The sequence below is a fragment of the Ostrea edulis genome, chromosome 7 (assembly GCF_947568905.1).
Source record: "Ostrea edulis chromosome 7, xbOstEdul1.1, whole genome shotgun sequence".
NCBI lineage: Eukaryota > Metazoa > Mollusca > Bivalvia > Ostreida > Ostreidae > Ostrea > Ostrea edulis.
In genome coordinates, this window is record NC_079170.1 from 36,473,198 (window position 1) to 36,530,431 (window position 57,234).

Below are 57,234 nucleotides of genomic sequence, written 5' to 3' on the forward strand. Positions count from 1 at the left end.
AGAAAACCTATTGATTTCCAGGTAAAAAAGTCAAAGGTTAGGGGTAAATTTACTAGGGACATAGGAAGACACTGTCCACTCAATATCTTGAGAACACTTTGCTTGATAAACATCAAAATAAGTACACTGGTACATCTGTGGGGGAAAATGACTCCTATTGATTTTGAGGTCACATGGTTAAAGGTCAAGGGCCAACTGAACATTTGAATATACTGTCCGCTCAATGTATTGAGAATCCTTTGCCTGACAAACATTAAACTTGATACAATGGTATACCTTCAGGGGAAGATGACACCTCTTTATTTTGAGGTCACATGGTTAAAGGTCAAGGGTCAAACTTGACATAGGAATATACTGTCTGCTGAATATCTTGAGAACCCTTTGCTTGACAGACACCAAACTGGGTAAATTGGTACATCTAAAGGAGTAGATGACTCCTATTGATTGTGAAGTTACCTGGTCAAAGGTCAAGGGTTAAACTGGACATAGTAATATATTATCTCCTATACCTTGAGAACCATTTGCTTGATTGACCCTAAACTTGGTACACTGGTACAACTTAAGGAATAGATTACCCCTATTGAATTTTAGGTCACGTGATCAATCCACTGGACATAGGAAGATGTTGTCTGCTCAATATTTTGAAATGGTCTGGCACTATATATCATTTAAAGGATGCATGTGCATAACCCTTTTTAATTTTGCACCATGGGAGGCATACATGTTTTACAAACATTTCTTGTTAGTTCATAACGTCGGTCATGGTTATGTTATATCTAATATGGCTAAAGTGGAAGCTACCGCAAAGCTCATGGTTCGTACAAACGAAAAAGAGTTGATAAGAGTTTTGGGTATGACTGTTTTTTACTGTAATTTTGTCCAACATCTTTCGCAATAGTTTGTCCACTTACAAACCTTGCAAAAGAGGATTAAAAAACAGACAAAGGACTGTGGTGATTCATTTGTAAATTTAAATACATGTATGTCCTTATGAGTTGTCCGTTTCTGTCAGCTCCAGATTTTTCTACACAATTTAGGCTTACTGTTGATGCTAGTGATGTAGGAGTCTGTGTTTCCTGGATTCAAGAACATAGTGACAATGTAGATAGAATTGTGTCTTATTTTTCAAAAGAAACTTACGAAGTGCCAACAAAATGATCCTACCAGTGAAAAAGTGTCTTGCTTTGTTGTTAGCTTTAAACGATTTTGATGTTTATTTGAATGTTACTCTGCATCCCCTTCTTGTCTTTACGGATCACAAGCTCAAGATTTTGTTTTAAATGTCAAACAAGAATCCAAGACTCACAAGATGAAGTTTGTTGTTACACAAGTATAGCATATCAAAGGCAAAGATAATGTTATTGCAGATGCCCTGCTAAGAGTATCATGAATATATTTGCTTTGATTTGATATGCTTATTCATATGTATTGAGGTTTTGGGTTGTGGAGAATTAAGTTTTCATAACGTCATTCAAACCTTCAAGGGATGGGTGTGTAATACAAGGTACTTAATTGATACTTGTGACCTAGACTAGATTTTAGACGCTCAGTGTTTTTTTTATATTGAGAACAATGTTTGTCGAAATGAATAGAAATATGACCCAAAACTTGTTTTTTCATAACAGTGTAGTTTCTAGTCATGAAGGTCCAGAATCTTCATTTTAGGGTAAATAAAGAGTTAATTCTGTGGTATTAAATACTCGTTAAGCATCATAAGCATTATACAGACACATCATAGATTGAGAATGATGTTCTTGAAGTGAAAATGTTCATTGTTTTCCTCAAACTGCATGCACTATTTGTATAAAGCTATACATAAATCGGTCGTTGGTTTTATCATTATGCCAGGAATCTGTGATGATTTTTAAAAAAAATTTTTATTGCAGAAAAAATTCGAAAAAATGGTGGCTTACAAGAAATCGAAATTATTTTAAATGACTTGTCCACGAATGACACAAATGCTTTAGTTAAAAATGTGAAAGGTGAGTCGTTGTGATGAATTCAAAATTTATATGTATGGATTAAAATTTACTTTCTATATTCCTTTGGGATTTCTGGAGTCGAATTTCTTATAAAAATAAAATCGTGTACATACAATGTTGTACATTTTCACGTTCAGCATTTGAATACGACATTAAGGATCCATCAGTCAGGATATTCATCAATGTGGGCAATGTATACAGACGATGTATGTCAGAGTCTTCCATCGATTTTGGTAGCTGTGTGTTTGTAATACAGTGGCTTTCACAGTAAGTTCATTTTTCAGTTCCATTCGATACGCGACAATTCTACGGTTGTGTAAACCCGAATTATCTAAAGGTAGTAAAAAAGCACTTCACCTACCTGATATTATGTCGCCAAAATCCATATCGTTATGTGAATGTTTATGATGTTAGACGAAGTTAAGAATATTCAAATATATCGGAGAATGGCCTCTATTTTCATTGTCAAATGATCGTATCAATCATATGACCCGATATTTATACATTTCAATTGCCTGCAATAAATTGCTCCGGGAAAAGTGAAAAATGGCATATCATTGATATATACTAATGTATATCTCCCTCACATCTATAGAAAATAAGATCATCTGAGAGTTGAATATCATTTATTTTCCATGTACCGTAAGAATATTGCAGAATATGTAGATGAAAAGAAATGGCATAGAGAGAATACACAAATAGAAATAGCCCCTCCATTTTTAAAACAAAGATAAATACAAAACACATCGTATGGTACACGAAAGTGTGAAACAATGTTATATAACATAACCAGAAAAACATGTACGAAAGAGCACATCACGTAAATATACCTATGTCAAATTACATAGGTTTAGCTACCTACAGTTCTATGGCAAAATGTCACTGGATATCCAAAAAGACAAAAAATGCAATATTGTACATCATCAAACTTGTGTGACTAGCATATTATACTCCAAGACTAGAAATATATGGGGACGTTACCCCCCCTCCTCCTCCTTAACAAGGTAGACAACATATACAACAAATTCTATGGTGATTAAAACGATTTAGTTCGTCAATACAACCTATCATTGGGTCAATTGCCGTCTGACGTGTTTCATACCGTTTGTGAGGCCGTTCTTGGCACACTAATTTTGACTACAGATAACCCCATTTACCTGACCTTTGGTGTGTCCAGGGGTCCGTGTTTGCCCAACTCTCTATTTTATATTGCTTATACGAGTTATGAGATTGATCACTGTTCGTTATCTTCAACTTTCATACTGAAAATTCCACGGTGGGTGTAACCGGTTAACAGGGGATGCTTACTCCTCCTAGGAACCTGATCCCACCTCTGGTGTATCCAGGGGTCCGTGTTTGCCCAACTATCTATACTACTCAAAATTTGATAAGGAGCATAGCTATTTTTCTGTTTAAGAAATTAATACCTGCATAACTGGCAATATTGTGCCCAAGTGAAATCAAAAACGTCTTGAACAAACTTGTACGTGCATTTCATGCCATGGAAAATGCGTTTCTCATCACAGTTTATGCTTTTGCTACCATTGCACGATTTTCATTCAGGCATCGGTGTCTGATTCTTTCTAAAATTTCAAACTCACTTGAGTGTTTACACTACGTTTATCAACACAATGCCTCCTCAACGTGTAAGACATCGCCTGACGACAGAACAACTGGGCAGATGTATTGGAATGCTTGACGCTGGCTATTCACAACGTGACGTTGCAAATGCACTAAACGTCAGCCAGAGCGTTGTAAACAGGGCCTGGAACCGACAACAAACTTTTGGTACAGCAGCTCACCGACATGGGGGTGGTCGTCAGTGGTCGACAACCCAAAGCCAATACCATTTTGTGGCTCTTCAGTTACGACGCCATCCCTTCTGGACAGCAACCAGCCTACGTAACGACGTCCTGAACGCCTCGGGGGGGGGGGGGGGTGAATGTGTCCACTCAGACGATACGGAATCGGTTTCACAATGCAGGTCTCAACTCCAGGAAAGCATGTGTTTGAGTCCCTCTGACTGTTCGACACCGGTGGGAGCGATTGGACTGGACTGATCATGTCACTTGGACACAGAACGATTGGGTTCAAGTTCTGTTCACCGATGACTCCAGGTATTGTTTGGACTTTACAGACAGGAGGCACCGAGTGTAGCGACGACAACGTGAACGTTTCCATGATGCCAACATCAGTGAACATGACCGTTATGGTGGTGGTTCCATCATGGTCTGGGGTGGAATCAGCAGGGATGGAAGAACAGATCTTCATGTCCTGGAGAGAGGAACAATGACGGGGGTGCGGTACCGGGATGAGATCCTCGATGTTTACGTCAGACCCTACGCTGGTGCTGTTGGCCCTGAATTCATCCTGATGGATGATAACGCCCGTCCTCATCGCGCCAGGGTGGTGGAGCAGTACCTTTAGCAGGAGAGAATTGTCCGTATGGACTGGCCAGCGCGCTCGCCGGACTTGAACCCGATTGAGCATGTATGGAACATGCTACAGGTTGCACTTTCACGCCATAGAGCACAACCCACGACTTTGGCAGAGCTCGGAAACGCCTTCGTGGAAGAGTGGAACAACCTTCCCACTGGAAACATCCGGGTGCTTATTGACAACATGGCTCGACGTTGTCAAGCCGTCATTGATGCAAGGGGAGGCCATACCCGGTATTGACACTTCATCGACTAAGTGTAATGAAGGACTATCCCCCAAAACTGTGTAATTCGTTCTCTGGTTTGCTATTAACTTTTTGTAATGAAATGCTTTTTGGTGTTGTTATCAGATTTCAAGCATTCCGCATTGATAAAAGTTCATGCCGTTCATGAATTTTCATTCATAACCTGAGTAAACACCTTTCTGAGTCAAACTTATGTCTTTTGTTATGTTAGTGGTAAATTACACACATATAACCTAGTGATCCTTATCAAATTTTGAGTAGTATATTTTGTATTGCTTATAGGAGTTACGAGATCGATCACTGTTCGTTATCTTCACTTTGCATGGTAACAAATTGCACTTGTCTACAAAGAAATGTTTCATGGCTTGTGAACACCTCCTCAACTATTAAAATAATTAGAAAAGTAAAGAGTACTCAAATTTACTTTTAAATGCCATGTAATATATTACAAATTTCCAACATTGTTATTATTTGACCAAAAATATCGAACATTATTTATTCAAGATGCTTATGCATATTAGGAACAATTTGAAGGTCACTAATATATAAGGGGATAATGAATAGGCATTTATCAGATTTACACAGTAGTATAACGACAAATATAGTTTCCCCGTGACTGTACATCGTGACTTACTTTCTTCTTGTTACGTCATGTAGTTGGAAAAAAGAAAATGTTCTATTCTTTACATGATTATGGTTGTTCGTTATGTTCAACTTTTCGCTTCTATGATGGGGTTACTTGAGAATCCATAACATTATTCCAATAAATTACCGATTCTAAATGGCATATATTACTTATATAATACAAAGAAATCGACTAAGACATATTTCAAATTGCTCGAATAAAAATATCCCCAAAACAGTCACCAGAAACCTAAACTCAATTTATGATGCATTGTCGGATACAGACAGTTTATTACGCTTTGTTCATCTTTCCATATCCGTATATTTATATCAACGTGACAACTTTTTGGTCGCTCAGAGAAGACCAAAAGCGATTTTGTCTAATCATTAAGTCCCTCTCTATGTGCTTTTGTTGCACAATTCTCCATCGTCAACTTCCCATATTACTGTAGCAACACTGCATCATCACCTGCATATGGTGTCTCTCAACTGATTCCATGTGCAAGAGCTCGTTCAGCGTTTGATTAGTTTTTAAATCGAGGTAGGTTACTGACAAACTAGTTGATGGTGCTGGAGTTTCAACAGTCTTGTTTAAAGTAAGTATTTCGCTAATTATATGGTCATTATAACGATCTAGTTTGCTAATACAAGGTATCATTGGGTCAAATGCTGTCTTAGTTGTTTCATACCGATTGTTAGACCATTCTTGACACACTGATGTTGACTACGGAGGACTCCGTTTACCTAGTCAAGATATAGGGCTCACGTCGGTTGTGACCAATCGACAGGGGATGCTTACTCCTCTTAGGCACCTTATCCTAGTATATCGAGGGATCCGTGTTTACCCAAGTCTATATTTTGTTATAATATTGGTCACTGTTCGTTATCTTCACCTTTAACATCAACGTTAATATATGTTACATTTAAAACCGAAAGTTCCGTTCCTATAACAATTAATTTGATTGGACAGTGAATCTTAATCATTATATGGGAGAACGCCCAGTGAATTTGATATAAATGGACACCCATGGTAATTGGGAGAGGAAAGAAGCGTAATAAACAGCGCGTATCCAACAAAATTCATGATGTTATCGGGAGCACGATTCTTTCTTTTTTTTTTTTTTTTTTTTTTTTTTTTTAGATAATTCGCAGTATTAAATCCAAGATTTATGTTGGCGTGTTTCATTTGATTATAAGATTATTTTCAGTATATTCCTATGTGGTATATTTTACAACATCTTCCCCAAATATAGTTTAGGCATTTTTAACCATTACATTTTAGCTGCACATGGAAGTTTTAATTAGTTTTCGTTTTCATTTTCAAGACCAGTGCCTTTACAGAATGACTTGCTGAGCGTCAGTGGGTACTTTGAGGAGAAGGAGTATGTACAACGTAAAGCGGCTGAAGACTGGAGGGATTTTCTGACCTGTAGAGCAGCGGAAATGAAGAAAGGTGACATCATCACAGTATATCTTATCAATAAAAATAAAATCATAAGATAATTTTGCACAATCATCTTGGATTAAAAATCTCAATCTTTTATCTGAAAGGCATTCAAACTCATCAGAAACTCAAAGTAGAAGACCCACCTTATGCAAAATGCAGATAACAAACAGTTATCAATGTCATAAATCATATAAAATATTTTATTGAAAGCAAACATTAACAGAAACTGACAACAGCTCAACTGTATGATCAACTGGATGATTTCAGCTTCCCCAATGTCAACTTCCCATATTTATGTAGCAATATTCCATTATCACCTACATATGGTGTTTTTAACTATCTAGTTTGTCAATACAACCTCGCATTGGGTCAAATGCTATCTGACGTGTTTCATACCGATTGTTAGGCCGTTCTTGGCACACTGATGTTGACTACAGATAACTCCGTTTGCCTGATCAGGATATAGCGCTCACGGCGGGTGTGACCGGTCAACAGGGGATGCTTACTCCTCCTAGGCACCTGATCCCATGTCTGGTGTATCCAGAGGTCCGTGTTTGCAAAACTCTTTATTTTGTATTGCTTATAGGAGTTATGAGATTGATCACTGTTAGTTATCTTCACCTTTGATAAAGAACATAAAATTAAGAGAATATTGTTCTCTATACTGTTAATCAACGTATCAACTTAGTAAAAATCTCATTCAAATACTACCTTGAATTATATTCGTAAAAATACAGCCTTTCTAGTCATGACTTCTGATTCCAGTGACATGCTTTTTAAAATTTACAGGTGCCGTTTGTCTTGCTGTTATACCCCATGATCAAGGAATGCTTGATATCTTATCGGAGGAGTTTCGTCAACTATATCTCACCAATACTATAACAAAGGTCATTCAAACGAACTTGATTGTGAAAGGCTTATATTCTTTTATGATATAGAATTATGAAAACTTTTAAAGATAGGTATGATTTTGTTTTTAGAAAGTTTCAAAAGTATCGTAACTTAAAGTGCATGTATATACTTTCATCGAACGGAAAAACTATCATGAATAGAATGTTACTCGTTAAGATCTAATAAACGTCTTGGTATCATAAAACCAATGTTTCGCCAAAGGATTTATAAGAGACTTTATATCTTGACGTTTTATCTTGCAATGTATAAAAGAACTGACCGTCTTAGAAACACCACCATAGAAAGGTGCAAAGAACGATGCCATAATTATTAGAACATTCCTATTCTCAAGATAATGTTGGAAAATAAAGAAACCCAACTAATTTCTCTGACTGAGATTTGATTTTCCAACAAAATCTCCCCATAATGGGATTTATTCTAAAATTAAAATCCGAGGCACTAATATGTATTACAATGATTTAGGATGAACTAGCCCAGACAACACTACCGGAGTATGCCCATAGGACAGAAGTCGACATCAAGGAACCCTTTGAGATTTATGGAGAGACGTTAGGGCTACAAATTCTAGAAATTTCTCTAAAATCAGTGAAATTGTATGAAAACAGTAAGTAGGATTTATCAGTCATATTCAATTGCATATTGTTTCGAGGACCACAACAATAAGATACTCAAGACATAGTATTTATGACTTCCAATCGTTACTCGAGGAGGTGCTGAAGAACAGTTAAGCATTTGCAGTTATTATGAATGGTTGATATCTAATTTTAATAAATTGCAATCTGTTTGTATCTTATGCATGGTATTACTGCCCACTTTTTACTTACAAGAATAGCCATGTTGGTAGAGTTCCAAGAGATTTGGTGCCCTACCGAATCGAATGGTGAAAGAAAACTTCGACAACAACTTAGTGTACATTTCACACGAGTAATAAAACTTTTGTGGTTGCAGTTTAACTTACCGTAGCCATTCTGTATCCTTTAATCAAAATCATCATTATACATTTTATTCTGTACTGGCTATGGTTGATAATTAGTACCCTCAAGGAAAGTTACCTGTATTTAACAAAAAGGCAATGGTTCACGGTGAGTAGTTTTCAAGCATAATTAAGATTTTTTCTACACATTCAAAATATCATCATTCATTTTTTCAAGACTATGCGCGAGTTTTGTGGAAAACGGAGTTAGTCAAAACTTACTAATAGTAGGCTTTTAGATAATAGCGAGAATTTGTTGCCGGGCATAATAGAAAAGACAATGCGTTTTCTATATATCATTTCTGAACAATATTTTGAATAGCAGAAAATGTCTGCATGACCTGGACGACAAATAGAAACATGCTGATATAGTGATATAAAACTGCCCCTATATCTTCAATTTATTTCAAATCACTAGTTAAGATTTCTGGATGTGTCGTATTGTGAACGAAGCCCGAAAACAAGAATGCGAGTACTCATTTTATGTTATTTCAATGAAATTGAGGGGCTTAACAGAGATTTCAAGAGAGAGTATTCTAAATTTAATTCCAGAACGGAATTATATCGTTCTATCAGCATCATTATCTGATATCCTGGTTTTCTTCGTCGCTCACCCAAACATGTATTAATCTTTGTGTTTTTTTTTAAAATATTCAACCTTAAGTAAATAATCACAAATACCGTGTTCAGAACCCTCTTCTCAATTACTACCAATCATTGAAAATTGTTGGTTTAATATCATAAATACCCAATAAAGCTTGGACTTGAGGTGTACCAAGTGATTTGATATAGGCAAAACTCTGTTGGCGTAAAACATGTACTAAACTTACATAATCACTGGTCTTATTTGTTATACTCTATTCTACTATTGTATTTTCAACAAACGCACAATATAATTGAATAGAATAACAATAAGTATGACCTGGTGATACGGGTTGATATAATGATAATATTTTCCGTTGCATGCAAATTTTAGTAAATGAAGTTCACATCATTTTCGCTAGCCAAAGATTTACAAATGGTTTTTCTTTTCTTCTATATATTTTCTCTGATCATGGAAATACACCCATCAGACAGAACAGAGTACATAAAATAGAAATACAGCCATCAGTTAGAACATGGTGCAGCTTACTTCTCTGAGGCACATGATCCCATCTCTAGTGTGTCCAGGGGTTCATGTTTGACTACTCTCAATTTTGTATTTATAGGATTTATGAAATTCGTCTTCACTTTGCATTGGATAGAAATACAACCGCCAGAACAGAATATAGTACATGAAGAGAAATATAACCGTCCTATTGGCCATACTTCTAAAAACTGTAAACTATTCTCCTACTAGAATTCGTACAAAACCTTTCTGCAGAACATAGAATACAGGGTGGATGTATAGTCTTTATACAATACATAGAGATCTAAGAGCAGGATGAATTCACAGGAGTAGGGCAGTTTATAGAGAAATGAAGTGGATCAATAAGCCTCGGTTAGCGAAGATTCAGACTGATATAACAAAACTGGTCTAATATAACGAATACTTTTACTAAAGTAATGGAAAACAATTCATAACTATGTTATGTGTTATTTTCCGTCCCTGAGGAACATCACCGGCTTTAGGCGATGGATAACAAATTATCATTTATTTCTGATGCTAATTGACATAGCAGTGATGATTCCTGTGCCAACACCTGTCTCGAAACGGAAGTTCAGTTTGTAAGGTCTCTTTCAAAAACTCCAAAACTCTCTATTTTAATGCCTTGAGCATGACGAAGGAACGATCGAGGGCTATCAGTTTTAATGACTAAAGCCTTTAGCGGCATAATATAGAACCTGGGTTTTCCACATGCAAAGCGAGCGCCCCACCGACCGAGTTTACAAAGCAATGTATGCTAATTTATCTAGGATTAGTCCATACAGCTTCAGCCGTAAGACATAACAAATGCAAGGGATAATGAATTCAAAATGAAAATGGCACGATAATGTAAAAATCACTTATTTGTGTGCGACATATTTTTTTGAGATTGAGAGAAATGAATATATTCCTGACAGGAGTGGATCTCGAAAATGTTTATAGGGGAGAAGTTGCGACCCAGGTTTGTACCTTTTCCGTTCAGAGAGAGGGATGGAAGAACCCAAAAATGACAAATGTGCCATTTCTGCTATAAAAATTCAACCAAACTGGTGCGGAGGGATTGCAAACCCCGCGTGCCTCTAATACGCCACTGTATGGGAACGTGTACCTGCCACAAAACAACTAAAAATAATCCATTGAATATATATATGAATTTTTAGTGTGAGATAGATATGAATTTGATTTGATTTCAAATGAATCTAAGTAGCTGATTTCCATTTCAGAAGATATCGTTGCCTGTTTAAGAAATGGTATCTACCATGGAATTATGACTGGATTATGCAAGACTAGGAGTGTTGAAAAAGCCAATCAAATTTGCGAACTTTATTTCCAGAATTTGAGACAAAGATTCGAAAACTGGAAATGGGTTGATATGGTTGTTTATTATGTGTTATTTAGAAGACAGTCATCCTAACTGGATGCGATACACAAAAAGCAATAACATACAATAACGCTAAACTGAAATTCGGATACCAACCTTTTATAGTATCGTCCTTATTACTGTATGGACCTGTCATAGGTGTACAACTGTTTGGGTAATGATGTATGTAAAGGGTAGGTGGGTTTTGATTGGAAATAATTTTCTTTGAATTATTAATGTTGTGGAAACTTTGGGGAAAATATCATAAAAATGTTGCACTCTGTTTTTACATACAATGCAGTATATACACTATACCACTGGAATCTGTATTATTTCATTAAACGTACTTACAACTTTGTTAGCGATTCGATAGCTGTATATGCGTTATAATCACTTTAAACATTCTGGTGCCATGTAAATTGCACTGTCAGTCATTTTAAAACGCCAATGCATGTAAAATTCCTTGCTTCATATTTAATCAAACTTTTTATTTACGGTGTAAAAAGTGTTTGCGTGCTTATTATCAATCATGTTTATTACCATTAAGATTAATATTTCTTATTTTGATACTTAATGCTCCCAATTACTTTACAATAAATTTTATTTTAGTAATTCCCAGTATCGTCTCCCGAATATTGCCGCCGAATTCATTTCTTCGAAATATTCAAGCTAAAGACACAAATTATTTCCTAACTTATTGTATGGACATCTATTGTAATCCATATTTAATGTTTATTGAGTATTCTTCTGCTTGTCTATAATCGATATTGTACAATAATTTTGTGATTGGCGGTACGTCACTGTATAGCATTTTCATTTGTCTAGTTCTATCACGTGACCCTTTACCGACCCCAATTTGAGCCAGGATTCGGCGCAATTTCGGCAGATACTGTAAACGTATTATATTTGGCGTGTACGATATTTGGCGGAACTCGTTTTTTCAACAAGTTAACGTAGATTTGATTTAGCGCATTCCTGAATTACTTTAAACATCTAGATTTACGGATGGCATTTAGCGATGTACTTGATTTAGCGGAGGCTGCGTTTCGCCAAAGGCGCTAAATAGAATACACAGCCAAATGTAATACATTTACAGTAATTTGTCGAGTTACCAGGCGCCAAAGTTTGAAAAGCAGAATTGCACATTGCCCGTAATTCAACCTTATCCACACTGTCAGAATTTTAGGTGAAAAACATTTCGAAGTTATCTTCCAACACACTGGGCACCTGATTAATCTTTACTTGTCAATACAATCCCAAGTTCTCCACCTAGCCATTACGTATCCCACCCCATTTTATTATATAATTCCTGTATGGTAGATACCAACAGCTGAATGAAAGGTGACTGAATATAATTATGCCTGTGAATAAAGGTTGAATTGACATGCTATAATTAAAAAAAAAATGTTAAGACCGATATTGATCTTGTGTTTTCTCTATACCAGTCACATAAAATGTATACACAGTAAATAAGTATTGTAACCTCACCATGTTTTAGCTCGACCATTCCCGGGGAACTTACAATATGTATGTATCAATTCATATTGATTCCTCAGATACAACACTTCGTCGTTTATTAAAACATCGATAGCATACAATTAAAGACTTAAGTTTAGGTTGGCATCATTCTCTGTTGACCGGTAACATCCGCCGTCAGCCCTGTACCTTGAACGGATAAACAGAGTAATCCGTAGTCAAAATCAGAATGTAAAGTACAGCCCAACAATATGTAAAGAACAACACAACAATTAATCTGTAGGAACGTCTGATAGCATTTGAGGAAATGACACATTATAATTCAAAACATTGTAAAGGCTTGTTACCACTATTCTATCGAGAACAGTTCAGTCATATGGAGACGTCACCATTGTCGGTGAAGGGCTGCAAAATTTAGGTCTGTGCTCGGCGCTTATGGCCCTTGAGCATGGAGGGATCTTTATCGTGCCACACCTGCTGTGACACGGGACCTCGGTGTTTGCGGTCTCATCCGAAAGACCGCCCCATTTAGTCGCCTTCTACGACAAACAAGGGGTACTGATGACCTATTATAACCCGGATTCCAACGGGATTGAACCTTCCGGTTACTTATGAAAGGTGAAGATAACGAACAGTGATCAATCTCATATCTCAATCTCAATATTCAAGGGGTTGGCCCCTAATATTTGGAATGTTATCAAATAAACAACAAATAAGTTTTGATGTTATTGATTTGGGAAAAAGTTTTGCTATTTCAAGTTTACTAAAAGTTTTTTAGAATTTTGTAGAATCCACATTTGATTAACATCGCTTCTGGCAGTCGCACAGTAAGTTTCAAATTTCTCCATCACAGCTGTTAATATTTTCGTGAGGAGCAAAGATACGGTCTTGGTAGAACACTTACTGGATCCAGCAATGTATCTTTGTTTGCAAAGGTTTTTATATCATTTAGAAATCCAGTATAGGTACAGTAACTCGTATTCATTCGATCCATTGACTGGGATATTAATTGTGTCTAAATCTGAAGCATGTTTTTGATTGACTGATTGAATATTGTTTAAAGTTTATTGCTCGCGAATATTTCACTCATATGGAGACGTCACCACTGTCGGTGAAGGGCTGCAAAATTTAGGCCTATGCTCGGAACTTATGGCCATTGAGCAGGGAGGGATCATTATCGTGCCACACCTGCTGTGACACGGGACCTTGGTTTTTGTTGTCTCATCCGAAGGACCGCCCCATTTTGAAGAAGTTCATCTTTTGAAAGGGCAGTTGGAGTATAAGTACAATTACCAAAATGGAATTAATGCTAAGTTCGTTTAAAATACAGTTGTAATAAAGAGTCTTACAAACAAAGACAATGCTGTTACTAGCATTGTCAGCTGGAACCAAAACATATTCCTAATGTAACCTATCTAATTCTTTTATCACTTCTGGTTTACTAAACACAGAAGGATAGATGGTACGTATTTTTGTTTTAATATGTCTAATGTGCGATTTTGATATTCCTCTTATGCTTTTCACCCATTCTGACAATGTATCAAGTTCTTCTTTTTCAGATTTAGCCCATCGTCTGGCATAATCTTTGACATAATTCATAATAGAGATGAAGTTCTGTCACCAATTAAAAGACCGAGGTTCTCTCTATTTAGGACGTTTGAGAATAAGTGATTTGAAGTCCTCATTTTCAACTATATCAACATCACCAGTAATGACACGTCCAGCTGGACTATAGTTGAAAGAAGATGAAGAACAAGAACACGTTGGTGAATTACGTATAAGATGGTCTATATCTAGGCACTGTAAAGTTTGTTTATAATCTAAAAGTTTGGATGCAATAGTAGAAGTATAGCTGTAGGAAATACAGGGTGTAGACTTGAACTTGAAATAAGTTGGAATACATGACTGAACAATTTTATGACGATTGATTGATTGATGTTTTCCGCCACACTCAACAATGTTTCAGTTATTTGGTGGCGCCCAGTTTTTATTGGTGGAAGAGATAACCCAGATATAATGTAGCTGGGAAGAGACCACCGACATTCCGAAAGTAAACTGGGAAACTTCCTCACTTACCGGCGCGAACGGGATTCGAACCATGACTTCGTTTCCGTCTTTGAGTTTTGGGAAAGAGTCCCATCACATTCACGCTATTTCTTTGTGGGGTAGTCAAATTTCCCACATCATATACATTATCATTGCATCCATATGGAAATGCAGTGCCTAGAGTCCTGATCCAGTGATCTTCTCATTGTCTACGAAAAGGGGTGCTTAATGTTGGATTGTTTGTGTGATAGACCAGTAATTATTTTCCCAAATCCTTACCCTCATGGACAAGATGGAGTGATCCGGTGTATTAAAATGCTTGTAAAGAAGTTGATTACCACCATTATATATTTGAAATCTATGCCCCGATATTCTTTTTTTAGGTGAACTTTTGGTTTCTCCCACATTAATTAAGCCACACAGGTTACACTCAATGGCGTAGACAACGTAGAAACCAAGTGAACAAAATTTGCAAGAAAAGATAATAACAAAAGAAAAAGTACTTACTAATCAATCATCAAATTGTTGTCGTCGTGAGTTACAGATCGTTACAGCAAACGCGTTTGCTTCAATAACATTTAGAAACTACGTTTTGTCCCTTGCGGCCCCTTATTTGAGGGGCTTGACCATAACATTTGGTATTGTTAAATGAAGCTTGTTATCACCTACAACTTTTTGATATTCGTATCTTAGCAAATTATCATTGGATAAATTCACAAAAATGTATCAAAAACTGCACGAAAATTCTTGGTGTATTTTTTTTTCATTGAAAGAAATCGGAATACACAATGACACATCTATCATGTCTCCTCTTCAATCAATGAAAATTTAATGTTGGTATCTTTACTAGTTTCAGAGAGCACTCAAGGAAACAGAAACCCTCTGATAGTCGGAAAACCGTCGATATCTTACGTTTTAAGTGACGCAATCAAAATCTCTAAAACAAAATATGATCGAGTGCAAGTGAGGATCTACCATTCCTGAAAATCCCAAATCGGTCAACGCATGTCATAGAAACCAAGTTCACAAAATTTGCAAGAGAAGATGATAACGAAAGAAAAAGTACTTTCGTTGAAAACGGAAAACCTAAATTAAGAGATAGATATACAGATTATATGTATCGCAATTTCACTTGTATAGCAAGTTGACTATTGTTTGTTATATTCAACGTTCTTCGTGATACGTTCATTTACATATGTGATTCCTGGATCTCTAGAGACGATACAAAAGCCTAAAAAAATAACAAAATTTAGTCAATAGTAATAATCATTGATTAAAACGTTATCTTACAAAATGCTTTCTCATTCTGTCACAGTTTCTGAAAAAGTACATCAGCAATAAAAACATCAAGCCATTTCCAGTCTGAAAAGCGATGCTCTAAGTTTTGGAAATATGTATCACAGATTTCCTGAACTTCCTGGGTCCTTCTTGTCTTACTCAGTCCAGTTTCGAAACTGTAATACATCCATGATTTAAGTGAGCTTACGATGCCCTCTGAAATAAAAGGTGAAGATAATGAACAGTGATCAATCTCATAAATCAAAATATAAATAATATAAGGAATACAAAATACGGAGTTGAGCAAATAAATAATGAATACTGAACAAACATCTGTCTTAATCACAAACATGCACAATGGGATCAAGTGCCTTTAATTATATTTCGTATGTTATGTTGATCTTGTTTACTTGTGTATTTCTAAGGAGCATCTAGTTAATCAACTGACACGACGTTAAAGTAGACACTGTTCACAGTTTGGTGTGGGAACGTATTACAAATATATTCTGATGAAAAAGAAACGCATAGTAATTTTTTCGCCAAATCTTTTCAAATAATTTGTCATATTTTCTTTCTTTTAGAATATATCACCTGAATACTCCTTGTTTCATCTAACGCTATTATCAACTGAATATATTTTCTATAGAATATGAGAACCAAAACAAAAACGTATTTTCATAAAATTTTAGATATAGGTATTTGTAAGTCTTAATTCTTGCAAGTTCCAAATGTACACGATTCAGGCACCAGTAGTGTTTCAAATGCACCGGTTCTTGTTATTTCCTTGTGTTGTCTTTTTTTTAAAGAAATACAATAGAGGGGTCATTGGGCTCTCAAATTGTCCGCTGCCCCATCTACTTTTTATGTCAAATTCTTTCTGTAGTGTAAAGGTAAAACATTAAATTGTTTAAAAAATCTGTAAGGTTTAGAAGTCACAATTTCCCGGATATGATAGGCTATGAAGTCAAAATTTGGACTACTATACGTGCATTTTCCTCACTTTTAACCCAAGTAGATGAAAAATTATCAAAAAACAGTCAAATACAATCTATTTTCTTCAATTCATATAAAAGAAACATATTTCCACTGTTTAAATAAAGACAATGCTTCAAAACCTGTGTATATTGACACTTCGTGTTTTAAGTGATGCGTTCTATTTTCAGAAACGGCTATACTCTGGGAAAGTCCGTTAAACACATATTTTTCATGAATTTCCTCTACCAAATACATACAAATTTGGATAGAAATAAGTCGGGTTTTCAATACTAAGATGTGGTATGGGGAATTGCCTCAATTCTTATTTTACAATTGCAGAAACTAAAACGTAGCTTGCAGGTCATTGACAAGACAAAGTGGAGGGACCAAACGAGTAAAATTGTTAAACTCTGCTTATCAAATACTGTCAAACCATGAAGAGCCTGCCGAGGGATTTTTGACAAACTAAATCCATGACAAAGCAATTATAAGTACATGTAATCAATTAGAAATACACAGTAGAGTTTATTATTGTATATTACATGCAAGGTGAAGATAACGAACAGTGATCAATCTCATAACTCCTATAAGCAATACAAAATAGATAGTTGGGCAAACACGGACCCCTGGACACACCAGAGGTGGGATCAGGTGCCTAGGAGGAGCAAGCATCCCCTGTTGACCGGTCACACCCGCCGTGAGCCCTATATCTTGATCAGGTAAACGGATTTATCCGCATTCAAAATCAATGTGCCAAGAACGGCCTAACAATCGGTATGAAACACGTCAGACAACATTTGACCGAATGCGAGGTTTTATTGACGAACTAGATCGTTATAACGACCATAGAATTTGCGAAATGCTTACTTCAATCGAGACTGTTGTAACCCTTGTACCATCAACTTGTTTGTCAGTAGCTTACAGTGATTTAAAAACTGACTATACGCAGAACAAGCCCTTGCATATTGAATCAGTTGAGATATATAAACACCATATGCAGGTGATAATGGAATATTGCTACATAAATATGGGAAGTTGACGATGGAGAAGCTGAACTCATCCCGTTTGTCATACACTTGAGTTGTCAGTTTGCCGTTAATGTCTACTTTCAATAAAATCTAAACTTTATCTTGAATGTGTCATATGTTTTCATTGAATTTGAATGCAATAACGGGTAATGATAACTTTAGTTACAGACAGATATCCTTCTGAATTTGTAAAGAAAACAGATATGATTAGCATATGGCAGTTTATGAAAACATATCTGTCATCTCATATTGCAATATATAATTTTAAAACATGTGTATTTTGATTTTCACTGAAAATGTGTTGAGACACAATTTTAAAATTCACATTGTCTGACAATCTAATTACTTAATGTGCAAATATCAATTAAGATTATTTTTTTCCCTAGGCATCAGCCTTATGACTAGTGTAGGTTGGAATGGGTTTCGAGTCAATACGTTCAACAGCAATTAGCAATAAAGGTACAATATTTTCTTAAGATAATTTTTTTCATTTTATCACCAGACAACATTTGTAAAGACAATTCTGAGTATATCAAATACATCTTTTTTCAATATTTGAATAATATTTATATAAATCTTTTGACAAGTACTTTATATACAGTGATGATGACCCTCACAACTTCACAAAAAATGTTTGACCAAGTTCCGGAGATTAAAGAACTACTGCAAAAATTTGAATCTGAATAGAATCATTTATGCACTTTTGAGCCCAGAGCAGTGGATGTCGTGCAACATACTTTAAACTAAACTGTGAATTTATAGGAAAACAAGTACATGCACTCATGTATTGTATGTACACACCTTTCAAAAGACAAACATATTGCAAAAAATGTGCTCATGAGAAAATACCAATTTTATAACTTTAATCAATGTGTTTGAATTTTTTCTTGTAAATCAAAATTTAATTGAAGCATTATACATCATTTATACTTTAATGTATATGCAATTTTTCAGAAAAGTGATTAGGATAAAACTGTATATATATATATATATATATATATATATATATATATATATATATATATATATATATTTCTATTCAATATTCTAGGGATTATTTGACTTATTGTAAAATTGAAAAAAAAGAAAGAAATTTTATGAGCAGATTTTTTTGGTCAGAAAATTTGTGTCTGACAGTGTTTGAGAAACACCACATTTAGGGTAAATTTGGCCAATTACAGAGTCAAATCATCCCACTGTTTTCCTTAGATGCATTTTGAACTTCTAATTAATGTTCATTTTATTAACTGTGTGTGTTTAACTTACATAACTACATGACAATAAAGATTTCTGGTGTCAATGAAATTCTTATTGACATTTATGTTATTTTGCTTAATTTTGACCTTTGTTGCCTTTGGAGGCTGCAAAATAGGATATTTCAATTTCGGTTTCTTCCAAAATTAACCTGATTACTTATGTTGATTTTTTGAAAAAAAAAAATCAATGAGAGGTTCTTAAGGGTCTAGCTATCAGTAGCCATCTTAAAGTTGATGTAAATGTCATGTTTACCAACTTTATTTTAAATCTGTAATTTTAGATAAAGGCCTTGCTGCAGAACTGTAGCTCTCTGAAAAAATATTTTGACATAACAGAGAGCTACAGAGCCACCCCTTGTAAAAACCTTCGATTTACGGCGCACAAAAAGCTGCGCACGGTTGAGGCCTTATATCGGTGTATTCTTGAGTTGCTGTCTCATACATTTAATATCAAAAAATTCTTAACATATTTCCCTACTATACTTGTGTCTAAACATGCCTTCAAATATTCATTAAAGCCCCATACGACCTGAAAACTTCCAGCTTCAAATGATTTCGTTTGTCAACGTAGCCATGTTAGGTAGCCGGTCAATTCGAATCCTGGTTAATTTCCATACTAGCACAATATCGTCTAGATGTGAACTAATATCCCCACAAACATTTTAGCTAAATATTTTAAATAATATATCACCCCAGTGCCTTTAAATAATAATTATTCAAGTAGCTAAACTCACGGCAATGCAGCTTTCATTAGCCTGGTCCGGTCTCCATCCCTGTCACTCGAGTGTTAAGGATTTTAGTAGCATTTTCATGAATCAAGAGCTTATTTTACCTTTAGAAAAACTTAATTTGTTTAATTTCTATAAATTATTCGTATTGATAATAATTGAAGAGTGAATACATAACATAAAAGAATTTTATGAATATATACCAACAACAACAGGATACGAATTGACCGGCTACCTAACATGGCTACGTCGACAAACGAAATCATTTGAAGCTGGAAGTTTTCAGGCCGTATGGGGCTTTAATGAATATTTGAAGGTATGTTTAGACACAAGTATAGTAGGGAAATATGTTAAGAATTTTTTGATATTAAATGTATGAGACAGCAACTCAAGAATACAACAATATAAGGCCTCAACCGTGTGCAGCTTTTTGTGCGCCTTAAATCGAAGGTTTTTATAAGGGGTGGCTCTGTAGCTCTCTGTTATGTCAAAATATTTTTTCAGAGAGCTACAGTTCTGCAGCTAACAAAAGCCATGTAGATATCTAATTCACATTGCCTTTACTTGTTATGTAAAGCTTGTGTACAAATCATGTGAAAGCCATGCAACTGTATCATTCCATGTATAATATCTGTAAAAAAAAAAAGATGTGTAAGAACTATGTCATGTTATGTACAAAGTGTATTAGAACTGCACAGACACCGTGTGAAACCCCGTTCTCACTTTGTGCAGTTGCAGCTCGGGTGATCATGATCTGACCCTTCACAGTTTAGTACCATTGTAAACTAAGTAATGACATTCTAGTAGGTGTCAGAATGGTGACAGTACGGGAATGTCGTATTGTTGCCGTTTAGATTTTTTCGAATCCTTTTGGCCCCGTGGAATCTCGCATGTGTTCAAATTACGACGAGTGACACCGTAGTATACGGAATGATTACGGAGTGTGTTAAAACGATTTATTGCCTGATTGTCGCGGTATCAAATATATTTGACGGTTTCTGACGGAGTGGATATGGAGTGAAAACACACTAAATTGGGTTCACGATTTTATCATGGATTTGCAATAACGTTCCTGTAGATCTGGGCCGACGTAGGGCACCGCGATGAACATATAAGAATAAAACTGCTACCTAGTTATAATCATAATTATTTTTCATCGATTCACATGAACAAATGACACTCAGTTTTCCTATTATCATCATTCTCCTAGCGTTAATAGCAGCTAAACTATAAAGTAACCATTCGAATAGAAAGCTAATTTCTGAGACAAAAGGAGAACAACGATAAGAGAAAAACTCATGCGTTAGAGATCGGTTTTCTAGATTCTCAATTATTGAAACATAGGACTCGATACACGAAAGCTTGTTCTGCGTATGACCAGTTTTTAAATCGAGGTAGGCTAATGACAAACAAGTTGATAGTGCAGAGGTTTCCACAGTCTCGTTTAAAGTTAGCATTTCGCAAATTTTATGGTCATTACAATAATCTAGTTTGCCAATACAACCTATCATTGGGTCAATTGCTGTCTGACGTGTTTCATAACGATTGTTAGGCCTTTCTTGGCACACTGATATTAACTACGAATAATTCCGTTTACCTGATCAAGATATAGGGCCCACGACGGGTTTGACCGGTCAACAGGGGATGTGCACACATCGTAGGCACCTGGTTTCACCGTATTTGCCCAACTCTATACTTTGTATTGATTATAGGAGTTATGAGATTGATCACTGTCCGTTATCTTCACCTTTCATAAAACAGTATGACTGAAATAACGATAGAAAATAAGCAAGCTTAAGATACTTGTTCATAATTTATTTTGTTATGTTCAGAGAAAGTTTAAAAAGTGGGTCCAGAAATTAACAAAAAGAACCATTTTCTACCGAAATGCTTCGGAACAAGGACTGATGTTATGTGTAGCAATGGTACTCCTATGTTTAGCTGCTTACATTAGCCGTACTTCCCATTCATACTTATTCAAAGTTGCGCACAGCACAGTCTAGAATCTGAAACTGAACTCAAGCGTCTCCACTTCAAAGATGTCTGCTTCACCGTCACTCTTGCGCATTACAACTCCCTTTATGTACACATTGTGGTCGATTTTATTCCAGAAGGCTTCCTTGCGAAAAAGGTTTTTTGCTGAACTAATGACAATTTGTTAAACCGCTCTTTACATATTGATTTTGAACAATGATCATTACGTTTATTTGATCAAGATATATACCTCATAGCAGGTGTGATCATTCAACAGGGAATACTCAATCTTCCTTAACCCCAAATTCCCTATCTGGTGTTTCTAGGGTTCCTAGTCGGTCTGATTCAATTTCGTATTTTATGGTATTGATTGCTGTTTGTTATCTTTGCTTTTTTCAACATTAATAACATATAATTTGTGAAATGCTGATTTTAAACGAAGCTCTCGAAATATCTGTAACATCAATCTTAAACATGTATTTCATTCACAAAGTAATTTAAATTGTGAAAAAAGAGATTATGATACATAATGATTGAATCCCTTTCCCACCACCACCACCATTACCACCACCACCACCACCACCACCAAACACTGAATATATCCAGTATTCAAGACATCATTATAGGTTATCAAAATATATCAATGATACAATAGCATAATACTGTATCACATACACCAATGTTCAAATTAACATTTGTTTTGAAGAGCAAAGAGCAAAATCATTATAGGTTAGCGCATTATGCCCAAACCGCATACGTAACGAGTACAATCTATTGTAATTTTGAAAGAAAAAAGGACTATAGGCGTATATTCTTCCAACATTTTCACTTACTGTGTTCATACAACTTGACTGGTCTCCTTGAAATGTGCAGAAGTTGAAGTCCCAATTCCTCTCTACGTTCTTCAAATGGTCCTTTCAATTCATCCTCTGTTCTGAATATGTAAATTGGTATACTGGTGTTACGCAAATCTTCCTGTTGTATAAAAATGTATCTACATTATATGATATATCTAAAGTCGGCATTTTACAAAATCTATAGTCGTTATAACGATACAATTTGCCAATAAAACCTATTATTGGGTCATATGCTGTGAAGGATGTAGATATCGAAGTGATCAATCTCATAACACCTATTAGGAATACAAAATAAGACGTTGGGCAAGCACGGACCCTCGAATACCAGAGGTGGGATCAGGTACATAGGAGGAGTAAGCGTTCGTTACACACTGAATTTGAATGAAGATGAAGATAACGAAGTGATAAATCTCATAATTGCTATAACAAGTACAAAATAGAGAGTTGGGGAAACACGGACTCCTGAATATACCAGTAGTGGGATCATGTGCCTAAGAGAAGCAAGCATCCCCTTACAACCGGCTACACACCCCGTGAGCCCTATATCTTGATCAGGTAAACGGAGTTATCCGTAGTCAAAATCAGTGTGCAAGGCCGACCTAACAATCGGTATGAAACACGTCAGACACCATTTGATTCAATGATAGGTTGTATTGGCAAACTAGATCGTTATAACGACCATGGAATTTGCGAAATGCTGACTTTAAATGAGACTGTTGAAACCCTTTTCACTAGCCTGTTTTGATTTAAAAACTGATCATACGCAGAACAAGCTTTTGCGTATCAAATCAGTTGAGAAATTGATGAAGATTGTTCTGTTTACTTAATAAAGTTCAAGGCTGGTGTGATATATCTATAGAGAATCATATTCTTCCTAGACACTCTGGTGTGTCGATGGGTCCGTGTTTGTCCAACTCTTAATTTTTTATAAGAATTGTGAGATTAATCACTGTACGTTATCACTTTTGTTTTCTGAAATAATGATACTCTGCATTGGAAAGATAAATAAAACGAAGTGATCGATATCATAACCCAACAAACAAGAGGCCCATGGGCCTCACATTTCACCTAAGCAATCTTGATCATGCCGTTGTTCAAGGTTAATACCAAAGTACAAGGCATTACCATAAATAATTGATATAAAAGATGCTACCTTAAAGGGTTTTTACCACAATTTTTATTGCCTGTAAATTTATATGAAAATGTGGTGTTTTGATCGTGTGGTATTATTTGTTTGATATAAAGTGTGCTTTAGTGATCATTTTGTATCTAAAGTGCAAAAAGCCAGATATGCACATTCTCGTTGGAGATTTTTGCGCCATTAGTATGTGACGTCCTACGTGTCAATCGTGGTAAAGCAAGAACACATGAGATAATTTAAACATGTTGTGAACAGCACATACAGCAGAATATTGATACAAATTGGAGAGATTCAACAGTTACAAGTTCCATTATATTGTGTTGTACAGTATATAGCTGTATTAATCAGCACAAAAAAGAAGAGTTTCTTTACTTTTACTAACGAGGCAAGTCGGATAAATTTTGTGAACTTAGAACTAAACTTTGAAATACTTCAAACCAACGGAAAATCACCTTCAATGACGAACCTACATATTGTATTCTAACCCATTTAATTCATGATTTCTACATTTCTGTTTACAAATTAATAGATTCATTGTGCTTCAGACTGGACATAATCAGAGACTGACTTCGAGAACTCTTATATATAGCCTACCAGGTATTGAGACAATCATCAAAGTCGCCGCGGGTCTGGCACCCACAGAAATTTCTGTGCAGCATACACTTTTTATATATATACACCTTTGATTCCATATGCACCAATATATTGGTTTACTGCCGCCCCCACCAACCCGCCCCCATGCTTGAAGTTTTGAGTATTGATACCATGTACGAAACGACTACACCTCCAGATCAAAATAGTTAAATAATGAAAAAGTCGAAAAACTCCTAGTTAATAATCGTCAAGAATTTTGAAATGTAGCGGATTTATTAAAAATTATGGTGCGTGCCAAAGTAGTGAAAAAAATTGCAACTATATAATGGATGACAGCATTCCTCCATATTTTTTTTTTATAGCAGTGAGTGGGACGATTATAAGGTAGATGTAATATGACTATTGGCTTCATGTATTAAATGACAATTGCCCCCTCCCTCTCTCTCCCTTTTAAACACACACAGTGACACACTATACGATTGAAGAAGTCGATAGATTTTCGGATTGGTAATTTTAAAATCCAGTAGCCCCCACCTTTGAATAAAAAATCATAAATTTAATCGATATCGGTAAGTCGGATGTTTCCTGCGACACGCTATAGGTTAATGCATCAATCTAATTAAAAGCAGATCTCTACCTTCTCCAGTTAACGGTTAGAGAAGAACTCATTTTGATTAGATTGGCTAATGCATGTTACACTCTACATGCAAGGTGAAGATAACGAACAGTGATCAATCTCATAACTCCTATAAGTAATACAAATAGATAGTTGGGCAAACACGGACCCCTGGACAGACCTCTAATGCTTTAAAAAGAATATTATGATCTATAAGGGAACACAAAATGTTTGGGAACGAAAAGTGTCATTCTATGAGAAGATAGATATTTACCAAAACGTTCTACCCTTTCTGAGACCGGGATCTCCGTCCGAGTCCGACGATTTCGTTGTAATATTAATGTTCGCTGACGGAATTCCTCTTAGATTTGGCACAGCGGCAAGTTCAAGCATGTATGGCTGAATATTAATTACTAACAGGATGTCATCGATGTCGGAAGATTAACTATCCATTCTTTATTACTTTCAATAGAGCCTATTCACACACACATACATGAACATAATCATGCATAGCTGCATCAGCAATTGACACGTATGATGTCATGACGTATCAAGTAACTAGATAGCTCATTAGTAACAATTTTTGAAGCGGAAGCTTTGAATATGTGCAGATAAAATGCATGTTTGTATCAATCATTGGGAGTAATGAAACAATATAACTGCAGAAACGTGCTTTATTAGGGTTACTCATTCTGATTATATTACATTAGAATTCGTGGTAAAACCCTTTAGATAGTTCCTGATATACATTGTACTTATTATGCTATGCCTTCTTAAAAGCACATGAAACCCAGAGTTCAAGATCACACAGCGGGGTTAAGGTGTCCCGAGTAAAATAACAAGTAATAATAACATATTCAAATTAAAGTACATTTCTTCGAAGCATCGCTTATTTTTAGTAAAAAAAATCATTTGTCAATACATGAAAGGTGAAGATAACGAACAGTGATCAATCTCATAACTCCTATAAGCAATACAAAACAGATATTTGGGCAAACACAGACCCCTGGACACACCAGAGGTGGGATCAGGTGCCTAGGAGGAGTAAACATCCCCTGTTATATTAAATATAATACATATTAAATGTCATTCTTTAACTGTGCTAAACAATTTACATGTAGTTATAAATATCACATAATCAATGTGATTGCAAAATTATTTCTTAGAAAACGTAAATTAGAATTGCGAACAATAACGTCAAAGAGGCTTAATGTTACTCGTCACAAATGAACACTATTAATTACATTACCTCAGTTATGGTATTCTTTTCATAAAGTTGATGAAACACATCATTTAATATACTCAATACTTCTTGACTTCCGATTGGGATATTTGCAAGAAAAAAGGAACCTAAAAGATCAAAGGTATGTCTATTAAGAAATTTGACAAAGCCACATCATTTCATCAAAGAAGTAACGCCAATAGACAATATAAAACAGATTGGGTAAACTGTTTCTCGTAAACATGATGCCACTTTAACATATTTTCGAGAGATAAGGATGTCATGGTTCATGATATAAAAATTGCCTATCATGGCTTCGCGTCTCGTGTGATCTGATGATCCGTTCCTGTCAACTCGACGTGATCCAACTCTTCGGATCAAGTTACTGTAGTAATGATAAATTTATTATATACCCCCTTCTGTATTTTAAATCCACATTTATAAGGTAATAAATGTAATCCAAATTATCAAAAACACAGACATACCATGAAATTATGTTTTGTGTACGCAGTTTCGTTTGTGACGTGGTCAATATTTTCCACAAATAACCTTTGTGACGTCATTAGTTTCAGAGGATACTGATACGGAATCAGAAAACCACAGTCTATCATCCTTGAAATTTACATTCCATGTTTCATGCGTCGAACAGAAAGCATGTGCATAGGACGGGTGTACTATGGATGTACTAAATGACATTAAGAGCCATTCTATGGAACCCCATAAATATTCAACACGCATTGACACCGATTTTTACGAAACTTACCTGAATGAGACATCTATATAACATGTTGAAGGACATATATTTAAAAATTAGATGCTAATAGTGGTTGGTATGGAATCAGGAAGAATTTTATTAATGGATTATATATGATATGGACCATTTGTGGCCCCTATATAAAAATGTCTATATTTACCAAGGTGGATTTTTAGGTACCCTAGTTACTAAAAGAATATATTTGGGATTCTTCAGCCATCGCGTTGCCATGGAAACAAGCTTTTACAAATCGATGTTTACGTTAATGTGGCTGTACATAAAGTCCAATAGATAAGCATATAAGTGTCACCATATTGATTTTTAACATATATGTGACGACTCTTGTATAACATAATGTTCCGATATGTTTACAATATATACATAGCAAGATTTTCAAACATTTCATTGAAATTGGTACAGGCATTTGAATGATGTAATTAAGGATATATAAGACATATTTCCTATTATTTTAATGATTTATATTTTGTCTATGTGAATATGAAACGTTATATAGTTATTGTAATCAGACCTACACATGAATTAATAAAGCCTGTACATGCACTGTATAACATTTTTAGATTTGAAGGAATTTAATTCAACTGTCAATATAAAACAACCCACTGAATTATTGTGCAGGTTTAATGGTACTTGTAAATAGTTATGATATCTGCAAGTATTAGTCTGATGAACGTTAACAAAATCGGCACTAAATAGTACTGATTTCCATCATGTTCCGAATGAATTATATGAGAAAAATATCTTAGATTTTTATTTTTTCCTCTGTTTCAATTATACATATATATAATTATTTGTTAATTTGCAAATATAACACCAAGAAACCATATATTAAAATAATATTTTTTTTCAATTAAACAGAATTCATTAAATAGTATTTAAGTATTGATAAATGTTATCTAATATTCTTTAGTTCTAACTTTTATTTATCATTATCATGCTAGAAATGTACTTATCTGTTGTTGCGAGGGGTCGGTGTTTGCCCAACTCTCTATTTTGGTTTATTGGTTATACATGTAGGAGTTATGAGATTGATCACTGTTCGTTATCTTCACCTTTTATGTCTGAGCACATAGAATAATTAATTGAATAGCAGCTACAAAAACGAATTTTCTACTTATAATGCTTTACTTATAAAAGAGAAGTGACGTCACATAATTTTGAGAGACTAAGAGACTTGAATGGTTTGCACAAATTACACCGACATACTAATTGTCAATTTTAGAGAATTTTTAAAAGATGATTTAATTAGCGAGTACAACATACGCACATGCAGTTCTAGTAATAGATCGTACAAACGATTATATAACATATAACGTTTATATAAAATCGGCGATCACCAACAGCTTGTATGCATTATCATTTTTGTCTTGTTGAATATTTTCCATTCAAGCAACGATATGATGAAGTAAATGCAACTTTAAGTGAAATAGGATTAAAGAGATTCGCACCTGTTATTTGGAGTAATGTCATTTTGGGGGGAAGGATATTTTTTATTTCTACATTAAAGGAGAATTAGAAAATCAAAAAGAAAACCTTGGGTCGCAACGCTTGTTATTGAGCTACAGTGTTCTAAAGATGACGTTTTAGCACTTAAAATTTATTGAATTAAACTTGATTTTTCTGTTAGTATGAACACAACATAAGCAACACAAATCAATCATTACATAAAATAGATACATAATCATGTCTTCTAACACTCCACATCAAGAAAAAGCTTAATACTAGTAATGGAAATGAATATTGATCTTTTTGCACTTGGTATAGGAAAAAATTCATGATATCAAATTTAAGAGTTTAAAAGGACATACATTAGGATTAATGTCAATTTTTAAAATTTCACATAATTTTCAAGATCTTGTTTTAAAACTTAGAATGGAACTAAAACATGTGGGTGCTAGAGACCAATTTTTTAAATTATTGGCGAAAATACTGAATTTTTGCACAAAATTTCGAGTAAATTCATTTACAATATTTAAAAAATCTGTGTTCCGTTTGGAAAAATATATAAACCAAATCAATAAATTACACCATTTGAACTAGTTACAAGTCTCAACTACTTGTATCATAAATCACAAAACTGACATGTGCGTATAGGAGTATGAAAATAGAAGATATTATATTGGATGAAACAAACTGTACAGTAATATCACGCACATTTAGAATGTTTTGATCAATCCTTCCGCCACAAAATATAGTCCCTGTAAAACCCTTTCAAAATTTGTATTGACACACGTTTTCAACTGGATAGGGTTCAGTAATAGATGTGTGATATGTTCGCACCAATGGGATTAGTATTGAACCAGTAAATACTTAGTTGTAGTATCATGTACAGTTGTTCTCAAAAGCTCAGGAACTAACTTCCTTAATAAATTGATTCGCATCTTGTAATCGGCGAGAAAAAAGATGTACATACCAGGGATGGGCTAGTTGAAAAATGTAATTGTAATTAGCTGTATTTAAATATATTTTTATAATGTAATTGGATGTATTTATAATGACTTTGCTTTCAATTACAAGTAACTAAATGCATTTAAATACATTCCAAAAAAGTCAAGTATTTTCAATTACATTCTTTATTCAAATTTAACACTTTAAAAATGATGACATGAAAGTGTCTGACAATAATGCTGTATAAGACTGTTTCATTGTCTATCATGAGGTGTTTATGCAATAATTAGATGTCTCATTATGTCTATATACTTTGAGCAGCATGACCAATGTGCCCAGGGCTCTACGTGGAGGCCTAATTTTGTTCAGGTGTGAACCCCTATCATACCTAACAACAAAAGCACAGGTTAAAAAAAACCTGAGTAAGAGTTCACTTCATTCATGACTTCACTTACTGAACGAATTTCTAGCTGCAGTAATGTAGCTCTTTCTGACAACAACAGAATAAAAAAATCGGAGAGGGCTACAGTATTGCAGCTAGACAAATTTCATGTTCCAGAAAATGCATCTGGAAATTTCGAAGCCAGATATTTAGCAAAACTCCCCAAAAAGCATGAAAAGGACTCAAAGCAGGCTTCGCGGTCAAGTCTTCCAAAACATATTTTGAAATAAACTTAATCAATTGAAATGTATTTGATTACATTCTTCAAAGTAATTGGGAGTAATTAATTACATTAGTTCAATCAATGTAATTGTAATTGCTATTAATTTACAAAATTATCAATGCGATTGAAAGTATTTAAATGTAATTGACCCATCCCCGGTACATACTGACAGCAACCAATCGATTGGGCCCACAGGTTTCTCTATATCATTTATTCGGCTTCAAAAATTCGTTGACATAATGTAATACAAAGCTATAGTATTGTTTTTTGAAAAAGAATGTCTTCATGATGACGTTATATACTACGTAACATTTATCCCCATACATGAAAGATGAAGATAAAAAGCAGTGATCAATCTCATAACTCCTATAAGCAATGCAAAATAGAGTGATGGGCAAACACGGAGCCCTGGATATACCAGAGGTGGCATCAAGTGCCTAGGAGGAGTACGCAGCCCCTGCCGACCGGTCACATATAAAGTATAACGAGCAGTGTACATTGTGCGGCGCAATGAGGTCGACACGAAAATTACGGAAAAAAATATGTGTTTCTCAAAAGGGTTTTACGCCGGTTATATATATACGACTTTTAAAACAAGAAAACTATTTTGCATGCATATCTTAGATGTTAATATATTTAGGATGCCTAGATATCAACCATGTCTAAGAACTCGCAGATATTTAGAATGGTATTAAAAATATCAAAATTACGGGGGTTTTGGCACTATTCTGTAACCATGATGACTTAAATTAATTTTTCACTATAAGCACGAAGTATTCTTTTAAGAAATTAAATGAAAATAAGAGATTATAAATGCAATAATGAACTCATATGAATTTCATCAATTTTTTTAAAGGATTAAATTTTAACTATGAAGAGGGTCTACAATCAAGCATACCACACATAGTAATTTGCCTAATTCCTAGAGTTTGATAGGTTTTGCACAAACGTTCAATATTCTATTTTTATATGAAATGATAAAATAGATTCTACTTTTTATCTAAGAAAGAAATGAATAATAGACAATCTTAGGTGATATTTTAATTAAATAAATCTGTAAAATTTAATTTAAATTTAATGATTTTCATGTCTAAATAACTTATTCGCATCCACCTCAAATACAGTAACACACGTTTTAAAAACAAATAATCTAAGTTTTTCATAAATATACTAACACTTTTGGGAATCTGCCTATTCATTCAATTTGAAGTGTATTACAATGTATTTATGAAAAAATACAATCTTTAACCAAGAGTTCTTCCCCTTTGAAACTCTCCAACGTAATGAGGCTGTACAGTTTCACAGAAACACAAATATAGCGGGATCCAGAATAATGTCTTACTGATAATAGAAGTTTAGATAAATACGTGTGGCATTAAAAAATTCTTCCACTCACCCATACGACAGTAGAAAGTGTGGGATACATATATCAGAATGCCAGTTCTTTAGGCCTTTGCTGAAGATGCAGGGAAATATATTGCTGTTGGTACAGGTGAGTGTACAGCTGCAGTTGATATATACATTTGTATCAATCGTAAGCAAAGATAAATAATATGTTGGTGAAGGTACCGTTAGAGTGAGCATAGCCACATGTACATATTAGCAGATCCAGCAATTTTCCTCATGGAAGAGGGTTACTTCCCATGCATTTTTAATATGTAGTATTTGAAAATTGGAAGTGCATACAAATAGGCTAATATATTTATTTTCTACTTATCCTATAGATGGTAAGTTTGAACCTTATATCCCCCATATATGCGTGCCAGACATAGCCTCTCTTAATATTAATGTCTTAGTGTATTTGATTTCAAATAAAAGTGGTTAAACAGGACAGGCTACTAAATTGCACAGTAGGATAAATGAAGGTCATCAACACTTTTTCGTTGCAAGATAGTGATTATCGTGAAATGAATATCTAAATAATCACCACGTAGCAATGACACATTGTAATGCAGCATGTACCAATTAAATATTTCAGCATTCACTTAATAGACAATTAATTTCGACGTATTATCCCCTGCTTTCTATTCTAGTATTACAGGTAATCCTCTTCTTTACTTTGAAATATATTCACAAGTCTGTAATTAATCAACTTAATTACACTCATTAGATGTCAAATGTTTCCATAGACATTATGTACAATTATGAATTTCTCTAGATGCAAGGTGAAGATAACGAACAGTGATCAATCTCATAACTCCTATAAGCAATGCAAAAAAAGTTGGGCAAACACTGATCCCTGGACACACCAGAGGTGGGATCAGGTACCTAGGAGGAGTAAGCATCCCCTGTTGACCGGTTACACCCACCGTGAGCCCTATATCCAAATCAGGTAAACGAAGTTATCCACAGTCAAAATCAATGTGCCAAGAACGACTTAACAATCGATATGAAACACGTCAGACAGCATTTGACCCAATGATAGGTCGTATTGACGAACTATATCGTTATAACGGCCATAGAATTTGCGAAATGCTGACTTCAATCGAGACTATTGACACCCTTGTACCATCAACTTGTTTGTCAGTAGCTTACCTCGATTTAAAAACTGACTATACGCAGAACACGTTCTTGCACATCGAGTCAGCTGAGATATGTAAACACCATATGCGGGTGATAATGGAATATTGCTACATAAATATGGGAAGTTGACGACGGAGAAGCTGAAATCATTCTGTTTGTCATACAGTTGAGTTGACAGTTTGCCGTTAATGTCTATTTTCAATAAAATATCTAAGTATGAAACAGAAGTGGACGACATTGTGGTGTCCTTTATTTCGAGCTCTCAGGGATATATCAAATCGACATTATTGTTAATAGACAAAACGTCATCAATATATCAAAATATCGAGTTGAAGGCCACAGCGAGAACTTTTTTCTTCTCACGTAGAAGTTTTTAAATAAATTTTGCTTCATATGAATATAAAATCAGGTCAGCTAACAAAGGAGCACAATTCGTGCCCATGGGAATTCCAACAGAGTTTTGGAAGACCTGATCACCAAAGACCTGGCATATGGAGTCGCACAGTAAGTTTGATGTTTCTCCTTCACAGTTGTTAATATTTTCGCGAGGAGCAAAGATAGGGGCTTGGTAGAGCACTTACTGGATCCAGGAATGTATCTTTGTTTGTAAGGGGTTTTCTGTATTTTAGGAATACAGTATAGGTAAGGTAACTCATATTCATTCGACCCATTGACTGGAATATTAAATGTGTCTGAAACTGAAGCATGGTTTTGAAGAATAGGATGAAATTGAGATAATCTAATGAAATTTTTTATCATTATTTGCTTAATATTTGTAGATAATGAATTGAAGAGAATCATAAAAAATCATCGATATTCATTGAACTTGTTCTGCTTATAGTAAATTTTTAGATCGAAACGTTCTACTAAGAAACAAGTTGATGGTACAGGGGTTCCAACAGTCTCATATAAAGTCAGCATTTCACAAATTCTATAGTCATTATAACGATCTAGTTTGTCAATACAATCTATCATTGGGTCAAATGCTGTCTGACGTGTTTCATACCGATTGTAAGACCGTTCTTGGCAAACTGATTTTGACTACGGATAACCCCGTTTACCTGATCAAGATATAGGGCTCACGGCGGATGTGACCTTGTCGACAGGGGATGCTTACTCCTCCTATGCACCTATTCCCACCTCTGGTATATCCAGGGGTCCGTGTTTGCCCAACTCTCTATTTTGTATTGCTTATAGTAGTTATGAGATTGATCACTGGTCGTTATCTTCACCTTTTACTTGTACATAATTACATAAAACAAAAATTTGTCCTGCTGTGTTTAAACCATTGAATACATTTTTTGCATTGATAAATACTAAAACCATTGCATAAACTCTCCTCCATGAAATAAAGGAGTGGATCATAACTTCATATCAATGAAATTATATTGGGTCATTTAGACATTATTTAAAAATGAAATAATCTGTGGAATTACTAAATCAACTTAAGAGAAATATATCTACATTGAATTTTATCTATTGTGTTGTGTACTTATATCAGTTAAGTTTACTGAGAGGGGAATTAGGGTGGAGAGTGAGAATAAATACACATGTACATATTTTTCATGTAGTTATATTTATTAAGTTTAAAATAAATTCACATTCTTTTCAAATAAACTTTATATCACTGGGTCAAATGCTATGTGGCGTGTTTCATACCGATTATTAAACCGTTCTTGGCAAACTGATTTTGACTACGGATAACTCCGTTTACCTGATCAAGATATAAGGCTCACGGTGGGTGTGACTGGTCGACGGGGGATGCTTACTCCTCCTAGGCTTCTATTGTCTCCAGGGGTCTGTATTTGCCCAACTCTCTATTTTGTATTGCTTATAGGAGTTATGAGATTGATCACTGGTCGTTATCTTCACTTTTAATCATAAAAACTCTTAATATATAACATATAATTAAATCAATGCATAGCTTTTGTATTATTATTTCATTTTTTTTTCAAATGTGAATGTTTTATAAACACATTGTAGATGTATCACACATTGCTATATGTATTTTAAGAGTTTTATCAATATTCATCAAAATAACTACCACAAATAGAAAATGCACAGTATTTCACTTTTTTCAATTATCAGGTACATTTTCTTTTGCTTTGCTACTCGAATTAAGTGTGACATTGAAATTGAATCATTGATCTTAAAATCATTCAAGTTAAATAAACCATATAAGATACATAAAAATTGTAATTCATTATTGATTCATGACGGATTAACCCCCCCCCCCCCTGCAGTTCAATATTAGATCTGCTAACTATGTATGCGCACGGATTAATATGCCAGTACAATGTATGAAATGAAATGTATTAAACTAGCATTTCTTAATACGAGGGTCATTTAAAAAATGCGTAGACTTTTATCATAACGTTTTTTCTTCTTCTAAACTTCATATTACATCCAATATTGGTAGATATAATACGACAATAAATGATTTTAATTGTACTGACGAAAATTCATATATTTATGATATACCAGAAAATATTTGAAACATTACAACGAGAAAATAGGATCAAGGTGCGTTTTGTGATTTACAAAAATGCATCATATGATGTGAATTTGTCAAATCTCCCAAATATTGCGCTAAAACAGAATGAAAATATGTTATAGTAAAGAATTATTACTTCATTTTATAAGCAAAGTTTTGACGTTGTATGTCAAGGCGTTTACTTGGAATCGATTGCAGAAGGCAGGTAGTTCTCTTTCGTGAAGTTGAAAGAAATGATGTAGCGGGAAATCACAGAGCAGCGATACCCCATACAGTCTTGTGTCGCACTCCGGAAATCTCCAGTAGAAACTGTCCATGCGTAAATAACCACTTTTGCAATATACATTTCAGCATATAATATTAGATTAGGTCTTCAAAAATTACATCAAATTTCCTGATGATTGACCTTCGATAGGAAATATAAGGCTTACGCGAGCATGTCAGTATCACGAGTGGTAATCAGTTTCATAAATACAAGGACTACAAACTAGGAGAAGGGAAACAGGAACCCATATATATATACTATAGGTGGTATTTAGTACCTAGGAGGAGGAAGTATCCCCTGTTGACTAGTTACATCCATCGGGAGCCCAATGTCTTGATCAGGTAAACGAAGCAATATCCGATCAAAAACAGTATGTAAAGAACGGTATAACAATTCGTAAGAACAACTCAGACAACATTAACCCAGTGATAATTTGTATTTACAAATAAAGAACATCAAATCCAACATCGAAAGTGTAAATTCTGTAGTTCGTATATTTTGGAAACTATGCAAACAATGTCAAATTTCTCAAACCACCTCGAATCTAGTTTCATTAAAACATAAAATGGCGTTTTTAAGATGCGCACCAAAGATTCAGTAGTAGTTGATAGTTTTTTTTCCAGAGAAGGATGTTTTATATATACGTGTTTCATTATCGTTGCCAGGGGTGAAATGTGTTTGATCATTTGATAAGTCTTTGAATTTGGTAGAGAGGGGGCATACAATTTGTAAAGTGGTGACTATTTTTAGTCATTTGATGAAATTTGCGAGGATAGAAGAGCTCTATAAGGACAATAATTCTTTCCTAACAAAATGTGAAAGATTAAATACAAGATATTAGATTAGTGGGGACTAAGTTTGTATTATCTACTAGATATCGTGAGTTCTTCCGCTCTTAGCAGGTATTGCCGGCTAGAAAGAGAGGATAGAGAGAGGGGGAAAGAGAGAGATAGAGTATGTTTCATTTCCTTTGCCAGAAAGAGAAATATGTAGGTGTTCAATTAGTTTTGTTTTAAAGATTGTTATAAAGAGTGAGCTGTAATAACTGCGTGTGTTTGGTTAGCCTGGTCGAGATTCATATTGGATTGATTGATTGATTGTATCTTGCTTAACGTCTCACTCGAGAATTTTTCACTCATATGACGTCACCAAGACCGGTGAAGGGCTTCAAATTTAGGCATATACTCGGTGCTTACGGCCATTGAGCAGTGAGGGTTCTTTAGCGTGCCACACCTTCTGTGACACGGGTCATCCGTTTTTAAGGTCATCTCCGAGGACCCGTGATATTCACACCTGATGCTGAGTGTTTGGCGATGAAAAGATTCATATTGGAGATAATAAAGTAAGAACTGTATTTTGATAAAGAAACAACTTCCTATCCACCAATAAGGCTATATCATTCTCACAACGAAAACCTCTCCAAGTAATGTAAAACCAATCAAATCAAACACTTCAATGTAACCCTATCTAACTAGGGGGAGTATCTCCTGTTGATCTCCTGTCACCCTATATCTTGTTCAGGTAAACGGAGTGATCCGTAGTCAAAAACAGTATGTAAATAACGATCTTATGATTGGCATGAAACACGCCCGACAGCATTTGACCCAGAGATAGCTTATATTTGTAAATTAGATCATTATAACATCTTTTGAAAGTGTAATTGATGTAAATGCTGCAGTTCCTGGTTTTATCAGAATGTAAATAATTTTTCAAAGAAAAAATGATTTATCATCTCACCAGTTGATAGTTCTGCCACAGATGGGTGTATTACGTATGTATATATGTTTTGTTGTCATTAGGGGTAACTACATGATTTTTGATGAGTTGATCAGTTTTAATGTTTTACACACACACACACACACACAGAGAGAGAGAGAGAGAGAGAGAGAGAGAGAGAGAGAGAGAGAATGTTTAATTATCTTTCATCGGCAGTAAAAGTAAATATAACGAATCGTGATTAATCTCATAACTCCTGTATTGAATACAGAAATCATAGTAGGGGAAACACGGATCCTTGGACATAGCTTTAACTATAGTATGGTAGAGGACTTACTTTACCCGTTTAAGAAACTGAACATTTTGCGATTTCTTTGCATAAAGGCATTGATAATCATAATATACAAAAACAATGCGGGTTTATTTAGTTTGCATAACCAAGCTATAAAAAAGGATGCGAGAACAATCCATTTGTTATTTGAATCACCGTATGTAGCTACAAATTACCCGATAATCTTTTTTAATGTCACAAATTACTGTGTAACCAGCGGCATCATTTGATGCTTGAGATGTAAACGCATTCTTAAGTGGTATAAAGCGAGGAGAGAAACGAATGATACAGTCATCAAATTTCATACTCACCTTTCTTCATTTCCATCGATCTTGCAATTAAAAAATCCATCCAGTCTTTAGATTAAGTACTTTTAAGTTTGATTTCCATATCCTTTTCCACTCTACCAGGAATATAAAACAGGTGTTTGTCCAGATTTATTGGTCTACAATTGAACACTGTATTTGATTTATGTCAATTATTTTCATGTATAAATACGAATTGCAATATGAACTGATGTCTGTCGTATTTTATCCTTGAAAATCGAATCTCATATTTCTAAAACAATCATGGTCGCCTTTCAAAAGATTTTTCTTGTTCCTAATTATTTAGGAAATGTGAATTGCATGGAGTATAACAAAATTGTTTGATTTTTTGAAAACTCCCTTTTTAAAACACTAATCTGCCGCCCAATCCAGAGAATGTAAAGTACCTAGTAATCATACACAGTGTAATGTGCATAGTAATCAGAATTAGAATTAAAAGTGTTTAAAAGTATTGAATTCATAAACGCCTTTCACATAAAGACAGATACAATACAATAAAACATTCCATGACATTTTTATGAATATTGAGGAGTCCAAGAAAATATTTCAGATTTATATTTACTGATCATCAACTTACTCAGATAACCATTGCACCACGAAAGAACAAATGCCTAAATCAATGCTGGAATTAGGCAAACAATGTCTATAAGCATTCCCAGGGATGATGCACATTCGGAGAAGAGGATCGTCCATTTCTCTCTGAAACGCTAATAATAACTTATGTTTAAATTCAAAATTGCAGACTACATATTTTAATTTGAGACTTATAGCCCTTTACGCAAATTAACCATGATTTCAGATACCGTGGTAATCATTGACTATAAAGAGAAAATGAGAACCTTTTAAGCTAATACAATCTTGATCACAGGAGATTAACATTGTTTCACATTCAGAATTTTAGAATGCTCTGTTATTTTTCAAATACATATCCACTATCATTGAATCAATCAAATAATCAACTATGTTAGTAATTTGTTTACTTACCTTTTATATTCCTCGTTAAGGCGTTGAAATCATTTGTATATTGATCGTTTAAAGTCACCACTATTTCTTGTAATTTAGACGATCTTCGAATATGCCCTATTCAATGATAGCAATTAAATGACATCATTTTTAAAGAGACATAGATGAGTTTAAATATTTATAATCCTGAACAGATGTCAATGGGAATTCGATTTAGATGCATATTTTTCATATAGCTTCCGAACCCGGGGGTCGTGCTTTTGAGCCCTACCTGTAACCGGGAGGTTGTTATATCGAGGCCCGCTCGTGCAATGCCCGCGTCAACCTTAAGACGTTGAAATGGAGAATAATTGCTCCTTTGCCAAACTTTCGGCATTTAAAAGTTAGAGTCACGGACTTTCGGATATGACCTTAGAAACAGATATTCCGTGACGAAGCAGGTGTTGGCATGATAATGAACCCTCACTATTACGGCCATAAGCTCTAAGCATACGTCTAAATTTATGATACATCACCAACAGCTGGTGACGTCTTAATATTGGAGAAAAATTCTCGACGGGATGTAAAACGATCAATTAATCAATCTGATAAGAGGTAGTGACTTATCTTTATGTTCAGTGTATATAACAAATTGTGATGGTTATATTTAGGATTATTATTAAATACTTCTGCATAAAAGATGTCGAGTATAGAAAGTAACGATAAAGAACAGTGACCAACCCCATAAAAACGATAAAGAATACAACTTTGAGAGTAGGCCAAACTCGGTCTCCTTAAAACACCATGTGTTGGATCAATGTTGTTAGGTTTTGATGAGTACGCATCCCCTGTTGACCGATCACACACCATATTATGATACATATTTTGATCACGTAATTTGAGGAACCAGTAGTAAAAATCAGTATTTAAAGAACGAAAGATTCATCTACTAGTATACCATCAATTTGTCAAGTTTTCCTAAATGGAATTTTAAAGCACTCATACTTTGAAGAATGTTTGTTGAATTGCTTTAAGTGATAGCATGAATCCGCTAGTTCAGGAACATGGATTGTAGTCGATATTGCTTATTGATGCATGCGATCAAACACGGAGTTCAATAGAAAAGTGTTTTTATAATATCATATGTTTACTGATATTTTGTACATTTTACAAATACATGTATGTTTCCCTAGAATTTTGTTTTAGCAAACATATACGGTAATTTTGTGGTAATAAGCACTCCACATAATAATATTGGCATTTTCATGCGAGGAGATTGGACTTAACGGCTAATTTCGAAAACGAAACTAAATTCTCATTTGTGAATTCAGCTGTGTGGTAAAAAACATTGAATATTGTTTTTTTAATTTCGAATACTATAAATCATTAGTTTTATTCAAATATACATATATATATATATATATATATATATATATATATATATATATATATATATAAAATATAATTATATATATATATATATATATATATATATATATATATATATATATATGAAAGGTGAAGATAATGAACAGTGATCAATATCATAACTCCTACAAACAATACAAAATAGATAGTTGGGCAAACACGGACCCCTGGACACACTAGAGATGGGATCAGGTGCCTAAGAGGAGTAAGCATCCCCTGTTTACCGGTCACATCCATATATATATTTGTGTGTGTGTTTGTTTGACTCCAAATATTGGTAAATGAATTATTAAATTGTGTGGCATTGAACTTTATTGGACTTGTTTAATTCTGACTCTAACCCACATCAATGGTTTAAAAGTAATGGTGATCATATCTTAAGATACGCTATGAATATGTTTAAAATTGTGCTATGACTGAATTGCGGTAACTAAAATAAGAATACTTGCCAACCACCAGTTTTAAAAACGGAAGAAATGTTTGTCCCTCGCATGTACCGAAGTCCGCTAAATTGATAGGACAATCCATGTGTGTATCCAAATAGTTATCTAAGGATCAAATAGATATATTTTAAATAATACATCAAATGCAAATTCATGTACATGTATATAGCAGAGTATCCTTTTCAATCGATAAGCTACTAAAGAGGAAATTTGAGATGATCATTAATTATTCAATGTTACATGAAAGGTAAAGCTCAAGGGCTTGTGCAATGAAATCGTATTTAATTGCATTTAAAAAGAATTTTCTTTACTGAGTTGAGCGTAAAAAACTGCATCAAAACGGCACAGAAAGAACAAAGTTATCGATCGTATAATGTGGAAGGTGAAGATAACGAACAGTGATCAATCGCATAACTCCTGTAAGAGAGTTGGGCAAACACGGACCCCTGGATATACCAGTGGTGGGATAAGATGCCTAGGAGGAGTAAGCATTCCCTGTCGACCGGTTACACTCGCCGTAAGCCCTATATTTTGATCAGGTAAACGGACTTATCGGTAGTGAGTTTTTGCTATTAAATAAAGAGGTAGATATTTTTGATAGTTTGCTTGCATATAAATGAAATAAAAAAGATACATGACAAATAAGAATATTTCTTATCATTAAACACGATAATTGCTACGTTCGTACTCCTGATAGTGTGCCTATGAAGCAGTGAATATTGAGCTCCCAACATATTAAGAACATATATCTATGAAATGATGGAATTAGTTTGTCAGTGAATGGAAATTCAAATATGGTAGATCTTGCACATTTAAATCAAACCAGATGCACTTGTGGTCATTGTTCTTCAAGACATATATGTTGTCAGGAAATTCAACAATTCTTATCAGTGATAATTTGTGCACCAAGTAATGAGGTAAGAACCTACATAAAACGTATTCTCAAAGTAATGTATACTTGAATTATTGATATCTTTCATTTACAATTTTCATATCTACTTGTGGCTGATGAAACAAATTTCATTCATACTTCATTTAAATAGCAGTTGGTTGTCATTCAACAGGTTTATATGTACATTATTAAATGTTGGAATGGGTGTAGAGGAGTCGAATGTAGATAAGCCTAAAAGAAATTCTGGTTAGAATTTCATTCAGGATGGGGGAGGTGTCACAGTGTTAATACACTTCAGTAATTTTCACATGCAAAGGTTGTATTACATGCAAAAGATTGGTACACTAAGTTAACAATTTCAAGTTCGATTTCTTTTGATTTTTGGGTCAAAGTTTAAAGGGACATGGACACGATTTTAGGTAAAAATTTTATTTTTCCATATTTATTGTTTACAGTGCTTAAATAAAATACATGTAGTTCGAATCGTTTACCAAAATTTGAATATCAGCTGTTGAGTTACAAGTGGGATACAACACTCGCAATCCTTTGATATGTAAACAAGACTCCTAGACACCTGATCCCACCTCTGGTGTGTCCAGGGGTCCGTGTTTGCCCAACTATCTATTTTGTATTGTTTATAGGAGTTATGAGATTGATCACTGTTCGTTATCTTCACCTTGCATGTCATGTGGTTTTTACATATAGAATGCTCAATAGAAAATATCATGTTTAAAACAAAATGAAATGTGCCAAACATTAGAAACCGTTTAATTATGTCAAAATTAACTTGTAATTTGAACGAAACTTTTACAAATATAATTAACCTATGGAAACAAACACATGACACGAGCTTTGTTTACATAATAAAGAATTGTGAGCTCTGTATCTTCCATGTACTACGACAACTGACATTCAAAATTTGCTGACCATAAGAAATACCTTTTTGAAGAGTTGTATGCTTTAATAATGGAAAAAATAAAATTTGAAAATGTTCATTTCAAATCGTGTCCATACCCCTTTATGAGACCTCAAAGAAAATGCTGTAGATAATAGATATTTATTGAAAGGGGGATATTTTCTTCCTTTAAGTTAACCCCCCCCTCCGGGGGGAAATTTCTGCAAACTCTGCTTTGTTATATTAAAACTTTTTGGTACAACATTACTTGACATATCTATCCTAAATAACTATTTATTAATAATCACCTCAATTAGATTTACAGGTGATGAAACCCCAAGAACTCGTAGCTTATTTACAAAGCATAGCTTGAAAATCATCAACAACAAGAAAAAAGATTATGCCGTACAAAAAAACTATTTTATTTCAACAGCATATGTGCGTAGCCATATCACAATTCGTTTTCTTTTCATAGATGAATGTGCTACATTGGATACCGACAGTTATCCCAGTGATGGAGATATTTAGGGAAAAATGTTCGTGTTCCCTTGCCTGCCTGTACTGTCAGTGTAATTTGAACAATCTATCCTAAGGCGAGAGGAGATTATCATGGATTTACGTTCTGCTAATTTTGTCTGGAGGCATTGTGGTATATTCCCCTGGAGTGTTGACTGTCTTTGTCAATGTGTTTATGTAGCTTGAAAAAACAAACAGCATAGAAATAGATTGTGTTTCTATGTAAATTTCACGAATTTTCATTATGTATTTGTTAAAAATAATATCATAATACAGTACGTGATTGTTTTGTTCTTCTCTTTTGAAACTTCAAATGATATACATAAGGCATTGTACTGTATATTTGCTGTGTACCTTCATAGGAAAAAGCAAACAAAACAAAAATTCATGGGGCTTTGTCTAATTCCAATGGCTTACATATTTATAAAATTTAATCATTAAAAATTTCTACTTGGGATTTATACTGCGTAAATGAAAACATCGTTTTACTAAGAAATATATGTGCTTTTGTAATGATAAGGAGTGGCCAGTATCATGGATATAGTCCCCGCTATTTCCATCTGTGTCTTCCGAGGATTTTCTGAACAGTTTCAGCCTTCTCTGGCCGAATAAAGTTGAGTTGGAGGAGCATCCTCTATAGCATCAAAATGAGACATGTGGAATATTCTACTCGAGTAGTGGCTGCTTATCCCGGGCTGTCTAGATAACCTGAAAAAAAAACCAACAACATAGAAATAGATAATGTGCAGATATAAATTTCACATATTTTTAGAATGCATTTGATCATGATGTTTTTGTGTGTTTGTTATTTGAATCATATGGCGCTTTATTGTATATTTACTGTGTAACCCACCCACCCCAATTAAAAAGAAATACACACAGTCACCCATACTTTCTTTAGTTAATAAATATATAGAGTAATTGCATATAATTTATTTACCAAAAGACCTTGACGCTTTCATTATTTTTTTTTGCAGTGTAACATCCCCTCTTTTGCGTAAGGAATTATATCTTGTATTGGAAGTATCCCTGTTTTGTGACTGTTCTCATCGAAATGAAGGTCAGCCAATATCAGACTGAAATTTTCAGTGAAAATAATCTACGATTCTAATGAGTAGTAGATTTACAAAATCTTAAGATACAGTAAGAACAGTGCTACTTGGAATAATTTATACTGGGTAAATGAAAACATTTTTTTTTTACTAGAAAAAACTCTATACATGTAATTTTGTAATGATAAACAAACTTACCGGCTTTGCATTCGACTCTTCGACCATGTCCGAGAGAAGTATCAATGTCACAGTATTTACAATGCTGATCACGAATACTGCGACTTAAAACTGTTCTCCATGAGTAAACCTTGATAACTATAACAAATAAATACACTTCAACTACAAATAAATACTATAAATAAGGGGAAATCCAATTTCTATACAGGTGCAACATATGTTTAACATATGATTGGAAATTCATATGTTAAACATATGATTTTATCATCATATGGCAAACATATGTTTTGAACTTATGTTTAACGTATGTTTGAAACATATGTTGAATCGAACACACTGCAAACGTGAAACATATGATTAACACAACGTGAAAAATTTATATGTTTAACATATGTTCAACATAAAATAAACATATGCAATTTTGAACATATGATTAACGTGTGATCAAAAAGAGGGTTGGGGTATATGTTTCATATAGATCTATATTTGTTGTAATACCCCCACCCACTCCTCAAAATCGCTGCAATGGCCTTCGCCCTGTTTTACAAAAGAACTTACAACTAAGACTAAAAATGTTACAGAGCCTTAAAAACTCGTCACATTTATAAATAAATCACAGGGTTTTCACACAATCTGAGCAAACCGGTTTCATAGTATAATATAGACTCTTTGGAATTGATAGTCGTAGGTTCTATTGTATGACGTGGCCCTAATCTGTAAAAAAAATATCATACCAAATATGACGTAAAATTATTTTGAATTACGTTTTTCGCTCGCGGAGAAAATCTTGCAAAACAGCTTTGTCATTATATCCGTCGATGTAATTTACACGCTTGACGCTCGCTGTTCATAAAGTCCGTGTGATTAAAGCATCGATGTAACTAAGAAGATTGATAGCACGTGCGCGTACTGCCAGACAATCGATCATGTCAGGGAAAGGGGAGAAAGTAAGTATAAAAATGAAATTACTGCCAAATATAGGCTTACATTAAAAAATATTACTTTTGTATATAGAGTCAGTTTATAAGCAGTGTATATCAGAACTAAACAAGGAGAGAAGGGTAACCTCAAACGACGATGCAATTTGTAAACGATTTGTTAATATCAGGAAATTTTCTATATTCAGCACAAACATTTGCATATTAGGCATATCTAATTTATTAGTTACAAGTTTATTCTTTATATTGATATTTAGAGCTATCAATAATCGCAACAACTAACTGAAAATCTAATCGAAGATTCCTAACAAGCGCCTCGTGGCAGTCAAGATGCAGCTGTTTGCCCGAAACATCACTAGAACTACAGGACAAAGTCGTGGAAGATTTTCAACAATGTGTAAGTTCAGTTTATATAAAAATCTCATTTAAATGCACTTGCATCATACTTAACAAAAATGTTCTTATATTCAACCTCTTAAAACATATTTCTAGACATAATTCTTGATACCGGGTTGTTCCGATAGGGACATGCGTTGACCAAGATCTGTCTATCGACTGGAAATTCACAGCAGACATGTAAAATATAATGGCTGAAAATCTGGAAAAAAGATTTATTAATGCTTAGCCTTAATACTAATGTATTGTCAGAGCTTTTGAATACTTAATTGGCTCTGTAAATGTTTTCTAAAATCAAGGCCCTTTAACAATTATGCGTTTAATTACTGGTGAATTTTTTTTCACATTTAATAAATGTGTAATATTAGAAACACAGTCAGATTAAGTTTGGTAAAGGTAATCTTATCAAAATGCATTTTATTATCCGTTTTAAACTGGAAATCACTGTCACAATATCAGTACTTTTAAACTAGTAATATCTGTACAGTTCGTCTTTAGTGAAAGGTTGCAAACTTCCTTGGCAGGCATATGACAATCCTTCTCCCTATATTTGACCATCTCAGCATAATGGTAGGTAGCAACACAGATGAAAAAAACCACCAAAACAAATCTTCTGTCAAAAACAGCTTCATAAAATTTGCAGTTCTCTGAATAATCGGGTCCAATATCTGAAAGGAAATTGCAAATAAAATCAGTATTGGCCATCATACCTTATTTGTCAGCATTTAAAACACTTGTCATACTTATGATTAAAAAAGAATAATGATTTTCCGTGTTTTATCTCTTTTTGTTTTCATGTCATATCTAGTAACTCAACGATAAACAGTAAAATGGTACATCCATATCAGTGTACCATAACGCCATGATTCCATTTGTGAATGACAGGTGAAGATAATGAACAGTGATCAATCTCATAACTCCTCTAAGCAATACAAAATAGATAATTGGGCAAACTAGGACCCCTGGACATACCAGAGGTGGGATCAGGTGCTTAGGAGGAGTAAGCATCCCCTGTCGACCGGTCACACCCGCCATGAGCCCTATATCCTGATCAGGTAAACGGAGTTATTCGTAGTCAAAATCAGTGTACCACGAACACCCTAACAATCGGTATGAAATACGTCAGACAACATTTGACCCAATGATAGGTTGTATTGACGAAGTAAATCGTTATAACGACCATAGAATTTGCGAAATGCTGACTTCAATCGAGACTGTTGAAACCCCTGTACCATCAACGTGTTTGTTAGTCGCTTGCCTCGATTTGAAAACTGACCATACGCAAAACAAGCTCTTGCGTATCGAATCAGTTGAGAGATATAAACACCATATGCAGGTGATAATGGAATATTGCTACATAAATATGGGAAGTTAACGATGGAGAAGCTGAAATCATCCTGTTTGTCATACAGTTGAGTTTCCATTATTATGTATTATTTGGAGTTATTTGAATGTTAACCAAATGTATGCGGATTTAACCCTATATTCAACCTCAAAGAGTCATACCAACTCAATGCCACGTTGTCGCTCCGGAAAAAAATACCACAGTTCCTGGAGCAGGTGTCCCTGTGAGCTCCACATCAGCACCCTTCCAATACATGTCTGGATTTGTCAGCAGACTGTCGCTAGCGGAAGATACCTGGAAGCTTTCCACTAAAAATTCGGATGTCAAGAACCTTTTACAAGATTTTAAAAATACAATTAAGAATTATTTGTTTATGTTTTAAAGGAAAATATAAGTTTTATGGTAGTAAGGGACAGTATCGCACGAAAATACTGGTCAAATTTATTTTAAGATAAAGAGATGTCCTATATTTGAAGTGCCATTTGGTAAGGGATTACATACATATGCAAGGTGAAGATAACGAACAGTGATCAATCTCATAACTCCTACAAGCAATACAAAATAGATAGTTGGGCAAACACGGACCCCTGCACACACTTGAGGTGGGATCAGGTGCCTAGGAGGAGTAAGCATCCCCTGTTGACCGGTCACACCCGCCGTGAGCCCCATATCCTGATCAGGTAAACGGAGTTATCTGCAGTCAAAGTCAGTGTGCCAAGAACGGCTTAACAATCGGTATGAAACACGTCAGACAGTATTTGACCCAATGCGAGGTTGTATTGACGAACTAGATCGTTATAACGACCATGGAATTTGCGAAATGCTGACTTCAATCGAGAATGTTAGAAATGAATGGAATATTTCATTATACATTGCGAGTGTAGCCTAGGATATACATGGGCACCAATACTGAATAAATTCAGGTTAAAACATACAGGGTCCAGCAAAAATATTGCAACTCTGAGGGAAATTAAATGGCCTCAGATTTAAAGTAGTTGAATTGGTTCTTCATTGTACACAGTGTTTAAATCCCCTTGTATGGTACTCTGATGGGGTGTGGATTTAGTTGAAAATTAGAGAAAATCTATATATTGTTGGATAGCAGCAAAGCAAGACTCCTATTGATTTTGGAGAAAAAATGTCAAAGGTCAAGGTCACAGTGACCGAAAATACATTGAAAACTTCAGACAAATATGGTTTCTGGACAGTAACTCGAAAAGTTTAAAACTGAAATTAGTTCTTCACAATTATAAATATGCCACATCATTCCTGACTTTAAAATGTATCCCATGCATTATCATGCAAATTATAGTAATAAATTCTATTATTACGATAATACAATAATGTAATTTGTGTTTTCCGAACAGATTTTGTTTTCTTTTCATAGCTTTTTTTATAACCATAGAAATTTTTGGAAAATATCCTCCGCACTAGCGGCCATGAATGCCCAACCATATTAAAATCACCCCATCCCCTTCTCATTGTACTCTAAATCTACCTTCTCCCTCTCATATTCGCGATTCAGGTAAGTAGAAAAAAAGGAGGGGGGGGGGGGTAATCAGACTGATTAATGCCGGGCCAGGACACATTGATTGATGTCAAATATGTTCAGCTCTTAATAAACCATTGGGTGTTATACACTTGGTTTAGATATCATAAAATATAAATATTTTCTTTTATAAAACGACAAATTATGGCATGAAATCATAACATGACATAACCGCGAACGTTTTCTTCTTTCTAGTCGGCCTATGTGGCTCTATCAAATTCAGTGTTTATACTGAATGCATTATCGCTTGGGTCATCCTGCAACAAAAGATCCAAGGCATCTTCATCTGACATCAGGTCGTTTTCAAGATGTAAAATACATTACAAACGTTCGCTGTGTTGTCTTCGTTGAAACGTTGCCAGTGCACACTTTCAGAAAACCCCGCGGCCGCGATCCGGAGCACGGAAAAAAAGTATATACAATATGCGGACTGCTCTTTTTTGCTTTCCTTGTTTGGCAGGAAAAAAATATTACTATTCCGAACAAATATTACATAACGTTTATATCTGAATTTGAAGTATTTTTTTTTTAATATACTCTACCGATGTAACGGTCTCAATAAGTGTTTTATGAAGTTACAAGTGGGTGGAGTAACTGTTATATATCAATAATGGTTTTATCTTTAAAACAATACCTGGCTGATTATTTCATACATATGTGTATATTGTTTTAGTGTATCAAAAAGTATTCAATTACCGGACAAATAGTTTTCCCTACTTGATTGTAGGACGCGCGTCGATTGCTTTCAACGACGGCGTTTTGTCGCTAATATTAAAGAAAACCACTCAGCATGTCCCAATTTCATTTGATCGTAATAAAAAAAAACTACCAATAAGGGCCCATCAGAGAGCAAGTTCCTCTACTTTTACAGGCTGTATTTACTTTTCCCTATTTTTTTATATATGAATATATGTGAAACGCCGATCTATTTAAACATTGAGAAATAAAATCGTAAGAAAACGTACATTAGCAAAAACTTTGTCAGGTATTAAAAATAATTTTTATATGTACTGAAAACAGAGAATATATGCTTTTCAAAAATATATAAAATAGTGCATTCATACGGAAAAAAAATCGGATCGAGGGGGGAAATGGCCTCGCGACAAAGTGTTGCGTCATATCTAGACGAAGCCATCTTTCACTTTAAATGCTTGTATTAATTTAATGGCTTTATTTACTTAACTGATTTTTACATAGTTAGAAAATAAAAAACATTTCCAAAAATATGATATAAAGATCATATATCTTTTGACCGTAGTTTCAAAGATTCTGAGGCACTCCTTTTGCGTTGTCCCGTTTTTACACGCCACCCGTCAAATTGACTGGTACGGTAGAGAAGGGGTTAAACTCCACTCTAATTCCACGCAAAAGTACTCTGAAGTTGAAATAAAAAGTATGCTAGAGTTCCTCATTGACCATATCTTCGTGGTCTTTGGTGATCAGGTCTTCCAACAGTCTGTTGGACTTCCCATGGTCACGAATTGTGCTCCTTTGTTAGCTGACCTGTTTTTATATTCATATAAAGCAGATTTTATTTAAAAACTTCTACGTGAGAAGAAAAAATATTTTGCTGTGGCCTTCAATTCCAAATTTACATATATCGATGACGTTTTGTCTATCAACAATAATAATTTTCATTCATATTCGATATAAAAGAAAGTAGACATTAAAGACAAACTGACAACTCAACTTTATGACAAAGGGATGATTTCAGCTTCTCCATCGTCAACTGTCCATATTTATGTAGCAATATTCCATTATAACCTGCATATGGTGTTTATATCTCTCAACTGATTCGATACGCAAGAGCTTGTTCTGCGTATGGTCAGTTTTCAAATCGAGGTAAGCCACTGACAAACAAGTTGATGGTACGGGGGTTTCAACATTCTCGATTAAAGTCGCAAATTCTACGGTCGTTATAACGATCATGCGTATGGGGAAGTATTAGTTATGTTTACGTCTAAGGTTTGATGCAGCCATGACACGAGTAGAACTCGAACATGCGATATATCGGTTACGTACCAAAGGGTATATCACTGAACTACCGCGACTGATTCCATATAAGACTAGTTTCAACATGTATCTCTTGGGCCGGGCGACCTCCCCCTCACAAATATGATATTTTGTTTATTTTGTATAGAAATGTCGAAAAAAGCATACGTTTTATTTTGTCAGAACGCACTTATTTCGGGAGACTTCGCTCTCCCCCATGCACCCCCTACCACCAAGGCTTTGCCCTGGACTCACTAGGGATCTTCAGACAGTCCCCGTACATCCAGCAGTTTACTGCATCCTTTTGTTCAGAATTGTCTAGATCAGCCAGTGGTTAAACACGAGACTAGCGTCAATGTGCTGATCACATTAGGTGCATAAAAGCGATAAATTGATTGGGGGTGGGGTGGTTAAGACATTGTATTTAGCAAATACTGTGTACATTCCTGCGAAATGTGGCTCCTGAACTTGACCTTTTCAACATCTCGCATTACCAAATTCCATAAACGATAACTTAAGATTAATCCAATGAATAGTTGTAACAAACCTAACTCGATGTTTACAATTGATGGGAACCCAAGTACCGAAGTCCCCCGAATATACTGAATTCTGACTAAATAAAATATGGATGCTTTTCTGGACAGTTCTATGAAAAAAATAGATCATGGGGGGATTCACTATTGCTAGAGCTAGCTACGTATTTTTTAAAATAACAATCCCGCATGGACCTGATCGCGGTAGCTCAGTGATATATCGCTTGGTTTGTCGGCGAAAGGTCGTGAGTTCGAGCCCCGCTCCTCCCATTGCCGCATCAAACCTAAAACATAAACATAGGTAGTGATTGATCCTTTGCCAAACACTCGGCATTTAAAATTGAAAATCATGGGTCTTTCCGATATGATCTTAAAAACAGATATCCTGTGTTGCGGCAGGTGTTGGCACGTTAAAGAACCCTCATTGCTACGGACCTGTGCGCTAAGCACGTCTACATTTGTGGTACATCAGTGAATAATTATCAAAGCAACGTTAAATAATGCAATCCTTCGTAACAGATCAAAATAAACAATCCCTGGGATACAATACAAATAAAAAATTATACAATATAAATGTAAATATAGAATACAAATGAAAAATTATACAATACAAACAGAAATTATACAATACAAATGAAAATTTATGCAATACAAATGGAAAATATAGAATACAAATGGAAAAATATACAATTCAAATGAAAATTATAGAGTACAAAAGGAAAATTATATATTACAAAAGGAAAATTATACAATACAAATAAAGAGATCAAATATTGCAACGTTTGACATGCCATATATATCACGTTTCAAGTATTCTATACGTAAAATGTGTCATTTAAAGTACAGAACGTGACTATGCAAAATTGAAATGCTTTAAATTACAAACTTAGCACATCACTGGTTTGTTCGTAAACATAACACTCAAATTTCTGTTTACATACACAGAGTTAAGGCTAAAATGCTGTTCTTATCCTTGCATGCAGAAGGTCCAAATTTTCGTTGTCACCATTAAACGAGTTATATCCTTAATATTTAACATAAAAAATAATTAACAAAATATATCACAAAACCTGAACCAGTTCATTTGATATTTAGATGTTACTCGGCTTTGAGCACAAGGAAAACTTTTATAAATGATATATATTTTAAAGTGCATAGATATTTCTCTTTTTGATTTATCGGATTACTTACATGTAACTAAATTATGATTATATCACTTTGGGCACGACAATGACTATCTCATGAAATGTGAAGATAACGGACAGTGATCAATCTCATAACTCCTACAAGCAATACAAAATAGATAGTTGGGCAAACACGGATCCCTGGACACACTAGAGGTGGGATCAGGTGCCTAGGAGGAATAAGCATCCCCTGTTGACCGGTCACACCCACCGTGAGCCCTATATCCTGATCAGGTAAACGGAGTTATCCGCATGCTTCTCTCAGTACAACGGGCACACTGTATATACATATTACCTTTGTTTATGGTACACTACTTTGAATGGAAGTCCAGAAAGTTGAATACAAATTTTTCTATTGAAAGAAACACATATTCAGTGTTTGAACCTGTTTTCTCCAAAACGATATGTATCCACTCTTCCTTGCGTAACTATTATGCAGTTTGAATATGACACCTGGGATGGTCTTGGTTTAAAATGAATTATGTACAATAAACCCTTACATGTATAAAGTATCGTTCATTTGTCAGGAGTTCATACAGGGACCTCATTATTTATATAAGGCACTAAAGCAAAAACTTTTTCTTTCAAAAATGTCCTTACTTGTTTTGTTTACTAGATAAAAGCCATGGGTATTTTTTCTATCGTAGGCGTTCAGACGGTCGTGAGAGGTATACACAAATATCTGGATCGAGGCTAATGCAGGGTGTGTGATAAAGCAAATCAATTCACACCTGGGTGCACCAGATGCCCCGGTAACAAAATGCATTGGATCTGATCTACCGCCGCTAACAAACTAACAATTTTTTTTTTCATTACATAGTTCCTTTTAATTTGCTGTTTTCAAAGGTCAATAAGCAACAGATGCTTGATATTTTATTGAACAACCTATCCTTAAAACCCCACATACACTCTAAACACCATTTCAGTTTTTGCGAGTTTGTAAATGCTTGTTTTAGCCAAGAAACACAAGAAACACTTATATATATATATATATATATATATATATATATATCCGCATAAAATGGACAACCGCAGAAAACACTCTATATATCCGGAATAATATGAAAGAACCCATTTACATATTTGTATTTTAGCTGTATCGGTCGTATTTCCATAAAGTGTGCATATAAACACGACCTTTTGAAATTCACAATCATTAAAGGTAATACAAAGACGATCTTTGAAAAACTTATTTTGTTGTTGAAACAACAGATGAACTTACTTTTGAATCACGTTTAATGGAATTTACAATTGCATTAAAGTTTTATAAAGCCGGTTTTGTTTCCGAGCAATGCTACATATTTGAAACATTATGAGTAAATCTACCAAAATGTGAGTTACATGTAAGCACTTGAATGGAAAGAAACAAGAGAATTTATTTCTTTGACATAAATATAATGCGTTGCTACTTACCAAACACCTTACAAACTAGTTCCCAACAGGGCTCAAGAATTAAATGATAATTATCCATAGATAAAGATGGTTCGTCTACCTTCATTTTGTACTCCATGATTGCTATGTAATTCACAACAAAACAGGTTTTAAGAGCTGGGCGCATGCGCCAGCGACCAGTCTATCAACCAACGATCACCTATCGGCTAAACGAAGTATTTCAACAAATGGGGTTCTACAATATGTAAATATCAGCGCAGTTGCATATTGCCCCTTAAAGTAAGGATTGTTTCTAGAATATTCCCGTGCTGCGATAATAAGCAAATGTTTTCCGACACGTTTGATGTAGGTAGCGTATCGTAGGATATAGACCACATGGTTTGGGAGTTTGTAAACAAGTAGGCAGAAAAATCATACGACCGATTAATTTACCTTTAATTTGTATGAAATGGAATAATGAAATCGTTATTTATAGACAGATTATATCATCAACTGCAGGTTGACTGTACTTGAAATAAATATGTATTAGATATCTCTGTCTGTTAATCTGCCACTCTATCAGTGTATTGTACACACGTGTATTCACAAGCATAACGCTCGTAAACTTTGTATATTAAAGTTTCGTTCAAAATGCGTTCTGGTAGAGATTTTATTTACTTATATTATACTAAGCAATCGTATATAGACCCAAACGTGCAATTGAGAGATCACGTTATTCGATTAGCATACGCGTTACAAGACCAATAAGAAATATATTTAGAATTAATGAAAATCAAAACATTTGAAAAACATTCAAAATTGGGTAGATCTAGGTCTTTTATAGGATGGTAAGTTCGAAGTTTATTAACCAGTGAAGGGTTGACTAGTTCAGGACCACGGGGACCCCTCTATTCTCTGGATAGAACACATTTACCGTTGAGTGATTACGTGTATCGACCATTGTTACAGTAAATAATGTTATAAACAGTGCAACACAAAGGTGGTCAGGAAATAAATTGCCATCAGACAGCATCATTCCTTCATTTAAATGCATTTCTCTTCGTGTCCTCTCCTGAAATATTTCCATGATGTCTCAATTTCATGTCAGCCTTCGCAACTGTTCAGTCAAGCATGACAAAAGAGCATTGCTATTTACAATTTTATATAAGATAAAATACAATATACAATGTGTACAAAATTTCACATAAACACATTTTTCAAATGTCCAAGTTATCCATCATGTCCATGACAGGAAGTAGAATCCGGTAAATCCATAATCCAACCCACGTCACGTAACATGCCTCTGTCACTTGACCTCCAGTGAAACCTCCGCATTGTAGCTGTGACACGTCATTCCCATATCGAACGACGGTTAGAAATACTGGACAGGAACATTGGGCAGGAACCATTTAATTCAAACTAAAAAAACTAAAAACTATGAGTAACGAGCACTATACAAAGACGCATTAGATCATGATAAAAGGTTCACCACATCAAAACAAAACCACCAAGCGTATAAAAACACTAAATCAATATTATCAAGAGTATTGCACTACTTAACAAACGTGGTTTTAAAAATAGTAGATGTGACACCATAAATTACTCGGGGGCACATTATACAATATATTCCTGTACAGAGCACTATATATACCCGCACGTGCATATACAACTTCATACATTACACTATACATAAACATGGCAAAACATCACCTCGTATAAACATACGCAAAAGTGACAAAATATTCAGAAATACCTAGCCCCTAAACTCACGGTAAATGACTAAAAAATGTACTGACTACAACTTACTCCTAATAGGAGAAAGATTATCCACTATTTAGCTACGTTGTAACATCGTAAAAAATGTGGTCAGCCCTATCAAGATCTACAATGCGGTAGTTTATATAATACAAGAGGACAATTGTCTGAAACTGACCCATGTCTGTTTAAGGTTTTATTGGGATACACAAAAGGTAAATACAGAACTGCTAATTCAGCAAAAAACTCAAGGGTTCCACAAAAGGGATTCTGAAACTTTGCCATTAACATAATAAAAACATAAATAAATCGTGACACTCAGGGTTAGGATTGGGATGCAGGATTTACAATATATACGTGGTGTAAGAATATCTAAAATTAGTTTATGCAATAACTTCCACGGAGTCTTCCACATCTGTTTCTTATTTATGTATTCTATTATAAATAAATGTTAATGGGAGGCTAGCAACTCACCTATTTGACTAACGGGATGGTTTCATCCTATTCGTCATCAACTTCCCATATTTATGTAGTATTATTTCATTTTAACCTGCATGTGATAGTTAGATCTTTTAACAGATTCGATACGCAATAGCATGTTATACTTATAATCAGTTTCCAAATCGAGAGATGATACTGACAAACAAGGGGTTTAAACAGTCGCGTTCAAAGTCAACATTTCACAAATTCTATGGTTGTTTAAATGATCTAGTTTATCAATACGACCTGTCATTGGGCCTAAAGCTGTCTGACGTGTTATTTATCACAACAGGCATATTTCTACTCCCTGAGAAATAAATGACCAATGAATTCTTTTTATGTTTGCATATGTTCTAATATATCTGCATATGGTAGTAGGAATGTTTCCTTAAAGTATCAATATTGGTTTTCAGGTTTACTATGGGTCTATGAGCATTATCGTAACCCCCTCCTTATATAAATACTGCAGTTAATAATCTTGATAAATATTTATTTTACATGTATTTGTTTTAACTCGCATCAAAATCTATAAAAATATTTTGATGTTGCTTTGGAGATGTATTTATTACTTTCTGGTTTGAAATTACTTGTATATTCATGCTCCGTAAATGTTGTGAAAAATGCTGGAAATATAACGCAGCCGATGTAAACTGTGTATTGTGAGGTCGTATTACATGTGATTTTTTCCTTCCAAACCAAGCGATCATCACCAACAACAAAACTTTACTATTTTTGATGTTATACGAATTAACTGAACTTATTGAGAACAAGATATTAACAGCAAGTGCTAAGAATCATGGAATAGTTGTGATCCATATGAAATGTAACCCGTGTTTTCTACTCCTCCCGGTTTCTTTAGATACTAGTTTCAACAGTATCGTTTAAAGTCAGCATTTTGCAAATTCCCAAATTCTATGATCGTGATAACGATATAATTTGCGAACACAATCTTTCGTTCATACCGATTGTTGCTCCTAGGCACCTAATCCCACCCCTGGTCTCTCCAGGGGCCACCCAACTATCTATTTTGTATAGATTATGTAATTTATGAGATTGTTCACTGTTCGTTATCTTCAGTTCCTCTTAGGCTAATGCAAGGTGAAGACAACGAACAGTGATCAATCTCATAACTCCTACAAGCAATACAAAATAGATATTTGGGCAAACACGGACCCCCGGGCACACCAGGGGGGGGGGGGGGGCAGGTGCCTAGGAGGAGCAGGCATCCCCTGTTGACCGGTCACACCCGCCGTGAGCCCTATATCCCGACCAGGTAAACGGAGTTATCCGCAGTCAATATCAGTGTGCCAAGAACGGCTTAACAATCGGTATGAAACACGTCAGACAGCATCTGACCCAATGCGAGGTTGTATTGACAACTAGATCGTTATAACGACCATAGAATTTGCGAAATGCTGACTTCAATCGAGACTGTTGAAATCCCTGTACCATCAACTTGTTTGTCAGTAGCTTACCTCGATTTGAAAACTGACTATACCCAGAACAAGCTCTTGTATATCGAATCAGTTGAGATATATAAACACCATATGCAGGTGATAATGGAATAT

General features: G+C 34.7%; 1 protein-coding gene across 1 annotated transcript; it reads right to left on the reverse strand.

The window, feature by feature from the left end:
- Nucleotides 1–15,886: 15,886 nt before the first annotated feature.
- LOC130048656 (uncharacterized) lies at nucleotides 15,887–53,825 on the reverse strand. The gene is made up of 9 exons (XM_056145664.1): nucleotides 53,474–53,825; nucleotides 40,598–40,696; nucleotides 38,763–38,858; nucleotides 38,356–38,485; nucleotides 37,860–37,897; nucleotides 37,764–37,808; nucleotides 26,326–26,426; nucleotides 22,702–22,843; nucleotides 15,887–16,123 (listed from the first exon to the last, which is right to left on the reverse strand). Exons 1-9 carry the CDS (start codon nucleotides 53,616–53,618, stop codon nucleotides 15,939–15,941), a joined length of 981 nt encoding a protein of 326 aa, XP_056001639.1. The 5' UTR covers nucleotides 53,619–53,825; the 3' UTR covers nucleotides 15,887–15,938.
- Nucleotides 53,826–57,234: the final 3,409 nt, after the last annotated feature.

What these genes read in the sequence shown, in the direction of transcription:
- LOC130048656 (XM_056145664.1), bottom strand. Translation starts at nt 53,618, where the DNA reads ATGCGCCCAGCTCTTAAAACCTGTTTTGTTGTGAATTACATAGCAATC. An exon ending in GTGGTGCAATGGTTATCTGA is followed by an intron (nt 37,898 to 38,355) that starts GTAAGTTGATGA and finishes GTTCAATTGTAG; the next exon opens with ACCAATAAATCTGGACAAAC. An exon ending in ACACCTGTTTTATATTCCTG is followed by an intron (nt 37,809 to 37,859) that starts GTAGAGTGGAAA and finishes CTTAATCTAAAG; the next exon opens with ACTGGATGGATTTTTTAATT.